The sequence below is a fragment of the Phascolarctos cinereus genome, unplaced genomic scaffold (genome assembly GCF_003287225.1).
Source record: "Phascolarctos cinereus isolate Bilbo 61053 unplaced genomic scaffold, phaCin_HiC Scaffold_726;HRSCAF=1367, whole genome shotgun sequence".
NCBI lineage: Eukaryota > Metazoa > Chordata > Mammalia > Diprotodontia > Phascolarctidae > Phascolarctos > Phascolarctos cinereus.
Window position 1 is genome coordinate 30,046,885 of NW_027556098.1, and position 72,089 is coordinate 30,118,973.

General features: G+C 36.6%; 1 protein-coding gene across 1 annotated transcript; it reads right to left on the reverse strand.

Moving 5' to 3' along the window:
• Nucleotides 1–5,081: 5,081 nt before the first annotated feature.
• Nucleotides 5,082–59,006, reverse strand: GABRG3 (gamma-aminobutyric acid type A receptor subunit gamma3). Its single transcript, XM_078146068.1, has 5 exons — nucleotides 58,955–59,006; nucleotides 37,566–37,718; nucleotides 25,305–25,501; nucleotides 24,395–24,454; nucleotides 5,082–6,756 (listed from the first exon to the last, which is right to left on the reverse strand). The coding sequence occupies exons 1-5, from the start codon at nucleotides 59,004–59,006 to the stop codon at nucleotides 6,478–6,480; spliced, it is 741 nt and encodes a 246-aa protein (XP_078002194.1). The 3' UTR covers nucleotides 5,082–6,477.
• Nucleotides 59,007–72,089: the final 13,083 nt, after the last annotated feature.

Below are 72,089 nucleotides of genomic sequence, written 5' to 3' on the forward strand. Positions count from 1 at the left end.
ATACAAGTGAAACAAGTGAACAATAGCACAAAAGTAAATATTGACCTAATATTTTTTTTTCTGGATCATAGCATTTTTTCCTTTAAATTAACATTCCTCAAACAAATAAACGACAAGCAACTTTCTTTTTTATAGTTTTAAGATTGGGGTAGAAGAACATGTGGTCTAAGGCCATACTCACTCTCCATGTGCCTTTCTATAGGTCATTCCTCCCCTCCACACCATGTTTGGAATATAACCTTGCCTCATTTTTACTTATTAGAATCTCTTGGTTTCTTAATGCTCAGTTTAAATACGACCTTCTGCATTAGGTCTTTCCTGAATTCCCATCCCTAGTTATTAGTGCTTTCTCCTCCAATTACCTTGCATTCATTTTAGTATAATTATTTTGCATGTCCATATTTGTGTGTGTGTGTGTGTGTGTGTGTGTGTGTGTGTGTATGTAGAAGGGGAGGGAGAGAGAGAGAGAGAGAGAGAGAGAGAGAGAGAGAGAGAGAGAGAGAAAGCATTAGATTTAGTGGTGCAGAATGTAGGGGTATCCTTGTACTTCCAGGATTTAGCACACTGCTTTTCATATAAAAGATGCTTGCTTAGTTAACTTGAATTAAAAGAACACCAGATAATCCCTAAGGTCCCTTCAAACTGTCATTTTAAGGTCCTGTGAGCTTATATGCCATTTGAAGGGCATGGGGGTTGTTTTTGATTTGGTGAAAACAGGTTTGGAAATCTGGACTTGCTTCCTTGATTTCTATAATGTATGATTACGTACCAAGTCTCTGGAAGTATTCAGCATGTTGCACCTTGGTTCATATCTGTTTCAGGAATCAGATTTCTTTCTGTTTCCTTCAAGATTCAAGTCACCTTGAACATTACAGAAAGTCCAAGTTTTCAATGCCCTGCTACAGACCTAAAGTGTAAACTTAGGAATTTTAATATAAAGGTAGCCTCAGTTTTTTTTAAACATGAAGCTATATGTGACTACATATCTGAAATCATTCACTCACTCCCCACCCCCAATTTCCGAGATGAACTTTCACAATTACATTGTCAGCAAACCCAGAAAATAAAAGTAAAACAAAACACTATTTCGAGATCATTAAGCTAAGACCACAAACAATGGAACATTAACTTTTAAGGCTGATAATATTTTATTTAGAGACCTTCTATTTCAGCAGCTCTCCACAATAGACTATAAAGAGAAAAGAGAAAGCACAAAATATTTTCTTTTTGTTGAGTCATAAATTGAGTATAATTAATCATTGAGTCAGTATTAAACAGATTACTCAATTTTCTATTTGCTTTGAGCACTTAAAATAGGCTGACCATTCTGGGGTGAAACATTATTAGTTGAATTTTGGTAAACCTTCAAGCTATGAAAGGTTTGGCTCTTGTACATCTCTTACTGTTTAATAGACTACTATGGAAGAGGATGATGAACTCATGTTCTGAGTATTAAGTATCAGAGTTTTGGAGAAACATCTTCTCCCCAGATGAAGAAACCTTCAGGACAAAGAAATAGCTATATTCATCTGCATTAGTAAGAGATGCTCAGGTTGTACTTTATTCATCTCTTTATTGGAAACAAAATAAGCCTGATTAATTATATTTTGAAGAAGTACCTCCCCCTGCCCCCCATCTTAGAGAATGCTAACTATAGAGGAATATATTTTCCTACAGGAAGATGCCATCTCATCTTTATCAACTCCTGGAACTCTCAGACTCTTATAGTTCCCCCATTTCTTTTTTGTCAAGGAATACCACTTATTGGCTATTATTGGTTGTGTGCTTTGAATAATCCTAAAAAAGCAATAAAACCCAGATCTGCATCCTGAGAAGCTGAAATTCTTACCATTCTAAGCAATCTTCTTTAGCATGCCACTAAATCTTAATTTTTTTTCCCTTTTCAGTTTGTCAACTCACTTTTTGACCCCCTAGTCTTGCAGACTTCATAGTGTGTATGATTCTCCTGAGGATCTCATGAATCTCAAAACTGGGAAACTCCCACAACAATCCTTTATTTTATATTGAATTTTAGAGAATGAAAAAGGCTTGAGATCTTTGATTTGTATCACAGCTGCAAGATTGTTCAGATTAAAATAGCTTCAGTGTCAACAATCTATATCAGTCTGCGTATCATCTGCCATGTGGATCAATTTTGTTGGCTGGTTTGTCTTTTAGTAATGCCAAATTTCCCCCTATGTGGCATGAAAATCTGGTGTCTTTGTATGAAACAAATCAAATTGCTTGTTTTCTGGACCACTAGCTATTGAATTTCTCTCCTTGCCCCACCAATTGCTCTTAATGCAGCATAGATAATAGAAGAATCTTTTATCTTTCTGTCTGGCAGCTACCAGGACATGGCATTACTTACAACTGATTTTTATGCCAAATGAATTCTGGTTTAGATTTATTTTGCAATAAAATGGGATGTAAGCTCCTTGAGGGCAGGGATTAAAAAAATGACCTTGTATTCCTGTATCATAGCACAGAAGGGACTTAACAAATGCTTGTTGAAGTGAATTGAACCTTGACATACATATATGTTTGGTTTGGTTTGGTTTATTGAAAATGGGATCAAGGTTGGTTCACTAGGAAACAATACTGGCTTTGGTGGTGATTAATGTAGTTCAAGGGAGAAAGAAAGATCATTTGGAATCAGAGAAATTGGGTTCAAATCTAGAGTCTGTCACTTAATAACTACTCAATTATAGGCAAATCATTTCCCCTCTCTGGGCCTCAGTTTCCTCATCTATTTAATGGTGGTGGGGGTTGGGATCAAAATTTATCTGCTACTTTCTAGTTCTAAATTCTATAGAACTATAATTTTAAGTACAACTTTTGAATAGATCTAGACATGATGTTGCTTTATAACAACCATTAGCAGGCCAGTTTCTGAGAGGTCTATATTATTCTGGTTACCGATAGTGGAGCTGCATAGAAGCTTACTTCTTAGTCATTGAAGAAATGTTTTGTCCATTTCAAAGCTTTTTTCTGCAATCTCCCTGAAAGTGGACACTTAGCAGTTGCCAGTGATGTCATATGTAGTGGTGATCCCAGTTTAGTGAAACTTTGGCCTTCTTGTTCCATTTTCTTTCTTTACCTCTCCCCATAGTTGCTTAAGGCAGTGGCAATAGCAATGGCAAAACTTGGTCTAGGCAGTGAGGCTGACTCTGAAGGAGAGATAAAGACAGTGTGTCTTTATAATGCCAAGCACCTAGGAAATGTCTCAATAACTGCAAAACTGCCACCTAACATATTTTCTTCCAATATGAACCCTTTGGGCTTTGGAAATCAAGAGACTCAGGAAAATCTGTTCTGGGACCTACTACCTTGCAGCTGCATGTACAGTAGATCACTTCAATAGTTAATCTTACAAGAGAAAAAAAGTGAATAATTCAATTGAGTGGGGCTTTATCCACTCACAGATTTTCCCCACCCATTATTTGTCATCCAAAAGGATAGCTGGATGCTAACTTGTGTATTCCATAGGCCTCTGTAATAATAATAAAAAAAATTACAAGTCTAATTTCAATACGTGAAATGACCCATATGTACTGTATAGTAAACTTCATACAAGACTGGAGACAGATGGACAAAGTCTAGGCTTAAGGGATTCATGAAGTTGTTTTGATTCAAGGCTAAGAAGCTTTTTAACTAGTCCAGAGACTAGTAGTTCTGTGACTGGAATTGTATTTTGCAAGAGATTAATGACTTATTCAAATATATTAACATTGTGTTTTGGTCTAGATCTCATTGTCATATGGGGATAGGAAAAAATATTTTAGATTATTAAGATCTGTTCATGCTCCCAGAAGACAGAGGTAAAAGGAACATATATATCTATGATCAATCTTCCAAAGACAGACTTGAGGGTACTGAGGGTACTAAATGCCTACAGCTGGGAAAAGTTGCGAACCAAAAAAAAAAATGAAGAAGTCAGAAGAAACAAATGTATGTGGTATAAAATCTAGGAATTCTTTCATCTATTGAAAACCTAAGAGTTCTTTAGACTTACCTCCCAGAAAAGGGGACTTATTATGTGACAATCTTTTTCTGGAACTCAGATCAACTGGCAGGACTTGGTAAAGTTACTGGGAATACACACCATCTCATATATTTATCTTCCATTGATTGTTTGATCCTCTTGGCATCCCTTCCTCTTCAGTCCCATTTTATGATAAGGTTCCACCAAACTTCTTTATATTATGAAAGATGGCCATTATTCAAACCATTTTTTTGTGATGGGGTACAACACTGGGAAAGATTTCTTGATTAAAGAGCTGTCAGGTGAATTTTTTTTTCCATAGTGGAGAACTCCACCTGGGAAACCTACCATCACAAAAATCCTTTTCAACTAGACCAGGCTTGGTGTTTCTCTTATCATTCATTATAAAGAGTGACTCTCTTCAGTGGAAATAGTGGCTTGACCAGTTGGTAAGCAGGAATTGCTTGTTTTATGAAAGTCTGTGTTAATTTAATAAAGCAAATCTTCAATCATAACACTCTAAAATAAAATTAGCATTGTCCTCTATGCAGAATTACCTCTCTATAATTCTAGATTCTAGGAGGGAGTGATGACTCAGATAAATAAATTTATAGATAATTAATAAACTTCACTTAAACCAATATAGTCAGCCAACTTTCCACCAAACTTTTTGTTAGAATAGCAGATTACAAATTGTATGTTTTGTTTACAAACAACTAGAAAACCATAAGGGAGGAAAAGGGAAGAAAAACAATACTCTTCAAAATTCTTCAAACTAGTTAACCATTCCCTGAAAAACATTCATGCTTTATCTACATACTCACTTTTCATTATACTAGGAATATTTTGGGTGTTTTTAAGCAGCCATGCAAATAAGAATCAAACTTTTACCAGCCCAGACATTTTATTTCTACTGGCCTATGCCACCTTGGCTATTTACTGATGAGATTCATCCTGTGGATATTTATTTCTTTCCTTAGCCAATATAAACTGTGAATAAGCTCTGCAATAGGGACTACATCAGTTTCTTTTAAAATATCTGATGCTTTTACATTGGTTTTAGTTCACATCTCACGTGATTAGGGGAGGCCCACAGTGTTTTCAGGATATACTGTTTTATTTAGGACATCATTACCAACTGACAAGAGTTTTTTTTCAAGGGAGCACTTGAAAAGTGTCTTGGAAAATACTGGTGGTCAGAAACAAAGAAAGAGTTAGATAACAATGCCAAAATAAAGTTGGGTTTATCTTGTACAAAACAGTTATAAATACGAGAGTTCTCTTTGGGATGTTGCTGCTTGACTATTTCAAAAGTATAAAATACTTTTTCTTAGCCAGAGAATATACTTGTTTGATACTTAGCAACTACACATCTTTACATCTTTGTTTTTTTTTTCATTTTGCTTTGTTTTGTTTTTTTTTGAATTGGCACTAGTTTTAATTTAAAAAAAATATTCAGTAGTGATTCAGTATATTTTGGAGATGGAAGCCTCATTTCTCACCCACTGTAAAATAAAATTTGAAAGGGTGTGTGTGTGTGTGTGTGTGTGTGTGTGTGTGTGTGTGTGTGTGTGTCTGTATGTGTGTGCCCTGTTTTAGCAAGATGAAGAAGGTATCTTACGATGACTTGTGATAATGACTCAGACCTTTGCTCCATGGAAGAACATAGGCCAATTTCAATGAAACTTGTTAGCTGCAGTCTCTTGCTCTTTGTCTTTGTGGTGAACTGGTCTTCCTCTAGTTCAAAAAGGAAAGACAAACCTTTAAAATGCATTCTAAGTAAAACTTTAGATTATCTACTTCTTTGATTTCAACAAATGAAGAATTTTTTAAAATTATTTTTGCTTCTCAAAATAATATTCCTGGCTGATGTGCACCAGGGCAGACACATATACACACACTCACATACATATATACCCTTCCCAGCTCTGCCACCTGCTTGATGTTTCGCAGTCACTGTGCAGCTATTAGCTTGGTTGGTTTTTTCAATGTTATGAAGAGAAATCCCGGGCGCCTTACCACACTGCAACTCACAATGAAGGTCCAACTGCAGAGTTGGTCCTTCCAGCTTTTCAAACACTCCTAACCCAGAAATGTGACTCAGCACCAGTATGTGCTAGTGCTTGGAGATGCAAGGAGAAAAGATGGATAAGGAAACTCTGGAGGAATCTATACTCTCTGCTTGCAGGTCTTACAGATTTCTCTGTTGAGGTGAATCAACAATTACCCAAATCTCTAAAAATGATACCAAACTGAGTGGAATTTAGTGAGAATTGGATGTCGAAAAGTAACTAGGGATTATCCAACACACACACACCCCAGGCACATACATAATAAAACCTTGGTGAGGTCCTGTAATACTCATAGATAATAAGCTCTTTGTAATTAGGGATGAAACTGAGCAGCGTCCTCCTTTGCTACTGAATATTTGCCAATGCTGAAGGAAAGAAAAAGCATGAAAACCCTTCAGTCTTCACTGCTACTGGTTATATTTAAAGATAGAGGTATCCGACCCAGTAGACCAGGTTAAAGAGCAGGAAAGAGGTTGGGAAAAAGACTCTGGAATATGAGTCCAGCTCTGAGATATCTATGTGAATCCTTCCTTTCCGCCAGGAGCCTGATTTACACTCTTCATAGCAACAGAAGAAGCTTTGACAGTCTTTGCCATCCAGACACTCATAGACACAAGTATCTTCAAATTCCTGCCAGTACATGGAATTATTCAGAGGGATCACCGTAGGAGGCGGTCTCATATCCAGGACAGAATAGTTCTAGAAACAATTGACACAAAAGAGCCGGCATTAGATAACAGTGCAAACAACATTAGGTGAATCAAATAATCTGTGTATATATATTATAGAGTGGCCAGAGAGACAGGTCGAACATGGAAACTTGCATGCTTATGGTTTGTAGCCATATGTTCAGATTGATCAGATGCCTGGAAAACATTTATGTAATAATGTCTGTTCCATCTAGAGGACAAATATCTAAATCTGTTATGTCCAAGGGATTGTTACGTGTAAGCAAGCATAGTGGACTGAGGTCACCTTGGAGTCAGGAGGGTTTGGGTTCCAATCTTTCCTCTAACCCATAGTGGCTGTGTGACTCCCAAAATGTATTAACATCTCAGTGCTCCCAGACAACTCTGTAAGCCTCTAAGCTGCTCTAAGCTGATGTTAATAGTGGGAATTTCCCCATTAAAAAAGTTCCTTTTCTGCAATGAACGCATGTATTGACATTCATTTTTAAAATGTCTTTACAGATCTCATAAAGCAGAGGTGAGGAATCTGCAGCCTCAAGGCCACATGTGGCTCTCTAGGTCCTCAAGTACGGCCCTTTGACTGAATCCAAACTTCGCAGAACAAAAAAATATAAAAACTTTGTTCTGTGAAGTTTGGATTCAGTCAAAGGGCCGCACTTGAGGACCTAGAGAGCCACATGTGGCCTTGAGGCTGCAGATTCCCCATACCTGGCTTAAAGGATGAACCCACAACCTATTTATTTTTCTGATTTGATGTATGCCATGTATTTCTTTTAAGCACCTGAATTTTTAGAAATTGCATACCTCCAAATGGCATTTAAAATAAAACAAAACAACAAATAAGAAGTCAAATGGGATCATGAAAATATTCAACTGTCATAAATCCCCCAGCAATGTCTGACAGGCATCTATGTTGACTCAATTTATATAATATCTCTGTGTACAAAACATGAACGAGGTATTACATTTTTTTTTAAAAAACAAAAAAAATAATGGGGAAACATTTTTGATGATCTTTGGAAGAAAAAGATGGCTTTCAATAGAATACAAATTCTTTGAAGGTACGGTTTGGTTTTGTCTTTATCTCACCAATGACTTGCACAAAGTCTGGTACAGAATAGGTGCTTAATAAATGTTTATGGACTTGAATTGGGTATTAATTCATTTACTATTCCTAAATCACACAATGGTTCATAACTGACCAATGAATATTATTATTATCAGATGAATATTGTTATGTTGCTTTGTGAGTATGTTATCTTTTAATTGAAAAAAAAGTAAGTATAAAATAAAACAACAGCTAAAGGACATTTAAAAAAAAGCACGAATCTTAGTTTGTAGAAAAGCATGTATGATCACTCAGGAAAAAAAAGAGTAAAAACCAAACATATTGGAATTTGAATGAAAATGTGAAGAAATTATTCAGTGAAGCAGTGATATTTGTTACTGTCAAATCTTTACTTTGCCATTGTCAACATGTCAATAAGTTTTTGTTAATGCAAATTCACTGCTGTTAGAATTGTGAATTAGTCCAATTGGTCAAGAAAATAATTTGGAATCAGGACAAATATTACTAAATTGTTCATATCCTTTGACCAGAGATCCTATTTCTAGCCAATGATATAATGGAATGACTTATATGTTTAAATAATTCATAGTAATTCACATAAATAAAAAGTTTTTTAATAAAACTAAAACTAGAAATATAATATATACCCAACAATTGGGGGATGGCTTAATAAATGTTAGTATATGAATATAGTGGAATATTATTATGCCACAATAGAGAATAAATATGAAGAACTTTGAACAAGATGAGATTGGTATGAAGTGATACACAACAAAGAAAGCAGAGTCAACATAATATCCACATGATGACTATAACGTTATAGACAAACACTAAAAAGTAACATGATTTAGACCGACAACATATATTGTTCAGAACAAATTATCGTTAAATTAGAAATCTTTTCTTTCTGATAAAAATAACTATAAGCTACACAAGTGGAAAATGGCACCTGTATCAGTGACAATTTTTCTAGTAAGGTTAGGCTTAATTCTTTTGGAGCAATGTGCTTTGTCAGGGTTTGCTTAAAAATATTTCTTGGGAAGTGCCTGCTACATCATTACAGAATGTTTTAGTGATAGTTCATGTTAAATAAAAAAAAAATTATTTACCTGGTGCTTATTTCACAATTAATTATAGACTTGGATTGGATTGGAAAAGGAGTTCTAGGTATTTCTATAGAAGAGAAGTGGAAGGATCATCATAGCAAAATTCTAAGCAACTGTTTATCAAGCCTATTAATAATCCTTCAGAGATTAACTAAAAAGCAATGTTAAAGTTCTGCTGTCCTGTTACACATGTAGAAATGGCCTGAAAAGTAGATTTTAGAAAAGAAAATCTAATACTTTGAATCCTTAGTAGTTTGTCAGATTTTCCTATCCCTTAACTAGATGCTGCAATCTGTTTGCCAATCTTTCTGTTGCTTTGTCTGTCTGTGTAACACAATTTCAGGTTTGGAACATTCATGAAATGCTCTTCACTTTGGTCAAGAGGATGATGTCTCAAGCCTATGTGCCTAAAGGACAAAATTGGTGGCAGAATTTAAGACTCAAAAAAGTGACTCCAGTTGTCTACCTCTGCCTTTCTTTCTCTTTTTATCTGGGGAGAAGTTTACCCAAAAGGAAATTTTATGAAGTTTCTAGGGAGGCAGGTTAGAAATCAAGGACATATTGAGGTGTCAATTCCTCTATATGTTTGCTACTTCCCAGAGTCTTTTTTTTCCTTCTTTTTTTGCACAGGTCTCTTCATATAGAATGTAGTGAAATAGTTGATTTTCTCAAAGAAATAATGAAGATTTTCTCTTTTTTTCCAAAGGTCTTACACCAACTCTCCTCCTCAAACAGACACACAGTATTGAACCATCCTTGTCTCCACCAATAAGGCAAGTCTCATACAAATGCTACAGTCTTGAAACCAAGGCAACATTCATATACCTTAGAGCAGTCTAAGGATCTAGTTAAAAAGTCTGTAATGCCAATTAACAACTTGCCTAAAATTCAAACTGCAAGAATACCTTTTATTTTCTTCATTTTGCAATATCAAAACCAAACCAAACCCTAAAGTTTGAATGAATTCAGTATAGCCTATAGAATTCTGGTTAGAATTTTAGTATGTATTGAAGACTGGGATGTGAAAATTAAAAATTATGCATGCATGTGTAGGACATATACATCTTCATTTGGGGTACTAAGCAGTATTACATATTTTCAAAGTATAAAAATTGACATTTGTATAAAATCTTTCCAAAACTATGTAGTCTGACAGAAAATTATATAAGGGAAACAACATTAAAAAGTTGGGGGTTTTTTTGTTATTTTAGGCAATGGGGTTAAGTGACTTGCCCAGGGTCACACAGCTAGTAAGTGTTATGTGTCTGAGGCCAGATTTGAACTAAGGTCCTCCTGAATCCAGGGCCAGTGTTCTATCCACTGTGCCAGCTAGCTGCCCCTAAAAAGGGTTTTTTTTTTTCACTCAGTCATAGTGTATTGTAGGACAAGAAGCCTATTAAAAACAATAAAAACAACTTTTTGGCATGGTGCCATTGTATGTTCAGTGATTTGCGAACTGGAATGGAGTTAGATTCCTTCTTTTGTCTGCCTACCCATTACCTAAAGTGAAAACAAATAATAGGAAGAAGCAAAAGGCCTAAGATTATCAACAAATAGAAAAATAAAATATTCCTAGAATTGAGAACTGGCTCTCCAAAGAATTGTTTAGAATGCTCTAGATAATACTTAAAATTTATCAAATAAATAATAACTAGAAAATACATATTAAACTGATTTTTATTGAGAATGACTTTTAATTTTTATTTGCCATAATAAACCGAAACTAATGAAATCATATTTTGACCTTCTCCTGACATTAAAACAGTGTAATGTGGTTTATTTGGGGCTGCTTGAACTGAAAAGCTTAGGGGCATGTCATAAAGGAAAAAAAAATACATAAAGGGGCAGGAAATATAATGAAATCAGATGACAGGAATTTTCTTGCCTGGAACAAGGCAGAAGTAGGGTGAGAGGTCATTTAGAGTTTTTTTTTACAAAGCTGTACTTAGGGAATTAGAATCAATCATTTAATTTTTTTCTCTAATTTTAATCTTTTTTTTTTTTGACAGGTCCTAGGGTTTTTTGGCCATCTGGTGATGTCCATGTGTAGTCACCTTTTGGGTTGTTGAAAAAAGAGTGTTTGCTATGATCAGTGAGTTATCTTGACAAAACTATTAGTGTCTGCTCCCCTTCATTTTGTACTCCAAGGTGAAACTTGCTTGTTATTCCAATTATCTTTTGATTTCCTACTTTACCATTCTAATCCCTTATGAAGAATGTGACCTCTTTTTTCTTTCTTTCTTTTTTTTTTTGGTGTTATTTCTAGAAGATGTTATAGATCACCTTTAGTCTCTTTGGAATTAGTGGCTGGAGCATAGACAACATTTAACAGTGATGTTAAACAATTAGCCTTGGATTTGAATAGATGCAATTTTGTTCTTTTGGAGATTGTGCCTCAGTACTGATTTTTTTTTTCATCCTTTTATTAACTATGATGGCTACTCCATTTCTTCTAAGGAATTCTTGCTCACAGCAGTATATGTAATGATCACGTGAATAAAATTCACTCATTCCCGTCCATTTGAGTTCACTGACCTTCATGATGTTGATGTTTAATCTTTCCCTCTTCTATTTGACCACATCAAGCTTACCTTGGTTTATAGAACTTACATTCCAGGTTTCCATGCAATATTGATCTTTACCACACCAGATTTCCTTTTGTCGCCAGACACATTTGCCACTGAACTTCCTTTTGATTTTGGCCTAACCACTTAATTGACCTTGGAACTACTTGTAGCTGTCCTCTGCTCTTCCCCAGTAGCGTGTGGGACACCTTCTGACTGAGGGGGCTCATCTTCCATTGTCATAACTTTTATCATTCTAATATTGTCCATAGGGTTCTCTTGGCAAATACACTAGAGTGGTCTGACATTTCCTTCTCCAGTGGATTACCTTTTGTCAGAACTCTCCACTATGACCTGTCTGTCTTGGGTAACTTTGCAAAGCATAACTCATAGTTTCATTGAGATACACGAGCCTCTCTGCCATAACAAGGCAGTGATCCAGGAGCTGACTATAGCTCAGATCATGAGCTTCTTATTGCAAAATTCAGACTTAAATTGAAGAAAGTAGGGGAAAATTCCACAGACTGTATAGATAAGATCTTAATAAATCCCTTATGCACATGAAGTGGAAGTGAAAAATAGATTGAAAGGATTAGATCTGGTAAACAGAGTGACTGAAGAACAGCAACAACAGCAACAAAAATTCCAAACAAAAAGAAAAGCAAGGTAGCAAAATGGCTGCCTGAGGAGGCTTTGCAAAGAGCTAAGGAAAGAAGGGAAACGAAAGGCAAAAGAGAAAGGGAAAGACAGACCCAAGTGAATGAAGACTTCAAGAGAATAGCAAGAAGAGATAAGAAGTTTTCTTATATGAGCAATGCAAAGAAATAGAAGAAAACAGTAGAATGGGAAAGACAAGAGATTTCTTCAAGAAAATTAGAAATACTGAGGGAATGTCTCATGCAAAAATGGGCATGGTAAAAGACAAAAGTGACAGGGACTTAACAGAAATAGAAGGGATTAAGAAGAGGTGGCAAGAATATACAGAAGAACTGTAAGAGAATGATCTTCACATAACTGATAACCAGTCTGGCATGGTTGCTGATCTAGAGCAAGACATCCTTAGGAAGCACTGTTTACAGTAGGGCTAGTGGAGGTGATGGAATTCCAGTTGAGCTATTTAAAATACTAAAAGACGGTGCTGCTAAAGTGTTGTATTCAATATGCTAGTAAATTCGGAAAACTAAACAGTGGCCACTGGATTGGAAAAGATCAATTTACATCCTAATCCCAAAGAAGGGCAATGCCAAAGAAATACTCAATTTATCAAACAACTGCTCTAATTTCACATACCTTCAAGGTTACGCTTAAGATTCTGCAAGCTAGGCTTCAGCAATATGTGAACCAAGAATTACCAGAAGGCAGGTTAGTTTTCAAACAGGTAGAGGAACTAGAGACAAAATTTCCAACGTTTTCTGGACCACAGTGAAAGCAAGGGAGTTTCAGAAAAAAAAAAACCTGCTTCTGTTTTCATTGGCTATGTTAAAGTCTTTGTGTGGATCATAACAAAATGTAGCAAATTCTCAAAGAGATGGGAGTACCAGATCATCTTTCTTGTCTCCTGAGAGGCCTTTATGAAGGCCAAGAAACAAAAGTTACAAGCAAACGTGGAACAACTGATTGGTTTAAGATTGGAAAAGGAGTACTACAGGCTGTATGATGTGATCTAACTTATTTAACTTATATGTAGACTATATCATGCAAAATGCCAGGCTGAGTGAATTAAAAGGCAGAATTACATTCCTGGGAGAAATATCAAAAAAACCTCAGATATGCAGACAATAACACTATGATGGCAGAAAGTGAAGAATTAAGAAGTATCTTGATGAGGATGAAAGAAGAGAAAGTAAAAACTGGCTTGAAACTTAACATAAAAACAACACACCTGTAAGATCTGGGCAACTGGTCCCATCACTTCCTGGCAAGCAGAGGAAGAAGAAATAGAAGCAGTATCAGATTTTATTTTCTTGGGCTCAAAGATCACTATAGATGATGACTGCAACCATAAAATTAAAAGACTCTTGCTTCTTAGAAGGAAGGCTATGGCAAGTCTGGACAGCATATATCACCTTGCCTACAAAAGTCTGTATAATCAAACTTATGGTTTGTAGTAGTAACATATAGCTGTGAGAGTTGGACTATAAGGAAAGCTGAATGTCACAGAATTGATACTTTTGAATTTTGGTGCTAGAGAAGACTTTTGAGATTCCCTCAGGCAGCAAGTAGATCAAATCAGTGAACGCTTAAATAAATTAACTCAGACTATTCACTGGAAGATCAAATACTGAAACTGAAACTTAAATACTTTTGCCATATAATGAGAAAGCAGGACTCATTAGGAAAGACCCTGATAGTGGGAAAACTTGAAGGCAAAGGAAAAGGGGACAGTAAGGGATGAGATAAAATGTCATGGAAACAATGAATATGAACTTGGAAAGACTTAGAGAGATAATAGAGGATAGAAGGACCTGGCATGGTATGGTTCATGGGGTCACAAAGAGTCAGACATGATTGAATGACTGAACAACAAAATTATTTCATTGGCACTGGAACTCTCAAGGGGGAACTTTTTCTATCAATGAATACCAGCAACTTTAAGTCTCAAAGAATTTCTAAACACACTAAGTGAGAGGCCCAGGGTTACACAGTCAGAATGTATCCAAGGTATGGCTTGAATCTCAGTCTTTCTGACTCCTAGGTGGACTATCTAGCCATTAGTATACCATCCTCCCTCTCAACATTTTGATTCTTAGATCCATTAATCCTCTCTACCATATGTGTACAAACACACACAACTCTACTGTGTTAGTTGTGAAAAGCCCTGATATGGTGGTGGATATTACTTAAAAAAAGGAGCAGAGCTCAAAGTCACTGCTTCTTATCATGTTGTCCAGTGTGAAGCTGTTCCTTTCTATTACAGTTTTAAATAGACTATTTATTCAAATAGCGTCTATCCTGGGAGATCTTTGGAAATAGGAAAGATGAAAATTTGTTTTGGCTGACTAGGTACTAAGCTGCTTGTAGGAAGACTTGACCAAATCTTTTTTGTAGGTCCCTTTCAACCAATGAATCTATACTTTCAACCTAGAAAGTATCAAGATTAATTGAGGGTCATTTCTATAGTAGCTGACAGGCAGCAGTGGCTTGAAGAAACCCAAAAGACAGATCTATTTTCACAACTGGACAACTTTACCTTGAGAAACTTATGCTTTTATCCTAGGTTTCCACTGGTAAGGAAAATTGTGACTTAAAATTAAATTGTAGGTATATGTGTAGGAACAACAGAAAGAGAGTACATAGTACAGTGGAAAGAAAACCAAATTTTTCATCAGAAGCTTTAAGTACTAATCACAGCTCTGTCATTCAATGTCTGTGGGACCACCTTAAGCAAGACTTTTCATTCATGTAGGCCTCAATTTGCTCATCTGTAAAATGGGGGATAGAGATCACAGAGGCACTGAAACTTTTGTCCACAGCCCATTCTTCATCAGACCCCATGGCTCACTCCCAGTTGGTGTTTTTGCGTCCCTGATGGCTTGAAGGCAGGAAGATGTTAGAAATATTTTCTAAAACTATAACTGCCTATAGGGCACATCAGTTCCTCGTAGTAATTGTAGAAGCAGAGGCATGTTTGTATGACTTTTTTATTTCTGTATTGTTTTAACTTTGATGACCAAAGTAGTTCTAATCAGATTTTAGGGTTCTGAGCACTTATTGTATTGAAAATAAAAATCTTGGGAGGTGAAGCCAAGATAGCAGAGTAAAGCCAAGTACTCAGCTGAGCTCTCCCCCAGATCCCTCCAAATATCTTTAAAAAATTACACTAAACAAATTCTAGAGCAGCAGAACCCATACAAAGACCGAGTGATACAAATTTCTAGCCCAAGACAACTTGGAAGGTTGGCAGGAAAGCTCTGTTGCACCAAGGTGAGAGAGGAGTGTAGTCCAGAGTAAGCTGTGCCAGGGCAGACCTGGCCACAGCAAAGCCAGAGCTGGCATTGGGGTGACTGAATCACTTGCAACAGCAGTGGTTTCCAGACTTCTCTGCCCACATACACCAAAGACAATATAGAAGGTCAGCTGCACCTACATGAGAGTGGAGTGCAGTCCAGCACAGGCTGCACCAAGATAGCCGTGGCCCCAGCAAACCAGGAGAAGGCCTTGGGAATGACTGAGTCAGCAGCAGCAGCAGTGACAGAAGTAGCAGCTGCTTCTGTAACTTTCAGCCCACATATAGTAAGGAGGTGGAACAACTGATCAGAAGGAGATCATGGGGGTCTTTGTGCTATCACTGAGGCAGGATTCTGTTGTTTTGCTCATATTTTGATCTAGGTCCTGGGTGGCAGTCCCAGGATCAAATGCTATGCACTAACATAGCAGAGCTTGCAGCCACAGCAGAGGGGAGCCCTCCTGACAGTTCCATGGCAGAAAAGAGTGCTTGTGGTCACTCATAGACCAGAGCATGGGCTAGGAGAGTAGTAAACATCTCTCCTTAGATTATATCACCTTGGAAGAACTGAAAACTTACAGATCCCTAGAAGTACTTCTGAACACAGCTGCACAAACCCCTTGAAACTTGGGATAGTGTGCCCTCCACCCTGGAAGCAGAGACCTACTTTAACAAAGACTTAAAATTCAACCAATAAGCTGTGAAAATGAACAAACAATGGGCAAAAACTGACTATTGAAAGTTACTGTGATGACAAGAAAGATCAAAATACATACTCAGAAGAAAACAAAAAAAGTCAAAACTCCTATATCCAAAGACTCCAAGAAAAAATATAAATTGGTCTCAGGCCATGAAAAGCTCAAAAAGGATTTTGAAAATTAAGGCAGAGAGGTAGAGGAAAAGTTGGGAAGAGAAATGAGAGTGATGCAAGAAAATCATAGAAAGCAAGTCAACAGCTTAGTAAAGGAGACAAAAAAGGATACAGAAGAAGATAACACCCTAAAAAACAGACTAGGTCAAATGTTAAAAGAAATTCAAAAAAGCCAATGAGGAGAATGGCTTAAAGAGAAGAATTGGCCAAATGGAAAAGGAGGTCCAAAAGCTCACTGAGGAAAATAATTCCTTAAACATTAAAATTGAGCAAATGGAAACTAATGACTCTATGAGAAATCATAAACAGAATGAAAAAAATAGATGACAATGTGAAGTATCTCACTGGAAAAACAACTGATCTGGAAAATAGATCCAGGAGAGATAATTTAAAAATTATTGGACTACCTGAAACCCTTGATCAAAAAAGAAAAAGAGCCTAGACATCATCTTTCAAGAAATTATCAGGGAAAGCTGCCCTGATATTCTAGAAGCTGAAGGTAAAATAAAAAATTGAAAGACTCCAGAGATCACCTCCTGCAAGAGATCCCCAAGTAAAAAATGCCAGGCATATTATATCCAAATTCCAGAGTTCCCAGGTCAAGGAGAAAATATTGTGAGCAGCCAGAAAGAAACAATTCAAGTATGGTGGAGCCACAGTCAGGATGACACAAGATTTATCAGCTTCTACATTAAAGGATTGGAGGGCTTGGAATATGATATTCCAGAGGGCAAAGGAGCTAATATTACAACTGAGAAATACCTACCCAGCAAAACTGCATATAATCATTCTAGGGGGAAAATGGATATTTCATGAGACAGAGGACTTTCAAGAACTCTTGATGAAAAGACCAGAGCTGAATAGAAAATTTGACTTTCTAATACAACACTCAAGAGAAGCATTAAAAAGTAAACAGAAAACAGAAATCATAAGGGACTTAATAAGTTTAAACTGTTTATATGTCTATGTAGGAAGCTGATATTTGTAACTCATAAGGCCTTTCTTGTTATCAGGGTAGTTAGAAGAAGCACATGTAGACAAAGGGCACAGGTGTGAGTTGAATATGAAGGGATGATATCTAAAAATTAAAATTAAGGTGTGAGAGAGGAATGTACTGAGAAAGAAAAAGGGAGAGGTAGAATGGGGTAAATTATTTCACACTGAAGAGGCAAAAAAAAGCTTTTGCAGTAAAGAGGAAGAGGGGGGATGTATAGAGGAGTGAGTGAAGCTCACCTCATCAGAATTGGCTCAAAGAGAGAATAATATACACATTAAAATGGGTATAAGAATCTATTTTACTTACTCTACAGCAAAGTAGGAGGAGAAAGGGATTAGAGAAGGTAGGGGAGTGGCATGATAGAAGGAAAGCAGATTGAGGGAGGGGGTAGTCAGAAGCAAAACACTTTTGTGGAGGGACTGGGTGAAAGGAAAGAGAGAATAGAATAAACAGAGTGGGGAATAGGATGGAGGGAAATACAATCAACAAGAGTAACTATGAAAAAAATTTTGAAGCAAGTTTCTCTGATAAAGGTATCTTTTTTCAAACATATAGAGAACTAAGTCAAATTTGTAAAAGTAATAGCCATTCCCCAATTGATAAATGATCAAAATATATGATCCATTTTCAGATGAAGCAATCAAAACTATCTATAGTCATATTAAAAAAATACTCTAACACTATTATTTGGAAAAAAGCAAATTAAAACAATTGTGAGGTACTATTTCATACCTATTAGACTGGCTAATAGGACAGAAAAGGTAAATGACAAATGTTAGAGAGAATGTGGGAAAAAATAAAACTTTAATGCACTGTTGGTGGAGCTGTGAATCAATTCAACCATTCTGTAGAGCAATTTGGAACTATGCCCAATGGGCTATAAAACCATGCATACCCTTTGACCTACCAATACCACTGCTAGGTCTATATTACCAAAAAGATAAAAAACAAAAGAAAAAGGACCTATATTTACAGCAGATCTTTTCTGGGGGTAAATAATTAGCAGTTAAGGGGATGCTCATCAATTGGGGAATGGCTGAACAAGTTGTGGTATGTGATTATGATGGAATACTACTGTACTATAAGAAAAGATGAGTATGATGCTCTCAGAAAAACCTGGAAAGACCTGCATGAACTGAAGCAGAATGAAATGTACTGTGTACAAAGTAACAGCAATATTGTGAGATGATCAGCCATTGCTATTCTCAGCAATACAATGATCCAACACAACTATGAAGGACTTCTAACAAAAAATGCTATCTATCCCCAGAGAAAGAAGCGTTGTTGTCTTAATACAGATTGAATCATACTTTTTTTTAACTTTCTTTATTTTTCTTCAATTTTTTTCTTGCCTTTGTTTTCTTTTACAACATGACTAATGTAGACATGTTTTTCATAACTACACGTGTATAACCTACATGGAATTGCTTGCCTTCTCAATGCAGAGGGTAAGGGGGGGGTTGGAAAGAGGGTTTGGAACTCAAAGTTTTAAAAATGAATGTTTAAAATTGTCTTTACATGTAACTAGGAAAAATAAAATACTAAATAAAAAAGATCTTGAACCTGCTTTACTAAACTGAATATAGGCTTACCCCATGTATTTGGTCCTGTAAGTTGTCTTTATTGTTGCTATTTTTCTTTTATTTTTACCATATACTCATATTTCAATTAATTTTTAAAGTGAACAAAAGGCGTTGTGGAAAAAAAGAAGCCCTAGACAATGATATGGATAGAAACAGATTATTTTTTCCCAATAGTAAAAGCCTTGTCTAGAATATACGGCCAAAGCCTTCTTTTTTGAATAAAGAAAAAAGTTCCTACTGTTACTGTAAAATTATTAAGATACATATCTAAAGAAAGTTGTACCAAAAATGCAAGAAGTATTATTTGGCTATTGATGTCATCTATGGAAATGCTGTGTTCCTGAAGGACAATAAAACAACATACATTGTCTTTAAAGATTAAGCAATTAAAGAGATTTAAATTAAAAAAAAATAATAAAATGCAGAAGTTAGAGGACTGCCAAATAGAGTTGTTAATTACCTAGGTGAAGAGATAAGTAGGTAAGTGTTAACGAATATAGTGATATGCTTTTAGATCTTTCAGTGTGTGCGGTTTTTTTTTTCTGAAGAATGTCTTGGACTCTTTGGAATTGATAACTATAAAAACAGGATAAAAGGGGGTAATTTTGATTGGGTACTAAAGCAAGTGCTAAAAGACCCTCAAACTTATCCTATTACTCCTCCTTTCTCCCCTACCCCTACCTTAATACTATTTCCCTGAGAGTTTCTTTCAATATGGGGAAGACTATTAGTATTTAGTAATCTGCCTGGTTAATTTAAACAAGTTATTGTTAAATGTGCATATAGTTTAATAGGACTGGCTTTAGGGAGAGCTCTGGTGGATTGGGATTTAACTTTCTTCCCTGGGATTTCCCACTCCTAGGATCAACCTTCATTAGATGTTGCCTTTTGGGTAGAATACTCTCTAACCCCCAATGTCATCAGGCCTTAACTATGTGTCTCTCTATGTTGGGTAGGTACAATATGAAGACACTTTCTTCTTTAATAAACTTTGGGAATGACTTTTTAAAAGTAGAGTTGAAAGATTATATATATATCCTAGGAGTGGGAAATCCCAGGGAAGAAAGTTAAATCCCAATGCACCAGAGCTCTCCCTAAAGCCAGTCCTATTAAACTATATGCACATTTAACAATAACTTGTTTAAATTAACCAGGAAGATTACTAAATACTAATAGTCTTCCCCATATTGAAAGAAACTCTCAGAAAAATAGTATTAAGGTGGGGGTATTTTATATATATATATATATGTGTGTGTGTGTGTGTGTGTGTGTGTGTGGTGTATAATATATAATGAATGTGTATACATATATGCAGGTGTGTATATGTGTGTATTTGTATGTATATATATCAAAATTGTTAGTAAAATTTTACTTGGGACCAGGGTAGCAAGGTCATTCTTCCCCAGAAAATGTAGGACATTCCTAAAAGCAGGCACTTCACCTACTTGTTTCCCAGTCACACCTAGTTGGTCTCCCACCCCACTTGGTTGTTTTCAGGACACACTAGTCTTTGTGTCCAGACTTGAAGGATTATTGAAATGAGTTTTTCTAGCATGAAGGCCAAGGTTCCGCCAGTGCTCAGGATATTTTAACTATAGTAGCCTGTAGGGGGAAGGAAACAGAGGCCATATCCTCAAGTACTGCAGTGGAGGGAGTGTCACACTTACAGTGGACAGCTGTGTGTTGGCATTTAGGATACAGTGATACTAGAGGATCTTCATAGGCTTTGTATGGATATCCCAGTTTCTAATGGGGATTTGAGGAACAAAACCACCTATGGAAGGAATTCCTTTGTTAAGATAGAGATGGGAGAAATATCTTCTTCCTAGTCCTTAGTTTCTGTGCATGATCAGGAGGAATATAGTGTGATCTTGGATATTATGAATTTTTGGGAATCAGCCTCTGTCTATACACACACACACACACACACATACACATATACATCCACACATGCATATACATACATATGTGTGTGTGTACACACACACACACACACACATATATATATATATATATATATATATATACTTTATACATACCAATATTTTAATTGATTTTTATGGTTCTGTCTAGTCACTTACAGTAACTTCTATGCCATTTATTGTGAGTAGGGCCTATTCAGTTTAAACTTTTAGAGCTACGTTAGGTAGAGAGAACTCAGATGATGCCAGAGGCCTTCAGTAACAACCTATTGATACTTGCTTCCCCCTTTCTGGGAAGAAATGTTGAAGGCTTATTGGGCTCTTTAGGTTTTGGAGAACACTTATTCCATGCTGAGATATTTCAATGGCCTCTGTTTATCAAATTAATGTAAAATCTACCTCTTTTGAGTGGGTACCTAAACAAGCATTAGCCATGGAAGACTTAAAGAAGACTGTCTAGCTAGCTCTCCCCTTGAACTTTTATCATCCTGGGTAAGTAGGGGGCCTGTGTTTCTGGAAATCTCTGATTATAAGGACTAGGATGAGTGAAGCCTTTGGGTGGAATTAACAGACAGCAAGATTAAATGACTATTGGGCTTCTGGAGCCATAAACTCCGTGAAGAAGCCACTCATCCATGCTCCAAAAATAATTGTTTTCTTTTTTCTTTTTTTTTTTTTTTCAGTCCTGGTTGCTACTGAATGGACGGCATAGAGCTAGACGATCATCTTTCATTTATCATTGCCTACAAAGAATTGGATAATGCAAGATGTGTTCTCTAACAAGAGAGTTAGGTAAGAAGAGGCTTCCAATATCAGACAGAGATACGGCATCCCTCATGAATTAATGTCCTTCCAGAAAAAGTTGTGATATTGCTGAGATTTCCAATCACAATCCTGATGCTTTCCCCACTTTGATATCCCAATGAATCTCTGCTTAGGAAGACCTAACTCTTTTGCTTAGTTTATTGCTTTTTCTGCCTATTATGAGATAGGTATGAGTAAATGAAATTCAGCAGTACTGTTAACCCAGCAATGTGGGATATCCTGAAGAATGGGGGTTCTGGCAAGTGTTCCCAGTGACCTAAGCTATGAGCTTCATGGTTGGTCTTTGACAGAGACAGAGGGAATTCTAAGATAAAATTTTTATTTTAACATTATTTTTCATTTTAACATGAAAAGGACCAAGTACAAATAAGCTATATACTGGATAAATTTGAAATGATCAACAGAGAGAAGGCACTTGATTAAAGTTTACTGAAGGCTAAGTATATTTTTGGCTTATTTAATAGTGATTTTAAGTCCTTAGATGAAGATGAATGGGAGTCTTTCTTCAACTCTTATCAAAGAAGATGGTAGCCCCTTGGTCTCTAAGGTGTCCACAATTTGGTCAGGAAGAACTTTTGGTTGGCAGGCCTAGGAGCAAGGTGAATTCCAGCACCAACCCAAGACCTGAAATAGCTTGCATACTAGAGGCATGCAACTCTCTCTCTCTCTCTCTCTCTCTCTCTCTCTCTCTCTCTGTTTCTTTCTCTGTCTCTCTCTCTCTGTCTCTCTATCTCTTTCTCCCTCTCTTTCTTTGTCTCTGTCTCTGTATGTGTGTCTCTCTCTGTCTCTCCTTCTCTCCATCTCCATCTCTCTGTCTCTGTCTCTCTCATTCAGTTGATCCAGACCTGGACCAGTGATGGAAACCAGTAACAATGGTAGGATATCATTCAATCAGTTCCACTAATACAGGTTGTGGATATCATTCGATCAGTGAATTTGATGTTCCTGGTTATCAGGATTTTTAAAAATCACACACACACACACACACACACACACACACACACACACGTATACCTATGTATATTTTAATTGGATTTTATGGTCCACAAGTACCTATGGCATTAAAACAGCAACCACAAAAATAAGTAAAAACTTGAATCAGCTGGACTGAGTTTAGCACATAAGGTAGATATTAGACTAGGTCCCTTCTAAGGGTCTAAGTTCCCTTCAAGTATTGAAGCTGTGACTGTATGAATTAGGATATACAACTTAAATATTAACTAGTTCTTTCACTTATAATTTTATATCAAATTAGAGTTTTGCGATTTGAAAGTTCTACATGTGTTCCATAAATTATACTAATTCTTAAATATAGTTTTACTTACTTTCAGGAGATCCAAGACTAAGTAAAAACATATATGTTTTACAAATATAATACATACACACACATATATACACATATATACATCTGAAAAGCTTACTCTGTATGTTATATAGGAAGCTATTTTGTGGATCAGCCAAATCATATGGATTATAATAGTTTCAAACCTGAGCTAGGCACATCTCCAGGAAACTGAAACTTCAAATGTATATGGGCTCAATCTGCAAATGTCAGATTGCTCTGTTTTCCAACCTTGCCTAGGGATCACACACGCCTTATCCCAACTGTGCTGTAAAGTCTCAAAATATTTTCTAAGAAGGCTATTAGCTGGTTCCAAGAAATGTTGTCTGAGTAGTTCATTAACTTCATTCCATAGTCACATCCTGAGTTATTCATTCTTTTAATTATCTGGATGTAAAGGTGTCTTTACACTTACCCTAAAAGATCCTACAATATCTTCCTTGTACTTTTGCGTTGATTCACCTCACTGCTTCATTTTAATTGTGGCGGCAATGATTGAAAATGGCAAAATCTGGAGTATCTTATGGAACAGGAGTATAGCTATCACTATGAAATTTTTCAGTTTTGAAATTCTTGGATTGTTTTTGTTCAAAGCATGAATTATTTGCTGAAGAGTTGTCTGTGTCTTTGTCTCTCTCCCACTTGATTGACACCCTTTTGATTTTGAATTAATTCATTGCATTCTTTTTCCTAGGCACTAGACTTTCCCCTGTGTTGTGCTTTCTAGTCACAGGATATTTTCTATTCCCCTTGCTCAAGGGATTCCTTACTTGCTCTTAGCTGAATTACTTCCCACAAAAAAGGGGGAAAAGATAATCTGCCTCTTGTCTGGTTTTATTTTATTTTTTTCTCCATTCTCTGCAGCCAAATCAATCAACAAGCATTTATGTCTATGTGTCAGTAACTGTCCTAGCCTCTGAACTTGACCTTCAGCTCTTTGGCTAACTTAGTTAACATTTTTCTGCCTCCTTGAGACCCAAGTGATTCATTCTGGTATTGTAGCTGTTTTTAAGTACCCTGAGTTCTATCATGGTGCATTCTGCCATGTGACTATTCAGGAGAGCAGATGCTGACAAAATCTATACTTTCTTATTGTGATTTTCCATTGAGGCTGAAATGGGTTGTTCTTTAAGCCTGATGCCCTCCCCAATGAAAAGAAACAAATTTTTTAAAAAAAGGCACCTCACTGAGACTTCCCATGAGAAGATTTAAAAAGTACCAAGTGGAAAACCCAACAGCAATTTTGGCAAACACGTCTAGTGTACACGTTGGCAAGATACATTTATTGCACTTCAAGAGTGATAAATATATCAGGTGTGTCAATTAGGCACAGATAGCATGTACATAGCTTATTTTCAAATGAAAACTCATTTAAATAGAGATACTCAGGAATTATTGACACCTGGCCAGGAGCAATACATACGCTGTGGGTGTGTGTACGTATTCTTTCATGGACCCATTCAGTTGTCTCTGAGTGCATTAACTAGAACAAAAGGTAAACAGAAAAAACAATTAGCATGCCTGTTCTCATTTACTAAAACTCAACTCTCCCATGACTAAATTAACTCATGTCCCATTAGGAAAAAGCCATAAAATTAGAGGCTGGAAATGAAAAAAAAATGCTTTGGAAGGCTACTGAATAATTGAATGCTGCTAGTGGGAAAGATAGTCTACATTTCCACAGCTGAGAAGTCCCAAATGGGAACTTCTTAGTTGCTTAAAAAAACCTAAAGGTTGGGGCAGCTAGGTGGCACAGTGGATAAGCAGTGGATAGAGCACTGGTCTTAGAGTCAGGAGGACCTGAGTTCAAATCCAGCCTCAGATATAACATTTACTAGCTGTGTGACTCTGGGCAAGTCACTTAACCCCCACTGCCTCACCAAAAAAAAAAAAACAACCCAAAAAACAACAAAACCAAAAAACTAAAGATTGTAAGTATTTACTTAAGCTCAGGAACGACAATTTTAAGAGAAATTGTGAAATAGCAGATGGAAGGGCTTGAGATCATTAAGATCTGGGTTCAATTCTTGCCTTTAAAACACAGTGGCTATGTAACTGATAGCAAGTTATTCAACCTCTATCTGCTTTGGGCAACTCTCTAAGACTGTAAGTTACAAATGAATTTCTGCTCTGTATCCAGAGAGGATGTTTGTTCACTGGGAACTGCCTACAGTAATGAAATTGGAGGTCTTCCACCCTAAAAAGATAGTTATACATAAAACTACTAATTATAAGTCATACGTACATGTAGCATACTAATTCAAGGTAATTCTTTCCTTTGAAAAAAAATTATTTGGCTCTCTGTTTTAGTAAATAGGGTAAAGGCAACATACCGACTTTTTCTTCTTGGCACAGTTTGGTTTTCTGCAGCTTGAATAATAGTTAAGAGTAGCATACTCCATCAGAGCAGCGAAGACAAATAGAAAGCACACAGTCACAAACAGGTCCATGGCAGTGACGTAGGACACTCGAGGTAAGGACTTCCGTGCTATGGTGCTCAGAGTCGTCATAGTCAGTACTGTAGTGATCCCTGCATGGAGATATTTTATTTCATTTTTAGGATTCAATTTTTTAGTCAATTAAAGAGGTCAAGTATGAGAAAATAGCCATTAAAGACATGACAACCGAGTTATAGATACAGGAGGCACATTAGAAACAAACAAACAGAAAAATAACGTTCAGTTAAAAAACAAGAAGAGGCTGGGTGGTCCTTTTTTTGTGAGAACAGTCTTTGGGGTCAGGATGACTTGTGTTCAAGTCCAGCTCCTGAAACATTCTGGCTTTATGTCCTTAGACAACTTACCTCAATGTTCCAAGTTAGCACCTAATGCTAAGACTTTAAATTGAAGAGCAGCTGCTGATTTACACTGATACAGGTTTCCTTAATAGGAGTTCCCTATTCCAGTGAATTACAGTTTTAGGCTGACAATAAGCAAAGAGTAGTAGTATTTCTAATTGGAGAGGGCCCTATAGGTCTTTAGGTCCAATTCTATTCTTTCATAAAAGCTAATCTGCCTGTTAAATGGTTAAAAGGAAATAATACATGAGATCCCTAAATTCTGAGGGAACACAATTGGTTGGGGTCTGAGTGAAAGACAGAAAGACTAGACATCCCCTAGTACCCTAAAGGGTACTGGAGTACTCTGGCAGAAGGGAAAAAGTAACACACCTGGCCTTTTGGCAGTGGGATGGGGGGAGGGCTTGGGTATTCCCTGTTTTATAAGCAGCATAGTAAAGTGAACCAAGTTCCAGAATAGGAAACAAGAGTCCTGGGAGGTTTTAGTTTTAGCTCCATAACTGTCTGTGTCCTTGGGCAAGTGAACTCCGTAGGCTTCTGTTTTGTTATTTGTAATATACTGATTACAGAATTTTGAACTAGAAAAAAGCTTGAAGGTTATGTAGCACACTCTCCTCATTTCACAGTCAAGGGATTTGAGACTCAAAGAAATTAGAAGATTAATCTAAGAGAGATGGTAAGAAGGTAAGAAAAGTTCTCTGTTCACCATAACCGTATCTACCACCTGCTCTGCCTACCTCCTAGGACTGCTGAAAGAAAGAAAGGAAATGGTGTGTATAAAAGCAATGTGAAAAACAATAAAATTCAATTAAAAAAACCTTTTTTTTGGGTACTTCAAATGGTCTACGCTTTTGTCAGGGATGGACAATCTCTCCACTAATGCAGATTGCAACCCTTACAACTCTCAGCGGAAGGTCTCCATGATATAAATTAAAGTATTATTATACCTGACAAATTTCAGTCATACATTTGAATATGAATGAATTAGCTTCAAGAAGTCTTTCTGACCTAATGACTAAGGGAGAAATTCAGTAGCTGAAAGAACCCAGGGAAAGTGTTATCACATCAAGAGTTTTGTTTTGCAGATTCAGTTTTCAAAGGCCTTAGCTCCTATTCAATATCTGTCCCTTAAATTTAAATGCAATGCTCTCAGGTGACATTAGGGTGCCTCAGGTATGAGGATCAATAAATGATATTGGGACAATGAGGCATAGTGTTAAAAGCACTTTTTTTTTAACACATTGACATTAGTGAGCCTGAGTTCAAATCTCATCTCTATAATTTATTGCCACCATGACCTTCTTCTTACAAGTCATTTTAATCTCTGTGGGCCTCAGTTTCCCCATCTATAAAAGAAAAAGGTTCAACTAGAGGATGTCAAGGGTCTCTTCAAACTTAAGTCTATGAAATTATGAACCTAATTTTTTCCCCGGTATTTCAGATGGCAACTATTTGCTCAGATTTCCACAGGCTTAAAAATATAAATGTTGAAGTCTTATAAAAGAAATAATCATTTTCAAATAGAAAAAAAAATTTAAACTGTTACAAACTCCTAAACATCTAATGGCTCTGAAGTCAACTCACAAGGAAACCATGTAAAGATACAATTAGGCATTTTTCTCTCTATTATCTTTTATCCTTTTTTTTTTTTTGATTTAACATGACATGCTAAGATGCTTGCCCTAATCTATTTCACTTTATATGGAAAGCCCCTATTGACAAACTGCCATTTGGCATCAGCTATGGATACCATGACTTAACAAATAATCTTATTTCCTCTTAGATGCTCACTTGCATAGTATATTTCTGAAAGGCTTTCACCAGGGGATTTTATCTTCATTTAAATAGTTCCACTTCTCAGGCTTCTTATACAAGGAAAAGAAATAGAGAGTGATGCAGTGTTGTCTGGGACTCCTAATTTCATATAAGTTTCTCTGATTATCCATTGGAGGCTTTTCTGTCTTATATTACTTTTTTGCTGAAAAAAAATTCAAAGAATCCCTTGATCCCTTGCTTTTTTATTTAACTTGAGTAAGAATAGAAGATTGACATTCATTCTTATCTCTGATTTCTTGATTTCTGCATACCAAGGATCACTGGGACTTTCCTTCTACCTTAAAAATGAACAATTCTACACGTATTATTTCTCTCTCATAGAGTGTGAACTCTTTGAAAGCAGTGGCTATCTGCATTAGCAACTTTTAACACTGCTTGACACAGAATAATTGCTTAATAAATGCTCATCCATCCATCCATCCATCCATCCATCCATCCATCCATCCATTCCCCTCAGCAATTGCCCTTAGACTGACTTTACAAACTACTTCAGAACGCAAAAAAAAAAAGAAAAATAATATCCCTTGTCACAGAATATTTTGAACAATTTTTGGACAGAAAATTAAAATTGTTCTGTTAATGTTTGCTAAGAAATCTTGCTTATCAATAGACAGTTATCAATTGGTTTGATGTATACCAAGTGAATGATGCAAAGAACATTTACTTAGAAGACTAGTATCTTATTGTTGAGCTATTTTTTTTAAAATGAGCATTTAAAAATAATTATTTAATAACAGTTGTGTACTTATATATGTATGTGTACATACATATTTATATAATCTCTCTGTCTCTCTCTCTTTCTCTCAATTTCTCTGTGACTTTAAGTTTTTAAAAGTAATTTTCTTTCCTCACAATAGTCCTGTGAGGTATATAGTGCACTGGGAAGAAAGAAGGAGGAAATGCAAGTGATTTTCTCTGTGTGGTGAATTCCTTGTATGAAAAAAATCACTTTACCAAAAAAAAATTGTTAACTCCTCTATGAGTCATAGTTTTAGAGAGCTGTGGGATAGAAGGAGTTGGTGGGCATCAAGAAGTAAAGCGACCTGCCAGTGATTACCAAGCTGGTTTTTGCTAGAGGCAAGACTTGAACCTTGATATAAATATTATGATTCCATTTTATACATGAGGAAGCTAATTCATAGAAGTTATGGCTTGCCCATGGTAAAACAGTAGATTCTATTATGACATCTATTGTACTTTTCTACACCTTTGTTGTGACATTAAATAAGATAAACTGTATGTGTTTAGTGATAATACATATTTTAAAACAAATTGTATGTGTATTCACATTTTGCAGGAAATAATTGCTTCAACCTTTGAAAAAGAATAAATTTAGATTTCACACACGTGCATACACACATATGTGCACACACACACACACACACACACACTTTCTATTCTACCTTGTATCTTGACTAATTCAGTAAACAACTAAGCATTTGGGGCTTTTATATGGTGGAATAAGCTACATAAACATTTGTAAAGCTTCCTATAAGGAGGTACTCCAATCCAGCTCTGGTTCCTAAAGGTGTTTTCTCTTATTATGTACTGATTTAGGGTAACATGGCTAATAAATATTTGAGGCCACATTTACATTCAGTTTTCCTGACTCCAAGCCTTGCACTCTATTCCTTGAAGTTAGGTGCTTCTGAGATCACAGATTTTGAGCTGGAAAGGACCTCAGAGGCCATGTAGAATTATGACTTTGAGAGAAATGACTATTAATAACTAATGATTTGGGGAGTTCCCCCTTTTCTCTATCTTCATTTCAAGACCTCAGTCTCTGAAGATTTAGCTAACCTTCATCTCTATATGAACCCCACCCAACCTTACAAGCAATCTCTATTCTAACTTGAACTCCATTCTTCAAGCTAAATTGCCCAAGGTTGTGGGTGGTCTGGGTATAGAGATAAGTTTTTTTGTCCAAGGGTGATATGATATCACAGTCAGCCCCTCATTGGAGTAAGCGCACTTCTGTTTGTAAATTTACCATATTGTTAATTGTTTGCCAGTCAGAGTTGATTGTCAACCTAGGGAAGACCTACTCTTTGAAGTGCATGACACCTGTGAGCCTGCCACCATGAGGGTTTTTGGTCTAAGAGAGAGATGGCCAAATGACCATTGTTCTGTTAAAATGCTGACATTATCAATGAAATGATTAAATTACCCAGAAATTATGTCTCCCAAGCTTTTTTAAAGACCACAACCTCTTTATTTGGCAGATGAAGAACTGAGTCCTAAAGAGGGTAAGTAACTTGCCTAGGGTTACATAAGTGATAAGAAGCAGAGCTGGGATTTGAAAGCAGAGCCCCTGACTTCAAAGCCATTGTGCTTTCCACTGTATCAGGCTGCCATCACTTTTTCTACTGAAGTGGCCCATCTCTAGTTAGGAAGTAACTCCATAGTGAAGAAAGAAATAATGTCTTTCAATGGTCTCTAAACCAATGTTCTTTGGTTATTAGGTTTTTTTAAAAATGGTGAGTAGAATTAGGTGATTAGAGATTAAAGGAAATGGGATCAAATGGAAAGTGGAAATGTTCCCAGAATGTTTTTTTTAATGGGGAAAGGTTTGGAGTCTTGACCAGCAGACCTATGATTTTATCTCTATAGGGAATTCTTAATCTGAAAACTCCCTTCACTGACTACCATCTCACCTGGAATTTATCATTTAGAAAGTTGACTGGACCACTGAAATAACTTATTTAACATCATACAGCTACTAAATTTCAGAGGTAAGATTTGAACCCAAGTCATTCTGATTCTAAATCAGCTGTTGCCCTGATGAGGTCTAAAGGTTAGGGGTCCTAAAAGGAGGGTCCTGCCTGAAAGAATTTGACCCAAGCCTTCTTCTAGCCAAAAACACGGTTTATTGAAGATTCACCATATTAACCAGACTCTTAAGGAATCTGAGCATCTATGGGCTATAGGCTAGATTGTGAAAATCTGAGCAGTGTCTAGACTATAAAAAACTGAGCTATGGCTAGATTATAAGAATCCCAGCAGATGCTAGATTATATATAAACCCTGGCTAGATTGTAGGAATCTGAGCATCTTAATAGAGACAAGATGGACCTTATATATAGAAAGCCTGTGGGAGGGATCTAGGAGTGGCCAAGTAGTCTATAAGGTAATGGAACCTAGATGACACCAAGGGTGGGAAGTGGCCTGGGGCCATAGGGAGGCAAGACAATGGAGGGGAGATTGGGTGTAGCCACAATGTAAGGGCAGTTGATGAGATCATAGCTTCAAGTGAAGGCCAGAGATTTGGCCATGTGGGAAAGTTCAAGGTTTTTCCTTTCTGGGGCCCACATCTCAACCCCATCATTTGCTCTAAACTGGACCATTTTTTCATTTCTTGTAATATGAGTCCATATTTTAATCTATTTATTTCTGAATTACCTAGTTAGCTGTGTCTCCTCACAGGCAAAGAAGGCAAAGGGTAAGTGATTTAACTGAATTTTATCTGGCACGTGTGAGAAATAATCAGGCAGTGCTCTGGGACTGAACTTGAAGACTTGGAATCTTCGTTCCATTAGTAATTTGTTACATGTTTGGGACTAAGTGACTCAAGTTCTCTGAGCTGCAGTTTCCTTACCTGTAAACTGGAGATCAGTCTTGATATTACTTAAATTCCCCTCATGGGGCTAAAGACAATTACATTCTCATACTTTCTCCAACCTATCTCAAATACCCTCACTCACATTCTGGCTTCTAACACTGATTGTGAGACAAGTACTTTAGATATAAAGTTAGATATAAAGCAATAAATAAATACGAGCTACACTGAATATTATTTATAAATTAGTTTTGTTGCTCTGTAATTAACATCATGGGGATAGGATCTAAACCCCAAAAAGAAAAAAACCCTGGACTTGCCCACATGGCCAAATCTCGGAGTTCACCTGAGGCTATAATTCTATCAACGGTCTTTCATAGTGGTTATACCTACCCTACATTGTCTTACCTCCCTATGGCCCCTGCCACTTCCCACCCTTAATCCTAGATAGACTCTATTCTCCCTTGGTCACATGGTCCAGGTCCCAGGTGTTCTGTTTACCCTAGCTTATTGGCCACTCCCATTCAGATCCTCCTTTAGACCCCTCCTCCAGAAACCCCAAACTACTTGGCCACTCCTAGATCCCTCCCACAGTCTTTCTGTACATAAGATCCATCTTGTCTCCATTAAGGTGCCCAGATTCTTAAAATCTAGTGAATGGCTCACTATTATCCAGATTCCTTAAGAGTCTGGCCAATATGGCCGATGTTCTAATAAATCTTGTCTTTGGCTGAAAACTTGGGTTGAATTCTTTCAGACAGGACCTGTGTGTTGTAATTTTGGGGTCCCAGTACCCCTAAACCCTTAAACCTCAACAACATGATATGGATTCAACCAACATTTCTTGAGAATCCACCTATAGGAGAGATAAATAGTACAAGCCTAGGGAGATGGCCAAAAGTTTGCCCTATGATTTTAGATGCAGCACTGCAGATAGTGCTGTTGAAGTCAAATAGAAATGGATCCCTGCAGCCACTTTTTGACTTAGAAAACCACAAATTAACATTATCTATATTGTATTGATTTTTTATTTTGTTAAACATTTCCCAATTATACTTTAATCTGGTTCAGACTCAGGAATCAAGTTTTACCAGTTTATATCTTTAGCATCATAAATAAATCCAGGATGCTGGATTTAGGATCATAAAGACCTGAGATCAAATTCTGCCTCAGACACTTATTAGTGCTATAACCTTGGACAATTCACTTAACCTTTCATCCTTAGTTTCCTGATCTATAAAAGAAGGGGTTGGACTTGATGGCCTCTAAGATCATTTACAGCATTAAATCCATTAGCCTACCTTAGCAACAAACCATAAATGAGATAGGGTTTGTTACTTGTCTGATTTTCATTTTTGTTTGTTTTGTTTTTGTGATTGAATAGTAGTTTTTGATTGTCCTTGGAAAATGCTGTTTTATTTGCTCAAACCAACTGTGCTACAGAGCAAAATATCTACCTTATATTAGACTTTCTCATTATTTATTTCAACAGTTGGGCCATCTGCAGTTCTGATCTATATTTGGTCACTGGACCCAGATGGTTCTGGAGAAGAAAGTGAGGCTGGTGACTTTGTATAGCCCTCCCTCCTTCCCTCAAATACAATTCATTAGCAAGTCATGGCATCATCTTCCTGGCGTCATGGTCCTCTTTGAGAGGAAGAACGAACTACAACCTGTGAGGAGTCTGAGCTGCCCCACAGGGGACCCAACTGGCCAGTTCCAGTCAGGCAACACAACTCCCCACATGAGGTATCATGCCCTTACCTGAAGGTGTTCTGCCCAAAGGAAGGTAAATTGTGATGGCCGAAATCTATCTTGAATTCTTGGGGTTTACTGGCTAGATATCTTTCTTAAATATGAAGCCTTAAATCCAATTCACTCTGGCTCTAATTGATTGACCAACCATAAGTCCCTTCCCAAGCACCACTTAATGGTTATTTTTTTGGGTCCTGATGGCTCAGAGTGAATGTAAATAGTAATTGTTTCTCTTTTAGGCAGTAATTGTTTGGTCTCTTTTGGAAGACCCTGAGGTCTTCCCTTCTTGCTTTGTTTGTTTTTTGTTTGTTTGTTTTGGATTAAAGGGACCATCCTTTAAACAGCCCTAATTATACTGAATGGGCATTGCCTAAATCAAAGTGAGAATTCAGGAAAGACCTTAGCTGAAAAAGGCCAATGTCTCCCTCTGCTTCGTGGGCCATTTCCAATTGTCCTGATAGATATCTGGCCACTGAACTCAGATGGTTCTGGAGGAGAAAGTGAGGCTGGTGACTTTGCACAGCCCTCCCTTACTCAAATCCACTCTTGCAAGTCATTGCATCATTTTCCAGATGTCATGGTCCTCTTCAAGAATGAAGGACAAACCACAATAATTTATTTCAACATAACTTTCTAATTGTTTGTCATGGTTTTATTATATTTTGAGATCAAATGGAGTTTCCTGGAATTGAAAAAATTATTCAAATTAATTATGTTTTAAGTCACTTGAACTGATTTACACTGCTGAATCAGCAAGTCCAGGATTTGTTGGATTCTCTACTTTTGATACTCCTGCTCAAAAGAATAACTCATTGGCCTTAGTTATCCTAGAAGCTAATAAGGCTATTTGGCTCATTTAGGAGAGCATACATTATGCCAATGAAAAGATGAGCCTGTACTTCCGACACAAAGAGATGTCCTTTGGTGACTGTATTGATCTCAGAATATAATGTTGGAAATAGAATAATAGTTCCCTTTGGTGTTGTACTTTAAAGCTGACAAAATACTTTCCTCAGAGCAATTCTATGAGTGAGGTTGTCCAGATATTGTGCACACTTTCTCGCTCTGTCTCTCTTTCTCTCTATATAAATATGTATATATTTTACTAATGCAAAATGACAGTCTACAAAATGTTTAGAAGAAACATCAATGGGGATACACTTCCCTCTTGCCTTTCCTTTTGCCTTTCCCCCATATCCCATCAGGCAGTGACAGCATTATGATTATTCATACCACTTGGTTAAGCTTGGGGTTATTCAACTACAACAAATGAGATGGAGGGCCCTAGCATAACTCAATAACACCTTGGATTTGCCATCCACCCTGCACCGCAACCTTAGGACTTCTGGGCCGTTCCATCCATCATGAAGTTAAGTTATCTTGAATATGTTGTGTCCCCCAATTAAAGTGTGAGTTATGAGAGCACGGACTATGTATTTTTTCTTCTATCTCTAGTGCTTAACATAGTGCTTGTCACTGAGGAAAATAAAATTATTCTGTATTTTAAAAAATTGATTCTTTCTGTAATTGACCCTATTCTGTACTTCTCCATTTAAAAAAATTTTTTTTCTTTATGCAGTTGGGGTTAAGTGACTTGCCCAGGGTCACACAGCTATTAAGTGTCAAGTGTTTGGTCTGAGGCCGGATTTGAACTCAGGTCCTCCTGACTTCAGGGCCGGTGCTCTATCCACTGTGCCACCTAGCTGCCCCTGTACTTCTCCATTTTTGAGTTAAGCTTAAGAGTGCAGCTTTCCCTTGAAGTTATTTTAAAGGTGTGGTTGAAAGGATAATTTATCATTCATGTAATTAGTCTCTAGGACATCTGCTTGTTTTCTGTAAGCCCCATCCAACTTAAGTTGGTCCCCTGCCCCCAATACACACACACACACACATACATACACATGCACAAAGACATGTCATCTGTCCTTGTGCAATTAGGGGAGGTTTGATCAACCTCAAGGGGATCACAAGCTTACCTTGTTGTACTGATCCCCTGGCCAAGATTACAAGAAGCAGATGAGTCCCATAAGATAATTAGCATTCCTTAATTGTCAGAGAGGGGCATGATTAGTGAAACCTAAACGCCTACCAAGTTCGACTGCCCAAAGCCCCTCCTTTCCTGCATGTCATTAAAGAGGGTCCTCCCTTCTCATTGGGGTCTCTGGCCTTACTGAAGTGGCCAGACTGACCCACTCTGTTAAATTTAACAGAGCCTAATTAGACATATCACTGTTAATAAACTGATTTTCCTCAGAGTATGTCCCTCAGTTTACTTTTATTGAATTTATTCATGACATCACATATTAAACATTTAATAATTTTTTTTCATTCATTCATTCATTCATACATTCATTCATTTATGGAGATAGTGCTGGTCTTGTAGTCAAGAAGACTATTATAGGATTATAGAGCTAAAGCTAGAAAAGATTGTAGATTACATCCAGACTATATCCCTCATTTTGCAGATGAGGAAATTGAGGCCCAGGGAAAGTTAAAGATTTGTCCAACGTCACACTAGTAATGAGCGTCAGAGGTGCAATTTGAACCTAAATTAACTGTTTACAGAACCAGTGTTCTTTTGACTACAACATACTGACGTTACCAACACATGCTAGCTCTTTGCCTCAACTACATCCCCTAGGCAATTCCTTCTTCAATTCAACAAAGGTTGAGTACATATTTATTAAATGCCTGTTATGTACACATAGGCACTGTGCTGAGTACTAAACTTTCTAAGATTATATAAGCTGCAGAGAGGTTACTAACCTGAATGAGTGGAAGGAATTTCCACATGGGGAGATGGCTGCACAGATGAAATCACATCTCTCCCACACATAGAAGGATTTGGGGAGTTTATATAAAATGCATAGGATGAATAAATCCACACTGCATTTCACTGCATATCAGCTTGCCCTGCATTTATTTCTAAAACCGCTAACTGTAGTCTTTGGTTCTACTGTATTTTTACTTCAAAAACTACTATCCCCAGTCTTGGGATCCACTGTGTATTTGGGATATTTGTTAAGTTGTTAAATCATTTTTCAGTTGTACCTGACTCCCTATGACCCCATTTGGGGTTTCCTTGGCAGAGACATTGGAGTAGCTTGCCATTTCCTTCTCTAGCTCATTTTTACAGATGAGAAACTGAGGCAAACTGGGTTAAGTTATTCGCCAAGGGTTACACAGTTAGCAAGTGTCTGAGGCCAAATTTGAACTCGTGAAGATGAGTCTTCCTGGCTCCAGATCCAGGACTCTATCCACTGCATCACCTAGCTGCCCATTTGGGAACATAAACAACATTAAATGAAGGTTCAAGGCAGTATGGTGTTCTGTGAATCATTTCCATCAACTTTCATCTTTGAAAAATCTTTTATAGGAGCTTAACCGCTTTGTCCAATGTCCTGAAGAATATTTGTGGACATCATAAAAATCATAGTTCACTAAGCACAGTTATTGAAGGTCATAGTTAAATGACTCAAATGCTTAAACCTCAACCAAAAATTATTGGAATTGACTTTGTTACTTATAAGAACAATTGATAGAATCATAACAAAAATGGTATGCTAATGATAACAAATAATAATAGCTAGCATCTATATAGCACTTCAAGGTTTGCAAAGTTACATGTGTGTATGTATATGTGTGTGTGTGTGTGTGTGTGTGTTTTCTTTTTGGATCACATGATTGTATATTGTATGATTATTGCTTATTAGTAAGATTGTCCAAGTTTGAGAGAGAAAAGCTCTCTGGATGAGTGTACAGTTACCATTAACTTAATGTAAGAAAAAAAATCTATTAACATTTTCAGTTACATGACATAGGAATATTCTATCAAATGCATAAATTTAGATTGAGCTTTCTACATATAGTACACATTAATGAATTAAAATTGTGTCCCTTATAGAAAGCATAGGGAAGGTATATTGATAAAATTCAAGAGGAACAATTCTCTTTCTCTCATATGTTTTGTTAGAGTAAAAATTCATAGAAAAGATATCTTTATTATCATTTTAAAAAAAACCCCATCCAATTTAATTTATAGGGTATAATGTTATATGATCCTACAATTGAATAACAAAGCTTCATGTTGGATAGTAAAGTTCATTTCTGTCATCCAAAGCTGATTAATGCATTATCTTTGACATTCTGGTTATACATAAAATAACGACCATTATTTATTTCCTGGCATAAGTACATTACACAAATAATTTTTTTTATTAAAAAATTAGTTTAGCAATATTAGCTCTTTAATCATCAAAGCTTTACATCTAATCCTATGGGCCCAAATGGACAAATGGAGAATTTGGAACTTGGTAAATTAAATGACATACCTCAGTCCACACAAACACATCAATTTTAGATCAAGAAGTGAAACCAAAAGCATTCATTCTAAGAATCTTTTGGATGTTTCATCCATGAATTCATGTTCTGTCTTGATGGAGGTGCTGTACGTTCCAAGCATACAAAGGAACTATGTATCCAGTAAACACTAGTTATTGGCCCAGATTAAAGAAAAAATACTAATTGTGGAAGAGTCTATGAAATTAACTCCAAAATTTTTAATTATTTCCCTTCAATGGAAAGATTTTCTATACGTTTTCCCTATTCAAATAACATAAATGACACGAAAAAAATTGTTTATAATCTTACCTAAGGCTGTTCTTGCTGGTGTGGCATCTTTTTTAATCCAAAAGGACACCCAGGATAAAACGACTGTTAGTATACAGGGAATATATGTCTGAATAGTGAAGTAGCCCATTCTTCTGCTCAAATCAAAGTAAATAGTCATGACTACATAATCACCTGCAATAAAAAAATATGTATTGGATAAGGTGGAGTAAATTAAATTTCATGCATCAACAATGAGTTTAATTCAGGCCAGCAAATTTAATTATCATATAATTTTAATTTATTATAGAGTACATTGCATAGTTCATTCTCATTATGAAAGCTCATGATTATGTCCTTTATTCAGCATTTTGCTATAAATATCTGTTTTATATCCTTCAGAAATCTATTCTGATGTCTCATTAGCACATGAAGTTGACCTGTTTTCTCAAAAGTAATATCAGTAGATTTTAAACTTTGGCAGGATCTGCCTTACTGAAAAGACTTTGAATAAAAGTCCAGCAATAGATTGAGTCTACTTTCTAAGGGTCACCTTAACTATATACAGTGAGATTTATAAACAGCAGTATGACCTCCTCGGTGGTAAAAGGTCAGAAAAGCAGGCAAAGGCCTCCAAAGAAAGCAAAGAAAGAAGAACTCCAATAGATAGAAGAATGTTTATATCAGCTCTTTTTGTAATAGAAAATAACTTTAAACTAAAGGAATGTTCATCAGTTAACAAATGGATGAACAAATTCTGATAAATTAATAGAATGGAATGCTATTGTGCTATAAAATATTATGCTGGAGACAGTTTCACAGAAACCTGAGAAGACTTGTCTGAACTGAGTCAGAGGAAAGTGAACGAAATTAGGAGAACAATTCATTTTATGATAATAACATGGTAAAAATGAATGATTTTTTATTAATAACCCTGATCAAGGAAATGGTCAATCATGATGCCAGAGGAATGATGATGAAGAATACTGCCCACCTCCTTATAGCATGGTGATGGACTAATTGTAACATCAGACACACAAGTTTGGATAGAGGCTGTGTTAAAATTGTATCTTGTTCTGGTCCCCCACCCCCTCTCCCTTTTCTAGTCAGTAGAGTAAGTAAGTTAGTTTATTTATTTATTTGTTTATTTTTTGTGTGGGGCAATTGGGGTTAAGTGACTTGCCCAGAGTCACACAGTTAGGAAGTGTCAAGTATTTGGTCTAAGGTCAGATTTGAACTCAGGTCCTCCTGATTTCAGGGCCGATGCTCTATCCACTGCACCACCTAGCTGCCCCTAGTAAGTAAGTTTATATGTAGTCGGTATAAAGGGACAATAGCAGAAAATAAGAATGTAAAACTGGACCTGAGAGTCAAGTACAAACTGTGCCAAAGATCCTACAATCTATATCATGTATTAGCCAAAATTCACATCCTGGTAATATGTTCTGAACAAGCAGAAGCCTCTCAGGTACTTCTGTCAAGGAATTTTGGTCTTATGACATGCAAATTCCAGACAAATTCTAGACTTTCAAAGTTCAAGACCAGTAGAACATCAAAGAGTTCTGGAACTTAGGTAAGACATGGATATGTTAACATTGAAGTTTTACCAATGACCTTGAGATGATCTGTATTGGATATGTTAATGAACTAACCCAAAGGTGGTACAGATAGAAGTTGGTCTGTTTCTCCAAAAAGCCCTATAAAAATGAGACCTCAATTCTCTACCCCCTCATCTCCAGCACTCTTCCATCCCCTTCAGGTCCATGCTGCCTAGTGCTCCAAGCTCTAATCCATGGTTACTTGAGTGATTATTTGTGCCTCTCCCCCTGCCCAATGCTACTTGTTTCCCTTTATCATCTTATCCCCCCCATCCACTCTCTGCCTCTGTATCCTTTCATTGCTTGTCTTTGCACCTCTGTGCCTCATTAAAGTATGATTTCCCAATGCCAGTCATGGTTTTTCCCAGCCAGTATTCAAAGAACTGGGAGTGTTTGCCTCCATTTCCTAATTTCATAAATTAATTATAAATTCAGAGGTATTAAGAAAATTTGCTTTGCTTTGATATCCTTATTTGTTACAATGATTTTGCTTTTATTTTTTTTTATAGTGTGGTAGGGGTAGGTAAGAATAAGAAAAATAAATGCTGGATAGTGGTGGGGAAAGTAATTAAAATAAAAGAACAGAGGTAAGGGCAGGGGCTAAAAATTGAGATCAGGTGAAGTACACAGTAAAGAAAGTCGTGCTGGAGGTAACATAATCCTGAAAATACAGAGGGAACAGTTTACAAAATAACATAGAGAGAGAAAGATAGCAAAATAATAATAAAAATCATAGGTAATATTAAATAACCAAGGACATCCATATCTGTCAAATCATACATACTTTCTTACCTCTGCAAAATCTTAGTAAGCAAGATCTGTACTCATTTCTAGAGTTTCCTTGATGAAAATATGAAAAGGAACCAGGAAGGCTATGTTTGGGAAATTATTTTCTATTGCATACTGTGATTTACAGTTACAAAGCTGACTTAAAGAGACAAAGAATACAGGATCCTCCTGTGTTTGTTTTTTGTTGATTACAAAAACACATTTGATTTGGAGCAAAAATCAGTCTTAAGGTTCCTCCTCTAGTGAAATTTTCTCATGCATATGTTAAGATTCTTGGTAAATACAACCAGAGGGATAACTATGTTCAGTAATTTTCTATTAATGTCAAACAAGGCATTAATCAGAGAAATTTATACTTGCCAAAAGTGTTTGCCATGGTAATTGATGGTGTCTCATGCAAAGTTCAAAAGGTAGAGGAATTCTCTATGGATGTTAAGGTCAAAGCATCAACAGGATTTTATATTTAGAGTTGGAAGATATCTTAGAGGTCATCTACTCCAAATTTTCCTTTTACAGGTAAGGAAACAGGTCCAGTGAGGACTAGTGATTTGTCCTAGGTCACACTGGGAGAAAAATGGCACAGCTACATAGGGTTTGAATGTGAAATCCCTGACTTAAAGCCATGGACTCTTTCCACAATGCTGCCTATCAAAAACTATTGCTCATAGAACTACCAAAAGTGACTTTCTCAGGGTCACACAGCTAGTAAGGGTCAGAGTTGAGATTTCACCTTTCAACTCCAAAATTTTCCTGGATCCAACTCCAGATACTCCTGCTCGTGGATGATATTGTGATAACTATGAAATCATGATAAAGAATGTAATAGGGCCTTTTCATGAGTATTTAAAAAAACCAACCTAACAATTTATACATAATAATCTTTATTAACAGCAAGTAGGACATATAGTGGAAAGATCACTGGGCTTGAAGTCAGGAAGGATCTAGAACTGAGTTCAAATCTAGCTTCATGTTCTGGGAGCCAAGATGGCAGAGTAAGAAGTAAGTTGCTCTTACCATCCCTTATTAACCTATGAAAACCCAGAAAATATCACCCCAGGAAAAACCCTGGAAAACCAGAAGAAAGATGGGGTACAGCAGTCCAGTAGGGATTAATGGGAAAGGCCCCTCTTGGCCTGGGGAAAGGGGAGCAGTACAGAAAGGGAGGCATCCCAGCAAGCTAGTGGAAAGCCCCACCTCAGCATACCAGGAGGAGATCCTGAAACCCAGGTGGTAGAGCAGGCAAACACCAACACCTGGACCCCTGAGTGCCTCAGTGAGGGCAGGGGAACTGGTGGAAATCAGCTTAGAAATCCACCAGGTGCCTCAGCATTCTACAGCAACTGGGTCTCCCAGTGCCTCAACAAAACTAAGGGAAGCAGCTCTCCAAGGGGCTCCAGGTGGATAAACATCCTGCAACATCCATCTGAAAGGAGCTGAAGAAAGTGAAAGGAAGGAAAGGCCCAGATGAGCAGGAAATCTCCAGGGGTCATACTACCCAATCCTACTACTAGAGTTCCAGTGTTGTTGATTACAGCCCAATACCAGGTAAGCTGTAGAACCCTACAGACTCCAACTGCCAACATTAGAGGCCCCAGTACACAAAGCCAGTCACCAAGGCCCTAGGCTCCCAACACAAGAAGCTGGGGTCAGTGCCCTCTGCTCCCCAGAAGGAGAGCTTGATCTCTTTAAAGGCCAGGAAATAAGCCAACACCATGAGCAAAAAGAAACATACCATAGATTCTTATTATGGGAAGAGTGAAGATCAAGGCAGAAATCCTGAAGAGGACAACATTGTCAACAAACCCACATCTGGAAACTCAAAAGGGAATATGAACTGATCTGAAGCCCAAAAAGCCTTAGAAGAGATCAAGAAGGATTTTAAAAGTCAAAAAGAGAGGTAGAAGAAAAAATGGGAAAAGAAATGAGAGGTATGCAAGAGAGAGTCAATAGCTTGGAAAAGGAAGGACAAAAATTAACGGTAGAAAACAAATCCTTAAAAAATACAATTGGCCAACTGGAAAAAAAGTACACTGAAGAAAACAAGTCCCTAAAAAATACAATTGGCCAAATGGGGAAGGAGGCACAAAATCTAATAGGAGAAAATAATTTGTTAAAAATTAGAATTGGGCAAATGGAGGCTAATGACTCTATGAGAGAGCAAGAATCAGTCAAAGAGAAACAAAAGAATGGAAAAATAAATGAAAATGTAAAATACTCATTGGTAAAACAACTGACCTTGAAAATAGGTCCAGGACAGACAATTTAAAAATGATTGGTCTACCTGAAAATCATGATGAGAAAAAGAGCCTGGACAGTATCTTTCAGGAAATCATAAAAGAAAACTGCCCTAAGGTCCTAGAACCAGAGGGTAAAATAGCCATAGAAAGAATCCACATCACCTCCTGAAAGAGATCCCAAATTGAAAACGCCAAGGAATGTAGTAGCCAAATTCCAAAATTACCAGGTCAAAGAGAAAATACTGCAAGCAGCCAGAAAGAAACAATTTAAATATCATGGAACCATAGTCAAGATTACACAGGAACTTGTAGCTTCTACATTAAAAGACCGTAGGGTGTGGAATATGATATTCTGTAAGGCAAAGGAGCTTGGAGTACAATCAAGGATCAACTACCCAGTGAAAATGAGCATGATCTTTCAGGAGAGGAGATGGATATTCAATGAAATAGGGGACTTCCAAACTTCCTGATAAAAAAAAAAACAGAACTCAACAGAAAATTTGATCTTCAAATACAAGAGAGACATAAAAAGGTAAACAGGACAGAAAAAAACAACATATTATTAATAAGGGCAGACTGTGTATATCCCTACAAGGGAAGATGACATCTGTAACCCTTGAGGACTGTATTGTTATTACACCATATTAAAGGGGTATACATAAAGGGGGTGGGTATAAGTTGACTTTGATGTAATGATAAAAAAAATCTCATCAAGTGGGTTAAATGGATCCAAGTAAGTGGATTAATCTGATCTAAGAAAATGTACTGAGAGAAAAGGAAAGGAGGAGGCAGACAAGGGTAAATTACATTACAGGAAAAGGCACAAAAATCTATTAAGCAGAGGGAAAGAAGGGAAGGAGATGAGCATTGTTTGAACCTTACTCATCAGATTTGGCTCAAGAAGGGAATAACATAATCAGTTAGGTATAGAAATCTAACTTTCCCTATGGGCAGTAGGAGGAAAAAGTGGAAAGAAAAGGGAGCAGGGGTAGAAGGGATGGAAAAAGTAGTAAGGGTAAAGGGGAAGAAAAGGGAGGGGCTAATAGAAGGGAGGTGGGACTGAGGGAGGTAGTGGTCAAAAATCTAGCTTCACATTGCCTTAAAAGTGGTAATGCCAGTCTGCCTCAGATTCCTCAATTGTAAAATGAGGATAACAATAGCACCTACCTCACAGGAGTGTTGTAAGGATCAAATGAGGTAATGTTTGTAAAGATCTTAACATGGTGCCTGGTACATAGTAGGTACTTAATAAATGCTTATTCCTTCTCTCACTTCCCTATACAGGAAAAACTAAATGAATGAAAATGTTTATTTATCACAATATGACATGCAATCACTTGGCTAGTCAATTGATTAATTTGTCAGCACATATACCTGGTTTGGGCATGGAAAGTGAACAGTGTATTAATTTGGCCTAGAATTGAGTAGGAATAGTAATGGTGATAGTAGTAATGGGATATTGGGTAAAGGTGGAGATGGGAGGAAAGGCCTCCTTCAGAAAGTGGGAAGCCAGGAGGCAGAAGTGAGGAAAGAAAACAGTGGCAGCCACTGCAAATTCATAGACTTAGGAGTTAGGACAATGAATAGGCTAATATAGAGTTCATAGAAGGGATACAAGACTAAGAAGACTGGAAAGGTAGGAGTGGCCCATGTAATGAAGGATTTCAAAGGGTTTAATATTTAATACAAGGTAGTAGGGAGCCATTGGAGTATATTGATGGGGAGGGGTGGGTAGGAATGGGGAGACCCTTCATGTAAATAGACAAATTAAAAGGCTGTCACAAAATTCTAAGCAAGAAGTGATGAGAACCTGAGCTAGGCCAGTATCTGTGTAAGTGAAAAGGAGACATACATGAGAGATATTGCAAAGTTAAAAATCATAAGATTTGGCAGCAGATAGGACATGTGAGATGAGCATGAGTAGGTTAACAAGTCTTTTAGTCAACAAACATTTATTAAGCATCTACTATGTGCCAGGCATTGAGGTAAGTGTTAGGGATGTAAGGAAAGCCAAAAATAGTATCCCTTGCCATGATACAAAATACATAAAGTATAACTAGAAGGCAAGCTCAGAAGGAAGGTATTTGCAGTAGGGCAGAACAAGGATATCCAGTAAATGAGATCACAGAACATAGAAGTATTGAAGTTTATATAAAATGAGTATTTTCATGGATAGTATGTTACTTAAAATGAAGGGTGTGACTGTGAAATATTTAAAATGAATACATAAGAGCTTATTTATCCAAAGGAATATTTTCTTTCAAAGTAGTCTCCTTGGAGACTATTCATTTGTTCTAATGATCTCGAACCATTTTTGGACCTTATTTTTGGAATTTCTTTCAGGGACAGTTTATGAGACACACTGGAAAATTAATTCTATTACATTGAAGTCAATACTTGTTTTTAAAGAAATAGATTTACCTGGCTGTGGCCATTCACATTCTTTATAAACTCAGACTCCAAATGTCTCTTGAGTTTTTTCAAAAAGCAAACCCGCATTCAAAGGCTTCCATTTACTGCCACTGAATATACTTCAAAGTACAGGCAGTAGGATCTGAATGAGATTTCCAAAGTGAGACTCCGAAAATGGTCTCAGTACCACAAAATGACTGTAATACCTATACGGTCATTCGAAGCATTTGTTAGAAGAGCACCACATACTGTACTTTCCAGGGTACAAATGTGAATGTTTTCGTGAATTCGGTCATAATGCTTTATAGTTATCTCATGCTATTTTATCTTGGAACTAAGGATGAGACTGAGTTTGTATTATCATAGTTTTAGACATGGAAGGGACTTTAGAGATTATTCAGTCTAATCTCATTTTGTAGATATAGGAACTAAGCCTTAAGTAAATTTTAAAAAAAAACCAACTCACCTAAGGAAATTATCCTTTCCCAAGATTTGTGACCATGTAGTCAGAATAATATTTATGTTAGAACAAAAAAAAAACAGCAACAACAAGAAGAATGACCTATTTTTATACCAGGGAGTAACTTGGGGTCATTAAAAGGACTGCATCATTTTAACATAAATATATATTGCTCCATGCTTTCATGCTCCTATTCAATTTTGGGCCCAACTCATTACCCCTTTCTAGGGCCTGTCCCAGAAAAAATAAGTACCCATATATTCTTTAGAGGACTAATTCATAAAACTTTGCTATGTTAAGCACAGTGTTGTAAATATTTTATGTTTAGAAAATCAATGGTTAGAAGATACATAATCTTAGTAAGTTGAATGCAATAAGCTTGTTTGTTTCTAATGAACTAGGTATATAATTTAACTTTAGACATCTTCCAACATCATGCCTGTTTCAAAAGGAGCACTCTTCAGGGAGCAATTCCTTATAGAACTCACTGCTACATTAACACTGACCTGCAGATTTTGAGAAATAAGGTAGAGATGTCTCAACTTGTGCGCTTAACTTTTGCCTCACAGAGGGAATTAAACTTTCATTATTCCTTCCACGTAATTTCCCTTATAACTTACCTAAGGCATGGTCAGATTATTTATATTCCTCTCACACTTTAAAGAATCTAATCAAATCAATCCATGCAAATGCATTCACCGATTATGAATTCTCTGCTTATGATCTCAGGATTGCTTTTAGCACTGAGTTCCCTCAGGCAGAATTTTCACTTTAGTACAGAAACTACAGAAACTAACACATGCTGCGGGATTCCAAATGTCCTAAGAATGAAAATGATGGAGTTTCCATTTGATTGTTGGATGATATAGGACAGTCCTCATAAAATTGGAAGCTCATGAAATCCACAAACTCATCAATAATAAAAAAAAACCACCCCATAATATTACAGGCAGGAATTTGATGGATTTGTTCAATTCAGCTTCTGGTTAGAAAAATCTCAATTTTACACAGATATTCTCCTGTACCCAAAAAGAGGAGGGGGAAAAGATTCAAATTGCATGATAGGTGTTGATTTTTGCAGACCCAAAGGCAAACATGAAAAAACAATCCTCAGGGAGCTTTCCTTCTTCTGCTTTGTGTGTGTGTGTGTGTGTGTGTGTGTGTGTGTGTGTGTGTGTGTGAGAGGCAATCAGGGTTAAGTGACTTCCCCAGGGTCACACACCTAGTAAGTGTCAAGTGTTTGAGATTGGATTTGAACTCAGGTCCTCTTAACTCCAGGGCTGGTGCTCTATCCACTGTGCCACCTAGTTGCCCCTAAGGAGCTTGCATTCTACTGCAGGTGGGGGAAGCAAGATGCAAACACAAGTGTATATAGAATAATTTGAAGAGAAAGGAGAGAGCACTGACAATTAAGGGCATTAGGAGAGGATTCCCTTAAGAAATGGCAACTGAAGTGCTATAAACTTAACCCTTGATGGAAGATAGAGAAGCTAAGTGCTCAGAATAGAGATGGAGTGGATGCCAGACATGGGGGATAGCCTGTGCAAGGGATTGGTTCAAGAAATTGACTTCAGGGATCAAGTAGACCAGTTTTCCTAGAAACTAGAGTGTATTAAAAGGAGTAATGTGTAATGAGGCTGAAAAGGTCAGGTGAGACCAGACTGTGTGAGGCTTTAATTGCCAAGTAAAGGTTTTATATCTTTTATTCTGCAGGCAACTAGGAGACAATGGAAATCTTGGGAGAGAGAGTAATGTGGTAGACTTAGGCTTTAGGGAGATTATTTCGGTAAATGCAGAGAGGAGAAACTAGAAGCCAGGTGTCCAGTTATGTGACTCTTGCAATAATTAATATCAACCAATCAATCAACAATCATTTATTAAGTACCTACTGTTTGATAGGCTTTATATTACATGGTAGAGATACAAAAACAAACAAACAAAATAAATATTCCCATTACTCTAACTCATGAGAGGTGATGAGGTCCTGAATATGGGTAAAAAAATACTAATAAGACAACAATAACACTAATAATAGTAATAATCATTAGCATTTGTATAGTGCTTTAGGTTTTTTTGTAAAGAGTTTGCACATGTTATCTCATAATAGCCTTGTGTGTGGCAAGAAAGAAGAAAATAAGAGTGATGTAAAGACTTGGTAACTTATTGTATAAAAGGGCTAAAGAAAAGAGAAGGATAAAGGATGGCTGATGTTGTGAAACAGGATAAATGGAAGGGTGGTGGTGCTCACAATATAAATGGGGAAATTTGGTGGAGTTAGGAAGCAAGATAATGAATTCCATTTCAGACAAGTTGAGTTTTAGACACCTGTGGACTTTCCTTTTGTAGATGTCTGACAGGCTATTGTTGTATTCTTGTATGTGTGGTTTGTCCTTCATTCTCAAAGAGGACCATGACAGGCTGTTGGTGATATGGAATAGGAAGTTAGAAGAGAGACTGGAGATAGACATTTAGATCTGGGAGGCATTTGTCCAGAGATAATTTTGATAACTGAAGCTGTGAACTATTTAGGTCACTAAAGGGTAACATAGAAAAGAAAGAGGAAAAGACCCAGGACAGAAGACTCAGGGAAGGTCTTCCAACAGATGTTTGCAAACATTTTAATGAAGAAAAACCAGATGAATCCCTAATCCCATGCTTAGGAGCAAGGGCCTTTGTGATGATCCAGAAAAAGATAATGTGATAGCTTAGACTGGCTGGCTTCCCTTTTGTGAAGAGAAGATTCTATAATGATGCATATTAATGAGCTTCTTATTTTTACATAGATTACAGAATCATTGACTTCTGTATGATGGAATCAGAGATGTCAAAAGCATATATGTGCAGAGCATATACATATAGAGTGGAATCCTGTCCTTCATCTTTTCTTTAAGCTACTTATGTATGAGACCAAAACCAGTAAAGCTGATTGTACTAAACCCTGTGCTAGAAAGTGTTTAAGGGAACTGAGAGATCTGGGGGTATGTCAGAATCTGCTTAACATAGATCTGAAGTGGTTTTGTTGCTAGGTTGACGATGGTTCTTCAAGAGAGTTCAACCTCATTTTGAGCTCAGATTTATTTTCTCTCTCCACCCCTCTTTTCCACAGCAACTACAAGTAGCCTTAGTTCCTCAGGAATTATCACCTTCTGCTTGTGGAGAACAAAGGATAATAGATTTAGAACTGAAAGGGACATAAGAGATAATTTAATCCAAGTCCTATATTTTCATATAAGAATGCTGAAGCCAGAGGAATTGTGATTATACTCTCATAGGCAGTAATTAATAGAACCAAAAATTGAACTCTTACTTTCCTACTCTGAATCTAGCACATTTTCAGTTTGCCAGGGATATGAATAAATAGATGGATAAAAAATAGATGGATTAAAAAAAACAAACAGACATTAAATGCCTTTTATATGCCTGACACTACGCTATACACTCAGAGTACAAATTTAAAAAAAAGAGACAGTCCATATTAACAAAGAAGCTTCAATATAATAGTAGAAGTAATAAACACATACACACATATTTATGCACATACATACATACATGGTGGTATATACACACATATATTTATATGTATATATGTGTAAGTTTGTGCATATAGGTATATATATCCATACATATATACATATTCAGATGTACATATGCATGTATATATGTGTGTGTATGTGTGTGTGTGTGTGTGTGTGTGTGTGTGTGTGTGTGTGTGCGTATAGCAGGTGACTAAAGAAAGGAGTTTGGGTTTAAGGAATCATAAAAAATGTGAGTGGAATCATAGGGCAGTTGATTGCCTTGCCCTTTAACAACAGTAATAATAGTATTAGTCCGATTACTATTTCCAGAGCTAGAAGTAGAAAGGGTAGGTGGGCTTGGAAAGTGACCTGAGTAGAGAAGGAAGATGGCAAGATGTAAAATGTGTAGTGCTGACTCCATATACCTTGTAGAAGATGTAGCATGCTTTGAAATACATGGTAGTACCAACCATGTTTTTGGTCCCTAACTCATATATCATTTTGCATATGCACTTTATCAGTTTGTCAAAATTAGTGAACAAAATGCAATCAGATTGGGAAACAAATGTTTTCCTATTCTAGAAAGTATCCAACATGAGTCTTAGCCAGATAATGAGATTCTTCATAAATATATATTACCATGAGCAAAACTGAAAGCATATGTGGCAAATCACACCTGAATGACACACTGTACATATTTGGCTCTCTGCTCACTTATTTCATTTTATTATAGATTCTCAATTGGAAGGGATCTCTAGGCAAATCAGATAAGAGTAAACTCTTTCTATAGCAAATGGTCTTCTAAAAATCACTATTTCCTGAGCAAGTCCATTTAACTTTTGCTTAGCTCCCAGTATTTCCTTACATTAAGCCAAAATCTGCCTCAATGCAACTTAGGGTCATAAAACCATAGAATTTGAGATGGAAGGGGCCTCAGAAATATGGTTCTATACTTGGTATCAGAAGGATCAATTCTAACTTCTCCAAATGGCAACCCTTCAATTACTTGAAGATAGTTGTAATGTCTTCCCATAAGTTTTCACCCCTCTAGGCTAAGTATATCTATTTCCTTAAATTAATATAATATTGAGAGCCTTTGACATCTTAGATGAACTTTTCTAAATACTCTCTAGTTTAACAATGTCTTTGCTACAATGTGGTGTTCATAAATAGACACATTATTCTAGCTGTGGTCTGAAGAGAACAGTACAATGGGACTATTATTTTATTTTTATCTTTCTGTACATTATACTTCTCTTTAATATAGCCTAGGACTATGTTCATTTGGGGGGGATACCAAGTGACATTGTTGATTCATTGAGTTTGTAATCTATTAAAAAGCATGACATTTTTCAAATGAGCATCTAGACAGCTATTTATTCTTAAATTTTTTCTTAAAATTTTGAAGTTTCTTTTTTCTTAAAACTTGATTTTTTTTAACCAACATATGACTTTATCAGTATTAAATTTCATTTCATTGGGTTTAAACCAACTTTCTACCCTGCTGAGATATTTTTGGATCTTGAGTTCATCAGTATGGAAACTATGATGGCTAGGACTTTTCTTTTTGTCATTGTTGTTGTCACTGATAAAAATGTCAAACAAAACACATCATGATAAGTTTTATTCCAGCTTGATAATGAGCCACTGAATCCAGTCATTCAATTGTACTTTGGTCCTACCATTTGACTAGTTCTGAATCTAAGTAATCATATTATTATCTGGGTCTATTGTTGTCTATACTCCTTTCATCTTTTCAGCACAGATAGCATAAAACACTTTATTAAATTAAGCCTATAATATATGTCTGGTTTACCAGTCTAGTAGAGACAGCTAGGTTGTGCAGTGGATAAAATACTTACCTTGGAGTCAGGAAGCTCTGAGTTCAAATCTTGCCTTACATAGTTCCTAGCTGTTTACCCCTAGACAACTCAATCTAACCTTTATTTTTTCACTTAATAGTATTTTATTTTTTCAACTACATGTAAAGATAGTTTTCAATATCATTTTTCTAAGATTTTGAATTCTAAATTTTTCTCCCTCCTTTTCTACCCTCCCATTTTCCCAAGATAGCAAGCAATATGAAATAGGTTATACATATTACAATCACATTAAACACATTTCCACAGTAGTCATGTTGTGAAAGAAGAATAAGAACATAAGGTAAAAAAAAGAAAAAAATGAAAATAGCATGCTTCAATCTGCATTCAGACTCCATCAGTTCTTTCTCTGGATGTGGATAGCATTTCCCATCACAAGTCTTTTGGAATTGTCTTGGATCATTGTATTGCTGACAAGAGCTAAGCCTATCTTCACTGATCATCATACAATGCTGTTGTTACTGTGTACAATATTCTCCTGGTTCTGCTCACTTCATTCTGTGTCAGTTCATGAAAGTCTTTCTAGGTTTTTCTGAAATCTGCCTACTCATCATTTCTTATAGAACAATCATATTCAATTACGTTCATAAACTACAACTTATTCAGCCATTCCCCAATTGATGGGCATCCCTGTAAGTTTCAATTTTTTGCCACCAAAAAAAAGAGCTTCTCCAAATATTTTTGTACATGTTCACCTACTATTTCTTAGCCTCAACTTTCTCATCTGTAAGAAATGGAGATAACAATGTTACCTACCTCATAAAATTGTTGTGAGGACCAAATGAGAAAACATATGTAAAATGTTTTGCAAACTTTAAAGCATGTTATAAGTGGCAGCTATCATCATCGTCGCTGAAGGAAATTTGGTTTGTTTAGCATAACTTATTGTTTTTTATGAAGCTGCTTTGTGATAAACAATGCCTTTTCTAGATATTCACTACCATCTCATTAACACAGTAGTCTAGAATTTTTTTCTAGGAATAAAAGTTTAGCTGCCTGGGTTATATCTTGGAGATAGTTTTTTCTTTTTCTTCTTTTTTCAAATCTTATATTTCAAAAATTATTTATTTATTTTTAGTTTTTAATATTCACTTCCATAAGCTTTTGAGTTTTAAATTTTCTCCCCCTCCCTCCTGGCCTCCCTCCGCAAGATGGCTTGCAATCTGATATGGGTGATACATATACATTCCTATTAAACATATTTTCACATTAGTCATGTTGTAAGGAAGAATTGGAACCAATGAGAGGAAGGAACCATCAGAAAGAGGTAACAAAACAAAACAGAAGAAAAAATAGCAAATAGCATGCTTTGATCTGCATTCAAATTCCATAGTTCTTTCTTTGGATGTGGATAACATTTTCTATCATAGGAACTCTGAAGACGTCTTAGATCCTTGCATTGCTGAGAAGGGTTAAGTCTATCAATATTAATCATAGCACAACATGACTGTTACTATGTGCAATGGTCTCCTGGTTCTGATTACTTCACTCAGCATCAGACCATACAAATCTTTCCAGGTTTTTCTGAAGTCAGCTTGATCATCTTTTTTTATAGTATAATAGTATTCCATTACATTCACATATCACAACTTGTTTAGCCATTCCCCAATTGATGGCATCCCCTCAGTTTCCAATTCTTTGCCACTACAGAAAGAGCTGCTATAAATATTTTTGTACATGTGGGTCCTTTTCCATTTGTATGACCTCTCTGGAATATAGTCCTAGAAGTACTATTGCTGGGTCAAAGGGTATGCACATTTTTATAGCCCTTTGGGCATAGTTCCAAATTGCTCTCTAAAATGGTTGGATCATTTCACAACTCCACCAACAATGCTTTAATGTTTCCAGTTTTCGCACATCTTCTCCAAAATTTTTCATTTTCCTGTTTTGTCACATTGGCCAATCTGATAGGTGTGATGTGATACCTCAGAGTTGTTTTTATTTGCATTTCTCTAATTAATAGTGATTTAGAACATTTTTTCATATGACTATAGATGGCTTTAATTTCTTCATCTGAGAACTGCCTGTTCATATCCTTTGACCATTTATCAACTGGGGAATGATTTCTATTCTTATAAATTTGACTCAGTTCTCTATATATTTTGGAAATGAGGCCTTTATCAGAGACACATTGCAAAAATTATTTCCCAGTTTTCTGCTTCCTTCCTAATCTTGGTTGCATTGGCTGTGTTTATGCAAAACCTTTTCAATTTAATGTAATCAAAATCATCCCATTTTTGCATTTCATAATGTTGTCTAGCTCTTATTTGATCATAAAGTCTTCCGTTCTCCATATATCTGTAACACAAACTATTCTTTGCTCTTCTAGTTTGCTTATAGTATCAGTCTTTATATCTAAATCCTGTACCCATTTTGACTTTATTTCAGTATGTGGTGTAAGATGTTGAAATATGCCTACTTTCTGCCGTACTATTTTCTGGTTTTCCCAACAGTTTTTTGTCAAATAGTGAGTTCTTGTTCCAGAAGCTGGTGTCTTTGGGTTTCTCAAACAGTAGATTACTATAATCATTGACTACTGTGTCTTGTGTAACAAACCCATTCCACTGATCCACTACTCTATTTCTTAGTCCAATACCAAGTAGTTTCGATGATTGCTGCTTTATAATGCAGTTTAAGATCTGGTACAGCTAGGTCACCTTCCCTAGCATTTCTTTTCATTAGTTCTTTTGATATTCTGGACCTTTTGTTCTTCCAGATGAAACTTGTTATTATTTTTTTACTCTATAAAATAATTTTTGGTAGTTTGATTGGTATAAGTACTAAATACATAAATTACTTTAGGTAGAATTGTCATTTTTATTATATTAACTAGTCTACCCATGAGCAACTGATGTTTTTCCAGTTATTTAGATCTGACTTTATTTGTGTGAAAAGTGTTTTGTAATTGTGTTCGTATGGTTCCTAGGGTTGTTTTGGCAGGTAGACTCCTAAATATTTTATAATGTCTACAGTAACTTCAGATGAAATTTCTATTTCTATCTCTTGCTATTGGACTTTGTTAATAATATATAGAAATGCCAATGATTTGTGTGGGTTTATTTTATATCCTTCAACTTTGCTAAAGTTGTTTATTATTTCAAGTAGTTTTTTATTTGATTCTCTAGGATTCTCTCAGTACGTCATCATATCATATCATCTGCAAAGAGTGATAGCTTTGTTTCTTCTTTGCCTATTCTAATAGGTCAATTTATTTTTCTTCTCATGTTACTAAAGCTAGCATTTATAGTACCATATTGAATAACAATGGTGATAATGGACTTCCCTGTTTCACTTGCAATCTTATTGGGAAATGCCTCTAGTTTATCCCCATTACATATGATGCTTGCTGATGGCTTTAGGTAGATGCTACTTATCATTTTAAGGAAGACTACATATCACACCTATCAGGTTGGTCAATTTGATAAAACAGGAAAATGAAAAATTTTGGAGAAGATGTGGGAAAATTGGAACATTAAAGCGTTGTTGGTGGAGTTGTGAAATGATCCAACCATTTTAGAGAGCAATTTGGAACTATGCCCAAAGGGCTATAAAAATGTGCATACCCTTTGACCCAGCAATAGTACTTCTAGGACTATGTTCCAGAGAGGTCATACAAATGGAAAAGGACCCACATGTACAAAAATATTTATAGCAGCTCTTTCTGTAGTGGCAAAGAATTGGAAACTGAGGGGATGCCCATCAATTGGGGAATGGCTGAACAAGTTGTGATATGTGAATGTAATGGAATACTATCATACTATAAGAAAAGATGATTAAGCTGACTTCAGAAAAACCTGGAAAGACTTGTATGGTCTGATACTGAATGAAGTAAGCAGAACCAGGATAACATTGTACACAGTAACAGCCCCGTTGTGTGATGACTAACATTGATAGACAGCCCTTCTCAGCAACGCAGGGATCTAAGACATCTTCAAAGTTGCCATGATGGAAAATGCTATCCACATCCAAAGAAAGAAATATGGAATTTGAATGCAGATCAAAGCATGCTATTTGCTATTTTTTCTTCTGTTTTGTTTTGTTTCCTCTTTCTGATGGTTCCTTCCTCTCATTGGTTCCAATTCTTCCTTACAACATGACTAATGTGAAAATATGTTTAATAGGAATGTATCCGCATAACCTATACCAGATTGCAAGCTGCCTTGGGGAGGGAGGGGGAGAAAATTTAAAACTCAAAAGCTTATGGAAGTGATTGTTGATAAATCAAAATAAATTAATAAAAGTGATACATAAAAAAGGAAAGACTCCATTTATTCCTATGCTCTCTGTAGTGTTTTTTTTAAATAGGAATGAGTGTTGCATTTTGTCAAAAGCTTTTTTTGTATCTATTGAGATAGTCATGTTTTTTTTCTGTTAGTTTTGTTGTTGATATGATCAATTATGTTGATAGTTTCCCTAATATTGAACCAGCCCTGCATTCCTGGCATAAATCCTACCTGTTCATAGTGTATTATTCTCATGATAAGTTGCTGTAATCTTTTTGCTAATATTTTATTTAAAATTCTTGCATCTATATTCATGAGGGAAATTGGTCTATAATTTTCTTTCTGTTTTGACTTTCCCCGGTTTAGGTATCAGCACCATATGTGTATCATAAAAAGAATTTAGTAGGATTCCTTCTTTGCCTGTTTTCCCAATTAGTCTATTTTTTAAAACTTTTTTTTAAGATTTTTTTTTCTTTTTTAGGCAATTGGGGTTAAGTGACTTGCCCAGGGTCACAGAGCTAGTAAATGTCAAGTGTTTGGTCAGAGGCTGGATTTGAACTCAGGTTCTCCTGACTTCAGGGCTGATGCTGTATCCACTGTCAGCTGCCCTTCCAATTAGTTTATATAATATTGGAATTAATTGTTTTTTAAATATTTGATAAAATTCACTTGTAAATCCATCTGTCCCTGGAGAATTTTTCCTAGGGAGTTCTTTGATGGCTTGTTCATTTCTTTTTCTGAGATGGTGTTATTTCAGCATTTTACTTCCTCTTTTTTTTTAATCTGGGGAATTTATATTTTTGTAAATATTCATACATTTCACTACAATTGTCAAATTTATTGTTATACAGTTGGGCAAAATAGTTCCTAATTATTATTTTAATTTCCTTTTCATTGGTGGTGAATTCACCCTTTTCATTTTGATACTGGTAATTTGGTATTCTTTTTTTGTTTTTAAATTAAATTTACCAAATGTTTATTATTTTATTGTTTTTTCATAAAACCAGCTTTTAGTTTTATTTATTACTTCAATAGTTTTCTTAATTTCAATTTTATTCATTTCTCTTTTGGTTTTCAGTATTTCTAATTTGGCATTTAATTGGGGATTTTTAATTATTTCTTTTTCTAACTTTTTGAGTTGCATGTTCAATTCATTGTCTCTTCTTTCCTTATTTTATTCATGTAAGCATTTAGAGATATAAAACTTCCCTTATGAACCACTTTCATTGCATCCCATAAGTTTTCTTATGTTGTACCAATATTGTAATTCTCTTGGATGAAGTTATTGATTATTTCTATGAATTGTTGTTTGACCCATTCATTCTTTAGGATCAGATTATTTAGTTTCCAATTATTTTTTAATCTATCTTTCCCATGGCAATTTATTACATATATTTATCACATCATGATCTGAACAGAATGAATTTAACATTTCTGTCTTTCTGCATGGTCCATTTTTGCCCTAGTACATGGTGAATTCTTTGTTGGTGTCATGTACTACTGAGAAAAACGTATATTCCTTTCTATCCATATTCAATTTTCTCCATAGGTCTATCATATCTAACTTTTCTAAAATTCTATTCACCTCTTTAACTTCTTTCTTGCTTATTTTGTAGTTAGATTTATCTAGTTCAGAGAGGGGGAGGTTGAGGTCTCGCACTAGTATAGTTTTGCTGTGTATTTCTTCCTATAACTCCCTGAACTTCTCTAAGAATTTGGATGCCATACCATTGGTACATGTATGTTTAGTAGTGATATTACTTCAATGTCTTATGGTGCCTTTTAATAGGATGTAGTTTCCTTGCTCATCTCTTTTAATTAGATCTATTTTTGCTTTTGCTTTATCTGAGAACAGGATTGCTACCCCTGCCTTTTTTTAAACTTCAGCTGAAGCATAATATATTCCACTCCAGTATTTTACTTTTATCCTGTGTGTATCCCTCTGTTTCAAATGTGTTTCTTGTAAACAACACATTGTAAGATTATGTTTTTTAATCCATTCTGCTATCTGATTCTATTTTATAGGAGAGTTCATCCCATTCACATTCACAGCTATGATTACTACCTGTATCTTTCTCTCCATCCTATCTGCCTCTCCCCTACTCCTCTATTTATGCTTTTCTTTCTTCTTTTCTCCCTTTCCCTCCTCACTAGTTTTGCTTTTGACCACTCCCTTCTATGAGCCAGCTCCCTTTTCTCACCTTTTCCTTTACTACTTCTTCCCTCCCTTCTATACCTGTTTCCCCTTTCTTTCCCTTTCTCCTCCTCCTACCTATAGGGTAAGTTAGATTTCTATACCTAATTGAATATGTAATTACCTCCATGAGCCAAATCCAATGAGGGTAAATTTCAAACAATGCTCATCTCCCTCCCTTCTTTCCCTTTACTGCAATATGCCTTTGTGCCTCTTCATTTGATGCAATTTATCCTTTTCTGCCTCCTACTTTTCTCTTCTCTCATTACAGTTCCTTTTCACCATTTCATTAGGTTTTTTTTATCGTCACATTAAAGTCAACTTAAACCCAGCCCCTCTATCTATGTATATCCCTTCTAAATGTTGTAATAAAGACACAATTTTCAAGAGGTGTAAGTATCATCTTCCCATGTAAGGATGCAAACTGTTTACCCTTATTAAATAACATGTTTTTTTTTCTTTCCTGTTTATCTTTTTATGCCTTTCTTGAGTCTTGTATTTGAATATAAAATTTTCCGTTGAGCTCTGGTCTCTTCATCAAGAAAATCTGGAAGTCCCCTATTTCAGTGAATGTCAATTTCCTCCCTTGAAAGATTATGCTCAATTTTGATGGGTAGTTGATCCTTAGTTGTAATCTAAGCTCCTTTGTCTTATGGAATATCATATTCTAAGCCCTCCAATCTTTTAATGTAGAAGCTGCAAGGTCCTAAGTAATCCTAACTGTGGTTCTGTGATATTTGAATTGTTTCTTTCTGGCTGCTTGCAGGATTTTCTCCTTGACCTGATAATTCTGGAATTTGGCTACAATATTCCTTGGCATTTTCATTTTGGGATCTCTTTCAGGAGGTGATTGGTGGATTTTTTCTATGACTATTTTACCCTATGTTTCTAGGTCTTCAGGGCAGTTTTCCTTGATGGTCTCCAGAAAGATGCTGTCCAGGCTCCTTTTTTCATCCTGGCTCTCGGGTAGACCAATAATTCTTAAGTTGTCTCTCCTGGATCTGTTTTCCAGGTCAGTTGTTTTTCCAATGAGGTATTTTACATTTTCTTCTATTTTTTCATTCTTTTAATTGTATTTGACTGATTCTTCATGTCTTATAGAGTCATTAGCTTCCAATTTCCCAATTATAATTTTTAACAAATTGTTTTCTTCGGTTAGGTTTTGTACCTCATTTTCCATTTGTCCCATTTTACTTTTTAGGGAGCTCTTCACTTCAGTGAGTTTTTGTGCCTCGGTTTGCATTTGGCATTTGCATTTAAGGACTCATTTTCTTTAGGGTACCTTTTTCCCCATTTTGTCAATTGTATTTTTAAAGAAATTGTTCAATTGTTTTCTACCTCTCTTATTTGACTTTGAAAATCCTTCTTGAGCTCTTCTAAGAAAGCCTTTTGGGCTTGAGACCAGTTCATATTCCCCTCTGAGGTTTCAGATGGGGGTATATTAACAATATTGTCCACTCCTGAATTTTTGTTTTGATCTTCCCTGTCACCAAGAGACTTCTCTATGGTCATTGTTTTTCTATGTTGCTTTTTGCTCATATTCTTTGCCTTCTTTCTGGCTTTTAAAGTTGATCTCTGTTTCTGGGGCACAGAGGGCACTGTTTCAGGCTTCTTGTGCCAGGGGCAAGGAGCCTGGTTACTGGTTTGCTGAAGTGGGGCTTGCCACTGGCTTGTTGGGATGCCTCTTTTCCTGTACTGATCCCCTTCAGCCACAGCAAGAGGGACTTTTCCTGTTAATCCTCCTAGCCTCATGAGGTAAAAGACAGCTGTATCTTGTCTTTCTGCTGACTCTACTATTTCAGGATTTTTCCTGGGGCAATATTCTCTGGGTTTTTCAAAGTCAATAAGGGAGGGTGAGAGCAATTTACTGCTTACTCTGCCATCTAGGCTCCTGGAATTCAAAATGGGCGACTTTAAAAAATTCAGTCTGTGAGCTAATAGTTCCAGGAGCAGCCACTGCTGCTGCTGCTGCTGCTGCTGCTGCTGCTATTTCTGCTGATTCAGTCATTCCCAAGGCCTGCCCCTGGTTTGCTGTATTGGCATGCCCTGCAGCCCTGTGCAGCAATGTGCTTCTCTCTCATCCAGTTCCAACAGATCCGTTCTCCCCACCCCCTTCCACTGACCTTCTAAATTGTCTCTGTCATCTGTGTTCTCAGAAGACTGGAAACTGCCCATGCTGCTAGTGATTTAGTCCCCCAAGGCCTGCTCTGGCTTTGCTCTGCAATCTGAGAGCTGGACACTATTCTCTTGGGATGGTGCAACAGACATTTCCTGTTGACCTTCCAGACTATTTTGGGCTTAAAATCTGCCTCACTCTGTCTCTTTGGGTTCTGCCACTCTAGAATTTGTTCAGAGTCACTTATTTATTTATTTATTTGCTTTTTTTGGTGAGGCTATCAGGGTTGAGTGACTTGCCCAAGGTCAGCTAGTAAGTGTTGTGTCTGAGGCTGGATTTGAACTCAGGTCCTCCTGACTCCAAGGCCAGAGATCTAGCCACTGTGCCACCTAGCTGCCCCCAGAGTCACTTTTTAGAGGGATTTGGGGGAGACTTGAGGCGAGTCCCTGTTTCACTCTGCCATCTTGGCACTATCTCAGAATAATTGTTTTTGAAAATTAAGAAATCTGTCCTTTTTTAATGTTTCAGAATAACTCCTATTTTAAAAATGAATTTTGTTGATTTTTTTTGTTTTAATTTTATTGACATTTTACAATGGATCCTTACACCCATCCCCTACTAGGAAGCTATGTCTTACAATGGAGAAGAAAAGTGAGAGAAAAAAATAGTTCATCAAAACTAACCAACAGATAGGAAAAATTTGAAATCATATACAATGTTCAAATTGTTAAATCCCTACCTCTATCTTTGCAGAAGTGATAAGGGGAAGAAGGTGCATTCTCACATCTCTTCTAAGGGTATTGAGCTTTAATATTATAACCTTTGAACATTCAATTTTGATTGTTCTGTTATTATTTTTTCCAATTACACTGTTAGAATCTTGGGTCTCTTTATTTCATTTTGTATCATTTCACTGATAAGTTTTCCTATTCTTCTTTTCATAGTCATCATTTTTTTTATTTCTTTTTTTTTTTTTCCTAGTGAGGCAATTGGGGTTATATGACTTGCCTAGAGTCACACAGCTAGGAAGTATTATGTGTCTGAGGCCAGATTTAAACTCAGGTCCTTCTGACTGCAGGGCTGGTGCTCTATCCACTGTGCCACCGAGCTGCCCCAAGAGTTATTTTTTAAAATTTCTTACAGCTTAGTAGTCACCTATTATGTTCCCTTGCAATCTGTCTAGCCACTTCTCAACTGAGTCATCAACTTTATATTCAGTTCTTTGATACTACAAAAATGGTACTATCAATATTGTGGTCAATATGGGAACTTCCTTTTTTAAAACTGGCCTTCTTGGGGGTCTATATCTACCAGTAGTATCTCTGGGTTTTAGTCCCTTTCTTTGAATAATTCCAAAATGCCTTTTCAGAATAGTTAGGTTGATATTTAACTCTACCTAAAGTGCATTAATGTGCCTAACTTTCCACAACTCCATCTCTTGTCATTTTTGTTAATTTTCCCTGTGTGAGACAAGATATGACTTGTTTTCATTTGCATTTCTCTTATATTAGTCATCAGGAGCAGTGTGTCATACATTTGTTAATCATTTGCAATTCTTTTCAAAATTATTCACATCCACTGACCACTTATCTATTGGGGAATTGCTTTTCTTTTTATATATTTCTGTTAGTTGATTGTGTATCTTGGATTTTGTAACCTTAACAGCGACATCTGATACAATATTTTGATTTTCTCCCCTAGTTGACAGCTTCTTTTTCTACACTGGTTGCATTAATTTGTTCATGTAAATTAAAAATGCAACCATAATTATTCTTTTAATCTTCTGTAATTTCATCTGTCTTAGCTATGGCTGTGAGAGACACTTATAAAAAGCTATGTAAATTATCTCTGCAAACCTTAAACCACTAAATAAATGTTAGGTATCATTATTATCTGTCAGAACCACTGATCCCCAATATTTCAGTCATTGATCAAGACTAATCAATCACATTCAACTGTTCTAATATTCTGGGATATAGTTTTTCTTGGTCTTATGATTTGACCTTATAGAACGTAGCTTTCTTGATAGCTCTCTACTTCCTATGCTTTACAACTGCCTTCACTATTTTTTTAATCAGTCTTTTCCTATTCAAAGACTTTTCTTCTCGGTAGAAAAGTAAAAAAAAATGTGAGTAGTTCAAACTTTTCTGCGCCATTTATTAGCACTATTCCATTTACCTCAAGCAGTGGTTCTTTTTTTCCCCCATTACAGCTAATAAAATAAAAACAAATAAAACAAACACATGTTTTCCCTTATACTTTTCAGCCTTAGCTCATTCTCAGCTTTAATGTTCTGACACTGTTTTTTACAGTATCATGCAATAATTTTGAATTCTCCCATAGTTATCTGCTCTCAGTTCTGTCTTCTGCAGGTGTGTTTCTAAAGTCTAAGTTGATCACTGAGTTCCCTGTGAATGTCTGGTAGCATTTAATCTCCTTGAGGGCATAAACTTTATATTTTTTTCCTTTTTCTTTCTTCCTTTCCTTTCCTTTCCTTTCCTTTCCTTTCCTTTCCTTTCCTTTCCTTTCCTTTCCTTTCCTTTCCTTTCCTTTCCTTTCCTTTCCTTTCCTTTCCTTTCCTTTCCTTTCCTTTCCTTTCCTTTCCTTTCCTTTCCTTTCCTTTCCTTTCCTTTCCTTTCCTTTCCTTTCCTTTCCCTTTCCCTTTCCCTTTCCCTTTTCTTTTCTTTTCTTTTCTTTTCTTTTCTTTTCTTTTCTTTTCTTTTCTTTTCTTTTCTTTTCTTTTCTTTTCTTTTCTTTTCTTTTCTTTTCTTTTCTTTTTGTATCCTGAGCACCATACACATAATAAGTGTTTAAAAATGTTTTGTCAATTGTGCTTCAGCAATGGTCTGTTTAGAAAATTTTTCCTTTATATCACAATCATTTCTTTCATTCTAAGTCTCTAAAATTTCATTCTTGAGAGCATCCTTTCCTTCTTGAGCTAACTCCCTTTTAAAATATTTTTGGCCTTGGGGTCACATCTATTCTTTCCCTGAAATCAGAGTTCAGAAAACCTAGGGTACATGTCAATTATGTCTAGCTATCCTCTCCTTTTTTTTTTTATCATGAATTCTAATATGGAGTGCTATCGCTTCCCCAGAGTTTATATAATTTCTGCTTCAGTAACTAATTCTTCCTTTTTTGTAGGAAATATCACTTCCTTTACTTCCTGAAGGATAAAATTATCTTTAAGGCAAATTAATTATAATTATAATAAAAATATTAATAGTTCATATTTATATACCAATTTAAGGTTTATAAAACACTTTCTCACAATGCTGGGAAGTAGATGCCATCCTTATTTTATAAATCAGGAAATTGAGGCTGAGGGTCTTTCAGTGACTTGCCTAGGGTCACACAGCTGGGAAGTATCTAAGCAGGATTTGAATTCATCTTTCTCATTTAGTTTGACATTCTACTCAATGCACAATCTGGTTGCTTCTAAAGAAATAAAAATTGACGTCTCAATTGCTAGTGTCATGCCTCCATGCCAGGCTTGTGATTTGTTTCCTGAACTCCTGTACCCATTTAGCTTGTAGTAACCTCAATGACAGTATTTCTTCTGTTTCTCCCTTCACCTAAAATTTCCCTTCTTGTTCTCTATTTTTTTAGTGCCATATTTCTACAGAAAGTAATTTGTATACTTTTTAAGTTAGTTCTATTCTTTTGAATAATGTATATCTCTTCAGAGCCATATTCCACTCAAGAGTCCCATTCCAAATCTCAGGGAGTCCAGTGAAGTCCAAGTTGTTTTCTTGATTTAGGATTTCTAGCCCACCATGTATATTGTCCATATTTTGGGTATTTCCATATACACTTGTGACTCATTTATTAGATTTTGCCTTTTTTGAATTATCATCATTTCTGCTATTCTTCCTTTATTGTAACTATTTCTTTATAGTATATAGCATGGGGAATGTACTTAATTTTCTCCCTCTCATTTCATCTTAAAAGTACTTTTGAATGGATTTGCAAGACTTTACACTAATATATTTTTAGTAGGATTTGTTCTGTGCATCCTATCCCAGCACAAGAACCTATGATTCTTTTATTTTAAGGTGCACTCCAGAAATACAATTCCCATTTTGAAACTCCATCTTTTCTCCAATTGCTTATCTCGAACAATCTTCCTCTTTGATCCAAAGCCCTTGCTTTTGATCAGCAATAGGGATGAAAATAGTACCTTTACCCCTAAGGTCTTTCCTCAGACTTCAAAATCCTTAGCAGAGCTTTCTCGGTTCCTTCTAGTAATATCAGTTTTCTCATCTATGAGCTAAATATACTAATTGGAAGAACATGTTACTTTATTCATGGTAGGAAAATAGCTATTTCTCTTTACTAAAATTTAAGACCAAATTATAGTAAAATAATATGGATAATAATTTTCTCATTTGAATGTGATCTCATTGCCATTTTAAAATACATAAAGGACTACTATTTTGTAGAGAGTTTAGACTGCGAGTTACCATTGAGGCTTTGCCTCAAAGAACAGACAGAAGGCTGATAGTTGCAATTTGCATGAAATAAGATTTCAGCTCAATGGTCAGCTTCCCGACCATTACAGCTGTCTAAAAATGGAATGGGTGGTGTCAGGTTACAGTGAGTTCTTCACTAGGAGTGTTGTTGTTGTTTAGTCTTTCAGGTGCGTCCACCTTTTTGTGACCCCATTTGGGGTTTTCTTGGCAAAGATACTGGAGTGGTTTGACATTTCCTTCTCCAGCTCATTTTATGGATGAGGAACTGAGGCAAACAGAGGTAAGTGACTTGCCTAGAGTCACACAGTCTTTAGGCCAGATTTGAACCCAGGAAGAGGGGTCTTCCTGAGTTCAGTCCCAGCACTCTATCTGGTGTACAGCCCAGCTGCCCATTCACTAGAAGTAATCAAGTACAAAATTGGTTATTGATTCTTTAGGATACAATGTTAGGATGCTGTAGATGAGTTTGGCCAGATGTATTCTAAAGCTCCTTCATAGCTTCAAGATGTTATAATTCTAGACTCTTCTCCAAATGCTTGCAAGCTGAGCTGGAAGGGAACCTGGAGCTTATCTAACACAACCCTTTCTTTTTTGTAGATGAAGAAAGTGATATCCAGAGAAGTTATGGCTTACCCAAGACCACACAGTTAATAAGTGGAAGAATTATGATTCAATCTGATATGTTCTGATGTCTTTTCCCATTGCATTATGGTTTCTTTCCATAACTTACTTGTTAGAAGGTAGGAATTTAGGATGTTGAAAAAAGAACTCAACATTTATGAAGTACCTATTTTGTGCAAGTCACTGTGTGTGCTATGTATTAGAGGTAGCATGGAACAATTTTTGAACTTAGGGCCATAGAGAATGAATTCAACATCAGATCTGTTCATTATGGCCCATGTATTCCTAGACAAATCACTTAACATTTCTGCATCCTAATCTGTGAAAGGAGCTGGTTAGACTCAACCATATCTAATGTCTTTTCCAGTATTTGAGCTATGATTTGAAAAGAGATGTGCTTTATGTTTCTATGTTGATTCTTAACATTTAAAAAAAACACTATTCTCCTGGACAATATGGTGAAGAAATAGATTATTGTTACAGAATCACAGACACTCTTAGAATTTTAGAATTAGAAGGTACCTTTGCATACATTTTGTCTGAAAATAATGAAAAGAATGACTAATATAATGTTCCACCTTGCAATTGACTTATTATGACCAAGGATTGGAAGCAGATGTCATTTCATTGTGCTTCAGCTTAGTCATCCCTAAAAGTAGAAAACGTACTCTTGGGATGATGAAATAAGTATAGATCTATTCTGATGAGCAACATGAACAATATAGTCCTTGGAGGGGAAAAAAAATCTGTACACTATTTAAATATTATCTAATAATTTTGGTGGAAGGGTCTATGTTATAATGAATTATCTGAGAAACTCCTGTTAGCACTATGGCTGGGCAAGTGATATGACTGATATTTTAAAGTTCATGTTACTGATATGCAAGGTATGCTTTGATTCCTCTAGCTTGGGTTATCCCATATGATAAGAGATAAAAAAAAACGAGAAATGTTCAAAGAAATTATTCTTTGTCCCCTTACCAGTTAAGGGTAATACAGTTTCAGCTGGTTCCCATAAGTGAACTAATGTAGAGTTCTATAGGACCAATCTGTACCACCCCTAGTTATGACAATGTGGCCAGTCACTGGACACATTTGCACATGTACTTAATAAGTGTTTTTTGAGTGAATCAACAAATTAGCCAGCTGAATCTTTGGTTGTGTTTCAGGGCAGATTGAGGAGGCCAATTTCCCCCCAGTCCTCTGTTTCAACAGAGGGCCTCAAGGAGTTACATACAAACACACACGTGTACATAACGCACACATACGCATGCATGCACACATATGCATATAGGTACATGCATGTGCATGCATGTATGCATATACACATATGTACATAAACATGCATGTATATATCACAACTGGGATAGTTCCTTAAAATTCACTAGAGTGCATATATGTGTGCTTGAGCCATTTTGGAATCACATTCTGCAAAAGCAGATTACCATTGACTGGACTGATCCCTCCCTCCTTTTTTTTTCCCTACTGTGCTATGCTATTTCAAGATGGGGGACAGGAAATGCTGACACAGAATCTTTGTAAGATTTCTGGGAAATTAGGTGACAATCTGAGCTAAAGATAACTGCACTAGCCATGGGAAATCATTTCTTTTGTGTAATCATAGCCTGAGATTCCCTGTTAAGGGAACACTTGATTTGAAGAGACTTCATTTGTTAAGCATTCTCAGTGGCACTGCTGCATTCATTCTTTAATGTTATCATTATCAACATCCACGACAACAAAATCTCATCTTAAATTGCCATGCAAAAGAAACTGAACATATATAACATTTCCATGCAGTTGTTCAGCAGAAATTGTGCAAGGTGAACATAAATAAAATTATAAATAAGCATAAAGATGAATTTACTGTGTTCATTTTTTATTATGAATTGTCATAAAAATCAGAGACTTTATGGAATGGTGCTCAGACTAGGAGACCGAAGATCCAGGTTCTAATGCCAATTGTGATATTAATTGTGTGATTTTGGGTTAGTCACTTCAACTCTCTGGGACTCAATTTCTTTATCTTTAAAACAAAAGATTTTGGCTAGTTGAGGTCTAAAACTCCTTCCCTCTCAGACAGTTCTTTGATTTGAAGGAATGTTCCAATATGAGATTGCCAAAGGAAGAAGGAAGGGGTCTGGATAATCTACAAAGAGAATAATCTATTGGAGTCATAAGAATAACAATTTCCTTTGAAAAGCAGCAAATCAGAATAAGTAGTGAATGAAGGTTGGGATAATTAACCTTTTTTTCCCATGTGCTATACACATATAAAGTAATGTTATTATAGTCCAGGGGTACTAAGAATGAACAGGACATTATAATAGCACAATATATTGGGGGCATTTGCTCAACAAGTTTTATCTTTCCTCATTTGACTGAGAACTCAAATAGATTACATCAGTACCATCTTGGCAGACTTGGGCTTGTACTCTGAGATTGTACTTCTGTGATTTTTCAGTTCTGAACTTTATTGCTTTTGGCCAAAGGCTATTGTAAAACTGCCAGACAAAAAATGGCTCATTGTAAGCCTTGTAATAAGTTATAAAATTCAAGATAGACCTGAATTGGAGTAACCTTCCAAGGATGAGAATGTGTAACACTTCAGGGGTCAGTTTAATAAAAAGGAACAATGAAATATGTGCCTCTGCTCATTTAACTGCAATACTGAAAGTCCCTTTTGCTTGCTTTTAGAATAAACAAGTGCAAAAAGAGATTTAAAAGTTAGATTATGTCTGTGACAGATCTTAAGTGACCACCTTTTTTTTTGAAATTTTCTTGAGAAATAGTAGTTATAATTGCCCTCAAGCAATTTTTGGAATGATTTCAAATACATTGGACAAAATAAAAGTTTATGTGTATTAAATTCTAGCTCAAAAACTTTCAAAATTTTTGTTTTATTATAATTCTTTATATCACCGTTAAGTTTAAGCTTACTATGTGTAAGGTGCTGCATACTGGGAAAATAAAGACAAAAAGTAGATTATTTTTGCCCTAAAGATTCTTATAATCTGCTGGGTAGAGTTCTTAGGGCCCAGAGGTTTCCTTATATCTTCAGGTTTGGTCCAGATAGGAGCCAAGAGCGACAGGGAGAAAATTAGGAAAAGAGAAGCAAGATCTAGGCCTCAGAGACCTCAGGTGGATGAGATGGCCCCCAATTTTTTGTGAGGCATAGATAGGATCAGACATTATTCCCCAAAACATCCTGGGACAGGAGCCAGAGATATCTGGAATACATATTTCATTCAATGATCACCTGGATACTGAAATTTCTATTACAGATTGACCAGCTCATTAAAATGTACTTGGTTTCTTTCTGAAAACCATTAATTTAGCATTAGAATGGCAACTAGGGTTGGCCAATCAGCACTTTTCCCTGGGGAAACAAATTTGGAGAACACTTGTAGTCCTTCAGTATCACAGAAACTAGAGATCTTTGGTTCATCAATGAACATTTCTGGGACCTTCTCAGTGAACTGTGATATTCTAAGGTCCCTTCCAGTTCTAGAACTATGACAAAAAAGTCATGTTAATTCCTAGCATTGGAAAGACACTAAAGCCTCCTGGACCACGTTTTATAGAATGGGATTATTATTACAGAATAATTGACTCACTCAGAAATTTAGAGTTGGAATTTTAGAGTTTCTGCCACTTGGAGTTTTTCCCAAAGGAAAAATAAAAAAACAACAACAAAAATAAGTTTAGTTAACACCTCTCCAGGACAAGGAATTACTGTTCACTCACATTGTATAGGTCCCATAATATGAGGGAATTGGTGAGAGACCTCAGGAGTCTCCAAGAATGGGCATGTTACTGAGTCATACATCGTTATATCTGGGGACAGTGTTATCAGGAATTGGGAGTTTGGGGATGGTTTGACACTTTTTTCAGACCTACTCCCTTTTTTCCTTTTCTGGCTATCTACTCATGTGTGCAAGCCCAGGGCTCATATTTCTCTCTCTGAGAGTACATGAATTCTGACCCTAGACAGAGTATGTCCAAGGGCTGGGAATAGGCCCAGATCCAGGATGAGGAAGTCACCTTCTCTGATCCCACTGATGGTCAATGTCTCTGTCATAACTCTCCACCCCTCAATCCCACAGGAGGAAGGAAAAAACCACTGCATAAGTCTTATCCTCATGTAGTTATGATCATGGGATCATAAATCTTCATTTATGTGGTAGATTTGAGGATGGGTTTAATGTGATTTGCCAGAGTACAGTTTATGCTATACAAGGCTCAGATGTTGCTAGTTGGACTTATGGTATTTACATAACCAACATTTAAAGAGATTAATAAATCTAAAGTCTTACAACTCTCATTCCACTACTCTTTAGATTGTACATAGTAAGAACACAGGAAGTGGTGGAGAGTTACTCTTGTAGCAGAATAAGGTACTGAATTTTAAAAAATATCATTAGATTATTGAATAGCAGCTACCACCCTCTCCCCATGCCCATACCATGAACACAAAATCACTATTTAGACTCAGGCAACTCAACAGTAGGCTTCTGCAAAATGATCTGTAGGGACTCATTTGGCATTAAGTCTTACTCATATTTGAAAGAGTTTATTGTTTGTTCCTCCCCTCATTCCCTGAAGTTTCCTTGGATCATTTAGGTGCTAGAAAAGGATGGGGAAAGCAGTGGGTGAGGAATGAATTGCCCAGGACTTTGAATATAAAGGGAGTTGCTAAAGATTGTAAGCAATCCTTAAGCAATGAATGTCACACTGTAGCAGGCCATTGGACAAAGAAATGAGAGGCTTTGCACTTCATGAGGAGTCTGTCACAGGCCAGTGGGGATCACACAGAAAAGAGTGAAGACCAGCAAGAAACAGACAGCAAGGACAGTGGGGGTACATCAGAACTTGGTAGAGCACTGACCTGGGAGCAGCACTAAGTGATGTTGGGAATATCGTAAAGATGCTCCTATGACTATCCTTTTGAACTGTTACCAGCAAAGAACCTTTCCTTGACAAATACTTAGGAAGTGAATCCTGTTCCTTTAGGGGTCAGGGTAGAGAATTGCTGGCTTCCACATGGAGTGATTTTGACATATTGGTAGGGCCATGCTCCTACACCTGATATTCACCTTCACTGCTATACCCATTTCCTCCACTCTGCAGCATTTTCTTTGGCCATTCCCCCTGCTCTGACTTTACTCTCTTCCCTCTCCAACTCAATACTTAGCAGTTTCAAATCTATACTTTGCCGCCTTGTCCTATCACTCGCCAAACTTCAGCCCTGGATCATTCCCACCGTCAGCCTCTTCTGCTCCTACTAACAAGCTGCTAAAGGCAGCTGAAGAAAATTCCACAAGCATGCTGGATGTATGAATTACAAATTCATCTAATCCAACCCCCTAAGCACCCAGAGTTGCAAGGCAGTCCTTTTATTCCCTCCCTTAGTATGAGAAGATTAAAATTGATCCAGGATCATTTTTCTTATTGATTCTATTTACAAGTCATTGATTTTGCCCAGTAACTGCTTTCGTTCTGTAACTGCTTAAGTCATGGCTCTTTGTATCTGAACTTATTTCTGAGTTCAGCTGGCCTGTAATGGGTTAAGTTTAAAAATCCAGCTCTCCTGCCTCAAGGAATCTAACTGACCTTGGAGAATGCAAGTGGGCCTAACACATCTGGCTTGCTGTCCAAAATTCTGAGCCACCATTTTGCACTGGACTGAAACAAAGAGCACTTCTTAGTCTCGTTAAAGAACAGAAGTTGTTGCTAGCCCCCTTGCCAAACTTCCAACCAAAACTGTCCCATGAGCCTCAGGTCTGTAACCAGTCATGCTGCCTTTAATTCCATGATGTCTTCTACCCCATTCTATTCTTTGTTCGGTACTCCCTAAACCCTATATAAGGGTGATGGGGTATAGGCCCAAGCTGAGACCTTTGCCCCTTTCCCCAAAAAGAATTAGGGTGCCATTTGTCTATAGGCCCCAGAAAACCTTTAAACTTTCTTGACCTCACTCTGGTCTCAAATAGTTACCTGAGGCTAAACTCTACTCAATGGCTTTTTCTTATTGATTCTCCCTATCTCCCTTTGAAAATCTAATGAAGCTTAGTCTTTGACCCCTAGTATATTCCCCACCTTTGATCTTATCCAGATCCCATTGAAAACTCTTCCTTCCAGTTCTCTTCATTATCTATTACTACTGTCTATTCAACCTCCCAGACATTCCAATGGAAATTCTCCCTAAACTCACCCCAGCTTCAGGATCTTTCTCCCAGTCCTTCCTCCGAACACCCAAAATCATATGAGTGTATGTAAGATCCACCCTGGCCCCTATTTACATGCTGAGATTTCCTCATGCCTGCTTGTCCTTATGGGTGTCACTAATGTTCAGATTCCTTAAGAGTCTGGCCTGTATGGTCCATCCCTAATAAACTTAGTCTCTAGCTAGAGGAAGATTTCAGTCGAATTCTTTCGGATAGGACCCATGTGCCATGATCTCAGGGTCCCAGTACCTCTAAATCTCTAGACCTCATCAAGGGGAACTATCCTTTTGCTTGAGGTATTTGGCATTACTAGAGGCAAGCTATGGACCCATTTATTGACTGGTAGCATGCTCCTGCTTATAAATGTTATCCTGCCTGGAGATCTGCCTCACTTTACCCTTTTGTTAAAATCTCAGTCATGGTAAGTGATTGATCATCCATCTTACTTCCAACCAAAGCCATTTCACACTTAACTTTTTCCTTTGAAGTTTTCCCACCTCCTTCACAGAGATGATCTGTTCCTCTCCTGAATCCTTATCCAACTGAGGGCTTTGCTTTTTACTTTCTTTTCCATTCAGAAATGCACTCTAATACGTAATATAAGTTTGTAGTTTTAGTAAATTTTAACAATGATGAAAAGATGAATAAAATTGGTGGGAATATGTTTGTATACTCTGCACATTTTGATAAATTCTGACCTATTGGGTCAGAATGTTATTCAGTCGTTTTTCAGTCATGTCCTACTATTTGTGACCTCATTTGGGTTTTTCTTGGCAAAGGTACTGTGCCATTTCCTTCTGTAGCTCATTGTACACATGAGGGAACTGAGGCAAGCAGGGTTAAGTGATTTTCCCAGGATCACATAGCTAGTAAGTGTCTGAGGCCAGATTTGAACTCAGGAAGTTGAGTCTTCCTGACTTCAGTCCTGGCACTCTATCCATTGTGCCACCTACCTGCCCATACTCACAGGGGTGGGGAACCTGGGGCCTGGAGGCCACTTGGGGCCTAGAGGTGCAGTCTTTTGCCTAAGTCTAAGTTTTACAGAAGAAATCCTTTTATTAAGGGAATTTGTTCTGTGAGGTTTGGATTCAGTCAAAGGAAGGGCTGCACTTGAGGATTTAGAGGGCCACATGTGGCCTCTAGGCCACAGGTTCCCAACCCCTGTCTTAGGGCTATTAATACTTGAAATGCCCATCCTATCTATGGAAAAATGAAGCACTTTTTTTTCTACTATGATTTTATGACTTTATGACATTAAATGCTGAATACTTTCTGAATGAGTTAATTAGTTCATATAACTTTTTTGATCCCAAGAAAAAGTTTGCCAACTGCAAGATCAGGTTCATATTTTGCCAACATTTAAAAGATCTCTGATTTCATTGGTGTGAGTTAACATTCGTCCTCTGGTGATCAGCTTCTCTTGATGAATCCTAACTTAGCAAGTCCAGTTTTAGAACTACAGACAGAATTTGTTGTCAATCCATAGCAATAATTATAAGTGCTTTGCTAATCTTAAAAATAAGCACATAAATGCTAACTGCAACATTACTTATTATTATTACCTAAAGCCTTTTTAACTTTGTAGGACCTGCTGGAACTTGAACTTTACTGACAGAACTTCTAAGAAACAATGGTCACAGTCAGATTAGGATGGGGAATTTCAGTAGAACTTTAGTGAAATTTCAATTTTATAAATATCATTATGTCAATGCTTCAAAGACCTGTGGTGTTTCAATGAGGAAACTCTAGGTATGGGAGCTGCCTTTATGAAAACTGCTTTTCATTCCCCCCAGATGGGCATTCTGCTACCTGTGTATTCTTA

Excerpts from the sequence above, each read along its gene's own strand:
- GABRG3 (XM_078146068.1), bottom strand. The coding sequence starts at position 59,006 with ATGGGCAGTTTCCAGTCTTCTGAGAACACAGATGACAGAGACAATTTA. Across the intron at positions 37,719-58,954 it reads TGACAGAGACAATTTAGAAG|GTGATTATGTAGTCATGACT; the intron begins GTCAGTGGAAGG and ends TTTTTATTGCAG. Across the intron at positions 25,502-37,565 it reads ACCAGCAAGAACAGCCTTAG|GGATCACTACAGTACTGACT; the intron begins GTAAGATTATAA and ends ATCTCCATGCAG.